This window comes from Paralichthys olivaceus, chromosome 23 (assembly GCF_024713975.1).
Source record: "Paralichthys olivaceus isolate ysfri-2021 chromosome 23, ASM2471397v2, whole genome shotgun sequence".
NCBI lineage: Eukaryota > Metazoa > Chordata > Actinopteri > Pleuronectiformes > Paralichthyidae > Paralichthys > Paralichthys olivaceus.
This window is the reverse complement of record NC_091115.1, coordinates 580561-641236: the sequence shown is the minus strand read 5'-3', so window position 1 is coordinate 641236 and position 60676 is coordinate 580561. Positions and strand designations below refer to the sequence as shown.

Sequence of the window (60676 nt, the reverse complement as noted above, 5' to 3'; positions counted from 1 at the left end):
GTTTGATCAGGTGAAATCGTCTGTGATGAACATATTTAAATCAGTGTTTGATGTCTGATGATGTGAAGCGATGGTCGAGTCCCCGAGGTTCCACATGATGTCTACTGTGAAAGAGAAATATTATATAATGATTCTGAATGCAGCCGGAACACAGTGAGAGGAGAGGGAGGCTAAACCTGTGTGTGTGTGTGTGTGTGTGTGTGTGTGTGTGTGTGTGTGTGTGTGTGTGTGTGTGTGTGTGTTCTCGCTCTGGTTGTGAATTAAATTTGCAGGACAATGTTTCCTCATGCACGAAAAATCTGTGCTTCCTTTTCTTGTTTCTCTCCTGGGGTGAGTGTTTACATATATCTGAGTGTGTGTGTGTGTGTGTGTGTGTGTGTGTGTGTGTGTGTGTGTGTGTGTGTGTCATATATTAATCCTTCAGCTCCTTGTTTCTTCTCTTTCTCTCGGTTCATTCAATAATAAACGTGTTGAGTCTTGATGAAATCATAAAGTTAAATATTCTAACAACAAACAGACTAAATAAAGACGGATGACATCATTGCTCCCTGAAGAGAATCCAGAGCACCTTGATGGCCCCCTGGTGGCTGGCTGCAGTAAAGGCCATAAACCCCACCTCCTCCATGTCAGCAGATGATTGACAGTTGAGACTGACTCGTGATTGGTCGAGACGCGTCGTCGTCTTCATCAACAGTCATCGTCGTCTTTACGCTCAGGAAAAGGAACAAACGTATTTGTCCGGAGACGTCGTGGAAAAATGTAGATCGTCTTTTAAAACGTGTGTTGGTTTCACGCTCCACACACGAGAACACAGAGTTTCACGTGTGTTACATAATGGAACAAACGGAGCCGTGGTCGCGGCCCGTCTGCAGGGTCAGTTTGTTCTGCTCTGCCTCTCCTGGTCCAACGCTCGTTTGTTGTTTGTGGGCGGGAGCTGAATTAGTTTGAGAGGAGCCCAGCAGGAAAAGACTGTCCTACTTTATCTCTCATTAAACAGGTCAAACATCAGGGACATGACTCAGTTCAGAAACTGAAGAGAGGGAGCCAGTGAACTTGAGTGAAACGGTTGTAGCACCGAATGTGGCCCGGAGGATTTTCTTGGCCTTGATTGAAACGACAGCACCAGCGTCTTTGTTATTTTATCAGATTGTATTTTTCTTATCGTCTATAAATAATCGCACCTGAGGGGGTTTCTCTGCTCCATCGTTTCATTTCCTCTCTCATCCGTCGTTTCTTCGCTCTTCGTTTTTTTTTTTTCCTCCCTCGGTTCTTGACATCTCCGCCTCTCTGCCCCTCACCGGTTGGTGGGTTACCATAGCAACACACAGTAGCATTTGCCTGTTGCCAGGGCTCGTCTCCATGTGAACACAGCATCCCTCCCACAGCGATGTGATGGATTGTGTGTTCCAGAATGACTTTTTATTTTTTTAATCAGAAAGCTTCAGAGTGTAGTGACGAGGAGCAGCCACAGGGGGGAGCTGGAGGCCTGGAGGTGGACTTCAGGGTTTTGGCAGAAGAACAGTGACGTTTATGAGTCACGTGAACATGAAAGTATTTTAGTTCTGTGTCTTGTAGATGCTGTTAAACATGAAATATGAAAGTTTTAACTAAACTTTGTGAATTATAATATAAGAAACACTTTATTTTAAAAGGAGCAGTTGTGTCTGCACATTAAACTTCTGATGCTGTGTTCAGACAGGAAGTCCTGACGTGTTCCTGACGTGTTCCTGACGTGTTCCTGACGTGTTCCTGTTGTTGTAAACAAACACCAGCTACACAACATTTAACACAACATTGAACACAACATTGAACACAACATGTCTGAAACCTGCTTCATAGTGATGAAAGTGTAAATTCCGGTTTAAATATAATCATTTGTTCGATTGTTCAAATGTTTTAAAAGTGAAGCGTCTCATCGATGACCTTCCTCAGCCACAGACTCACAGTCCTCTGTCCTCTGCTGACGTTAAAGTGACACCAGCTCATTCAGCTCTTCTGTCCTCTGAAGACAATCCTCCAAACCGTCCTTTTGTCCTGAAGACGATTGTTTTGACGTATTATTCACAGCAGCTATTTTTAGACTTCTGTCTCCAGCCGTAAAAGGCGGTCAGATTCTTACAGTATGTGCACTTACACAAGCAGAAAGCCAGTAACCGCTGTCAGAGTGTGTTAGAGACACGTCGTCCTGTCCCGTGGACGGCCTCGCTGCAGGGCGGTGAGACAACACCCGGCCAAACAAACCAGAGACAGAGGGTAAAGAGGGCAGACGCCCAGAGGACGAGGTGAACGAACGGAACGCACCTCGATAAAGTTTTATCGTTACCGAGACGTCACCTCGGAAAGTTATCATCATCATCATCATCATCATCATCATCAGGGTTAGGTGAAGCTGCAGAGTTTTAACATCAGGACTGAACGTAGGGAATCAAACACTTTAACCTTTAACCTGAAAGATGTTAACCTTTCCTCGTTCACACGCTGACACGTCTGGTGTCTCCATGTTTACTCCAGATTGTGAACTTCAGGGAATATTTCCTAATCTGCCCCCTAGTGGACGATGTTCTCACAACAGCTGACAGTGACTTCCTCTCAGACACAGTTTGTTGAATCTTTCACATGTTGGTGCTCAAACTGCTTTTGCTCAGTAAGCAGACCTTGAGTTTGTTGTGTAACTGTGTAGCACCAAACACACAAACACACCAACACACCAAACACACAAACAGACAAACACACCAACACACCAAACACACAAACAGACAAACACACAAACATACAAACACACAAACAAACAAACACACAAACATACAAACACACAAACACACAAACAGACAAACACAGTCTCAAGTAACTGAATCAGCTGCTGGGTTTTGCACTTGGCACCTTGTAACTCGAGTGTGTGTGTGTGTGTGTGTGTGTGTTTACTGCAGCTCTGTATCATCCATCATTTACAGGCCTGATTTAAAGAGCTTTGTTTGGTATCAATCATTTAGCCTCGTGCCAGCGGACGACTGACATTCTGGATCACTGCTGAGGTGTAAAACCACAGACACACTGAGCTGAACTCGACACGGCGGCTCCGCAGAGGAGGTCACGTTTCCACACGTGTGTTTGTTTGTCAGCAGGATGACGCAAAAAGTCTCGAAGCAATCTTTGATGAACCGGATGGAAGGACGTGACAGAGGCCTGAGATGAAGTTTCTCCTGAACAGATTCACTCTAGTTAAAAAGTCTTTAACTCCAGCTCCTGGTCCTGAACCATGTTTACAGAATATTAGTGAGTTTAACTTTTCACTACTTTACAGACGTAACACTGTTTGTGTCTCAGGATCCAATTTGAACACTTTTTAAATAATCGTGTGTTTATCTGGAGTTCTAAAAAGAGTTTGAAAACATCAGCGTCTCATAAAGATTCTGATTCGTCCTGTTTTCATCTTGATTCAACACAAGAGTGAAAACTACACAGACTCATGACTGAAGAGTCCTGAAGGTGAAACTCAGAGAAACTTCTGGAGACGACTGACGAGTCTCAGGTGAAGATGATGTGATGTCAGCAGGTAACCAGGAGGCCACGCCCACTGACACACACACATGTTTGTACTTCTGTCTTAGTGAGGACCCTCATCAACATAATGCATTCCTCAGGCCCTTACCTTAACCATCCAGATTAACACTTAACTTAACCTAAACCTGATTCTAACCATAAACCAGGTCTCAACCCACAAACAATCCATTCAATGTCCTGAAACTGGTCCTCACAAAGACAGCTGTACAAGATACACACACACACTCACAGACAGGAGACGTGAAGATTTAAAAGATAAATTCAGATTTTTGAAAATAAAAATCTGGATCTTCTCGTGTTGTTGAGACAAAGTTCAGCTGATGAGTGAAAATGATTCTAACTTTAACTTAAAGTATAAATGTGATGATTTCTCTTCTTCTTCAAACTGAACACATTCAAGTATAAGTGAGATTTTAATATCATGACACGAGAGCACAACTACCAGTGTCACACTATCACTGCACTATTATTATTATTATTATATCATCACTGAATTATTCATACTCACTTTTTGTTCCTGTATTCTGTCAGTGTGTGTCCTCACTTCCTGCCCCTGTGTGACACATTAGTTGAACCTGTTGTGTTTCCTGTCGCTCGGTGTCCCGGTCGTTTGATTTTTAATATTAAAGCATCTTCACTTCACCTCCGTCTTTGTTTGAGTCGGAACTTGTTCCAGGAATCACTGAACTCTTTTCAAGACTCGGACAAGAAATCTGACGCAGAAATCAAAACCCGGAGCTGAAAGCCTCTAAAGCGTCCAGACGTCCGGCGAGCTGAAGGTCGCTGACCTCTTGATGCTCGCGTCTCCTCTTACAGCTGCTACAGTAGAGGACTCAAGAAAGTACAGATGTGAATATTTAATGAGCTCATATGATCCATGACGGGAACAGGACACCAGGCTGCGGCAGCTCCGTCCACCACGCTGCCCGCTGACTTCCAACAGGGTTCCTCCGCTCAGGGTCGTCTCCTGTCACTGTGAATTGTTTAAAAGTTACGACGGGGCGTCTGTGGGAAGGTCCTGTCCGGTTGCGTTGGTTTTGTTTGTCTGCACACACTTTTGTTCCTGTCGTCATTTATTAACATCACAGGGGCTGGGGGGGGGGGGGGGGTGTGGAAATAAAAATATTCCCTGTGTTTAACTCGGTTCAGACGAGATTTTTAAACACGGTCAAATACGAGGATGTGGTTTGTTCAGCAGCACGAAGACGAGAGCGGTGAGAGGAGATTCTGTACGAGGTGAATTATTAGAGATAATCAAGATCATCAGTGTGTTCGCTGATCACAGTCAGTTCAGCTGCTTTTATTTTGAAAGAACAGGAGCTGATCACAATCAGTTCAGCTGCTTTTATTTTGAAAGAACAGGAGCTGATCACAGTCAATTCAGCTGCTTTTATTTTGACAGTATGATTTGAATTTCAGCGTGAGGAAGAGGAGACGTGTCGTCCATCTTTATTTTCAGTCTGTGGTTCTGAAAAGTTTAATGGCGTCGTGTTATGAACGGGTGCCGTCGCCGTCGCCACTGTTATCGTTAATAACACCAGTAAATTATTATTAAAATGTACTTTAGATAAAACTGTTCCTGCTCGTCCTCTTCTCTCCCCCTCCCCCCCCTCTGATCTTTGGCCTCTTCACGCTGTGAGTCCACGTGGACGCTGGCGTCGGCGCTCAGAGCTCCGGAGGAAGCGATGAAACCCAATGAGCCTCCTGCTTGTTCTCTGCTGTCTGGTGACGCCCGGGCCGGTCCCACCGCCCCCGTCTCGCCTCCTCTCTGCCTGAATGCGTGAACTCAGGTAAGAGTTGGAACGCTGCAGTGGAAAATGAAACTCGAGGAGACGGCCGGGCCGCGAGGTTAGACTGTACGAGAGAGATGGAGGATGAGGCCGTGCACGTGGGCGGGTGAAGTGGGCGTTGGCAGCTTGTGATGCCAATGATGCATCCACCTGAACCCTGTGAGCCTCAGGAGGTGTCGCTGAGCAGTGAACAACACACACACAAGCGTGAGACATGTTCTCACACATAGACCCTCAGAACATATCAGGAACATGTATGGAACATGTGAGGAACATGTCAGGACTTCAGTGCAGATCTGAACAGCATCTCGTCCTCTTCCTGTTTCCTGTTCTTTCTCTCTGTTGCGTTGTTCCTCGTCCGCCCACACTCACCCGACCTGCTCTCGGCCCTGGGCTGCCTCTCTCACGAGTCTCCACAGAAACAGCTCGTCTCACTCACATGTGCTGTAGCGCTGCAGTGCTGCCGCAGCCTCGCTGTGATTCACACACACAAACCAGGACAATCATCAGGATTCAGGTGCAGCGGAGACGCTGAGGAGAGAAGTGAGAACAGCCATCATACGTGCATGAGAAAAAAATACCGTGCAACATGTGCAACAAAGAAAACACTGAGGCGTGACGCTGCTGCAGCTCATACGTGTGCAGCTTCGGTCTGTAAAAGCGTGATGCAGTCTCCACACGGGGAGAAGCAGCGGCGCTGGACGCTGAGTCTCATGGTGCTGCAGAGTCTGTGGGCTGCAGAGGACACACTGAGTCACACGGCAGATTCTCCACTGAGCTAAGAATACGACAGAAACAGCTTCGACAGATACGAGAGCTGCACAACAACACTGACACTGAGAGGCCTCGCGCTGCAGCACTGCAGCTGCCTCGGCCAGATCCAGAGACCGAGGGTCCTGGAGAACGAGCCCCTCACTGAGGTCACTGCTTCATATCAGAAACATCCTCCGTCCTCTGACTCACCTGAAAACACTCTTCTTCTTCTTCCTCTTCTTCTTCTTCTTCTTCTACTCTTGTGATTTCTCTTCTTCCTCCTCATTGAACAGGGACGTGTTGAGGACGACTCCGTTTCTGAATAATTGACGGTGTTTGTGAAGCTTGAAGAATCATTAATGAGTTCTTCAGAAGCTATATATTTAAATTTCCACACTGTGTCTGTTGAGCTGCTGTCGTGTGTCAGTGGTAGTGTTGTCGTGTCCTGACACTCTGAGCTGCTTCACATGCCAGACTATTTTAGTAAGGTCACATTTACACGTGCTGCTGTTGTGCTCCAGCGTCTGTTTGCTCCTGGACTTCGACTTTGTGTCGTCCTGAAGCGTTTCTGCTTCTAATTAAGATGAAAATGTGAATCTTCTGCTGACGTTTGTAACCTGCTCGACGTCTGTCGACACAGGAGCTAAACTCAAGTGAGACAGAGGCTGAAAGAGGAGCTGCAGCGATGGACAGTGTGAGGACATGTTAGATTAGAGCATGAAAACATTTGAGTTATAACACATTTGAGCTAAAAGCACATTTAGCTCCTTGAACCTTCAATAATCAACAAACAGCAGAGTCGTATCTTTCAAAATTTATTGAAACTGTTGTAATATGATGACGTCAGAATGGACATAACTTGTCGACTAACCTTGCATAGGTTACAGACGATGATGCCTCACCAACAGATGACAGACACTGCGTACTGCAGCAAAAACAAATTCAGAGAAAGAGAGTGGACGTACTGCGAAGTGAGCGACTCAGTGATGAGCACAGTTCATTTTCTACATATTCATTTATTCTCTTTTCTTGTTTCATCGTCGTGGTCAGGACGAGACTTTGGCTTCTCACTGTGAGTCGGGACGAGAGGGAACAGACGAACTTAACTGAACCGAACGAGTCCCAAAATAAACCTCCGGCTAAAAATAGACCGTTTAAAAAAACGTTGTTCTGAGAGAAACAGTGAAGCAACGATAATACTGACGCTAACGTCTGCGTGAGCAAAACTATCTGAGCAGCATTCATGTGTTTGAATGATACCATCGTGTCACTCGTGCACTTTGTCTCCAACGTTGACAGAAAACACGATGAGACGTTCTCTTTGCACCTCGAGACTATTTTCATACCTGAAATTCGTCTGTGCATCATCATCATCATCATCATCATCATCATCATCATCATCAGAGGTGTGACAGTTTAAAAACACGAAGCAGAGTTTCTTTGTTTCTGAAAGAAAAAGCTGTTGAAAGTTAAAGCTGCATAATATTTTTTCCTTTCCTTCGTTAACAACTGTCACCTGGTTCTTCCAGTGACACGTTCGCTCACATTTTCAAAGAGACTGAAATCTACTAATGCAGCTTTAAGGAACTTCAACTCTACATCGATCAAAATGATTTTCCAAATTTCCTGTGAACAGAACACATGTAGGAGAACTGGTTGATATGCAGCGGATTAAAATCACATGATCGATTTATTCAGCAGTTTACACTTGGCAGTTAAAAGCTTGTAAAATGATAAGAATCTGTGTAAATACACATTCCCGGACTTTAATTTGAAAGGGCCAGTGATTTCCCTCTTTGCTGCATATCAAACTAAATGATTTTCTGAAAAAGAAACGACCTCGATCGACAAAACGCTTCTTGTTGTGTGAATCTTCGTCCGTTGAGCTGCTCTGATGAAAACATTATTTGGTCCCTTCAGTGTTCGACGGCAAAAACACCACGAATGTGAACAAACAGAAATTAAAACCACAAGACGACCGACTACCCTGATGTTGAACTGAATCACTAATTTTAAAAGAGTTGTCAAGAAAATATAGAGATTGAATTTAATTTCCATGTGAAGTTTCTAATTGTTCTCTCCTGTGGAACATGTTTAACACGTAGCACCTGTGTTTGCTTCTTTTTTTCATCAGACTTTGATTAAAGGGATTTTTTTTCATCACACGTTCAACAGCAGTTTGTAAAACGGGCCTGAGATCAACAGGTTGATGACACACAGCTGATTCTCACACGCACTGAAAACACAACCGGTGGAAACGTCCCAGCTGAGCTGAATGTGGACGCTCACTGGTGTTTCACAAAGCTGCAAACACTCAAATCACGATCTTGAGAAAAAAGTCATTTTCCCAAACTAGTTCATAATTTGTGCAGTCAAGAAAATGAACAACACAAATTACGATCGAGCCTTTAAAACTTTTTATCACTGATTCTTTACATTTCAGCAACAAAGTGATTTTTGTATGTTCAGTTAATATTCAGGGTTTAAAGTCGAATCTTTATCTTTAATCTAATTTATGGTTCAAATCGATTCGTCATCACAGACTTTGACACATAATGGGAATCAAACTGCAGGTAACCATAGCAACCAGTCTTCAGACGACGCGTGTGCGTTGAAGTCGTTCAGACGTGACGTCACTGAATGTTCTAATGTGAACGATGGAGGTGTCACAGATTCCACAGGAGCTGCCGATGACGTCGTCACACCGGGTCTCATCAGTGTGAGTGGAAGCAGCTGATCGAGCTGCTCTCAGGTCAGTTTAAGAGGAGACGCACGGATCCTCTCAGATGAGGTTCGGCTCCGAAGCTGCGAGGAAACGTTCCAAGTATAAAACCTGAAAGTCTGATGAATTCAGTTTATCTGAGCTGCAGCAGCTGCTTCTACTCTGAATGAGACAAACTGCAGATTCTTATTTAAATCCCACAACTCAAGCTGATTCATTCAAACTCCTCATTTAAAATCAAAATGTGTTTTAGTCTTAATTTGAACAAGTCGTCCGACCTGAACAACGTGGGTCGTTTGTCCTGAGACTCATTAAACTCAAACATCGTTGTTTGGTCACGTTTCTTCAGATCGAACTGTTTGTTCAGGGTGAGATCGTCGTTTGGGTTCAAGTAGAATCTCCGGATTTACCGGATGTTTGATTCCATGGTTACATGAATCAGAACGTGGTTAACGTTGAGAAACACGGAGAGAAAAACAAATAAAGACGTCGTCCTCAGCTGTCAACAAAACCCTCATTGAGTTTGGAGAAGTCAGAGGTGAATCAGAATGTGGAAGATGAAGGACGAACACTTCAGCTTCACTCTCAGTGATTTGCACAAAGTGGAAATGTGAGACGTTAAGCACATTTGATCTGGATTCCTTCAGTTCACATCAGTGAGCACTGATGGTTTCAGAAGCTTCAGGGTCATCGACTCAGTCGTGTTGTTAGCGTCTCGTCGTCCACAGGAAACTCCCTCACACAGACATGTGCTCCGCTCTCAGAACAACACAGCAGCAGCAGCAGCGCCATTTTGCAGGCGTGTAGAGTGACTAATGTCTGTGGTGATGTTCAGCAGCTCTGCAGAGGAGACTCTCACGTCCGTCACAACTCTGCTCACAGCAGCACCCTCACTCTTCAAACCATCGATTGTTATATAATTTCTTAAACCTCCCATCGCTGAGCTGCAGGACGACGTGAGTCAGAAACACTGCAGCTCTTTCTGAGACGAAGCAGCAGTGACGTGGACACACCACAGAACAAACACACATCAACGTGTGTCCAGGTGATTCTAAAAAGAGGAGATCTAATGTTCAGCAGAGGATATTGGTCCCAGTAATCAGAGAGCGGCAGTGATGAGAGCAGCCAGGGGGCGCTGTTCAGCTCAGCTCACAGTCGCCTCCGGCAGCGTGAGGAGGAGAAGCTGCTGCTGATTACGCTGCAGATCCGAGTCCGTCTGAAATTTAGTTGTGCTGAGGACACCTAGGACACCTAGGACACTGAGGACACTGAGGACACTGAGGTCACGTCCTCAAGATAGTTTTTGCAACTGGCAATATTGAACGTTAAAATATAAATCTGGAGACATTTCAAAACATTTTCTTCTCGTCAGAGTGAAACAAACTGAAACGTCTTCTGTCCTTTTCACAGATTCTGTGAACATCACGTTCCTTCGTCACTCGCTGCTGCTCCAAATCCATCCACCACTGAAAATAGTCCCCAGCATCATCTGCACAATCTCCAAAACTTTCCAAATAAAACTTCCATTCCTAGTTTCAAGCCGTGTCTGTGTCCATGTGAAGTAAACACAGCAGTCAGGATCCTGAACGAGCTTCTGAACCGCGTCGATCCAAACCAGATTAAACAGATGAGGATTTCAATCAAACAGCTAAAACCTTGTCAAGACTTTTATGTGTTTAACTTCTGTTAAATCAATAATGAAATAAATCCCTGCGCAGCTAGCGACCGAACCGAACAGAGAAAAACTGACACGTGTCAATATGTCGTCAGCTACAACAGCTAATCCAGCAGCTGACTCGACCAGTTTGACGGAAGCAGCAGCTGAAATGATGAAGGTTGTGTGAAGTGTGATGGTCACGATGATAATACTGAACGAGAGAAACGGGAATCTAAGAATCTCAAAGCAGATGTGAGGAAACTTTTCTTTTCAAACCTCCTGATCTGAAATGATCTGTTCCGTTAGACGTGGACTGAACCGTGTGTCATCAACCAGGAGTCAGATACATCTGGCCCGGGAATAAGGAATATTTTCATTGTCTACATCGAACCCTCTTGTTTCCAGATGTGCAGGGAGTAGTGCATCTTTATGGCAGGAGAAGTTAAGCTGCACATTGTAAGCTCTTTGTCTTCTGTTGTAACGGGAGGCACTTTAGTCAATTCAATAATGAGACGGGTTGAAGGCACTAGAAACTAATTTTAGATAATATCTATGAAATGTGTTAAATTCTACTGCTTTTCCTTCTTGAAACCTTTTAAATAAAAGATCAAATGTTGTAAAAAAAAGAAAAACGGGGCCACAAGTCACATAAAATGATCCCATGCACTTCATCGTCAAAGATCAGAGCTTTAAATAAACCAAAGAGGAGGAGGTAACTTCTGAAATGTCCTTTTTTTAAAAGAGATTTGTCTCTTGTGATTTTTTTTTCTTGTTTTTTCTCTTTTTGTTTGTCCCGTCCGGCCTTTAGCTCCGTCATGCACCATATCCTGTTGTTAGCTTGACAATAGTGAGGAGGAGGATCGTCCACCAGCTCCCGAGGTCCCTCCACAACTGCAAGCAATTAAATACTGACATCATGCATTGAGTATACGTAGCTATACCATAGCTAATTAGGCCATAATGCTTTAGTATTTTGACATGCCGTGATCTTCGAAAAAGAAGTGTTCCTGTTCCCATAATGATTTTTAACATTCAACACGTAAATGCCTCGAAATAAATTAAACAATAATAAATAGCAGTGCACTTTTGGTGAAAACAAATGAGAGAAAAAATCCAAAAAAGGAGAAGATGAAGGTCAAAGAAGAGAGAAAGGACTGTAAAAATAAAAATGAGGTAACATCTTGTGCATGCTGATATAAGAGAGAAGAGAGTCTCCACATGCTTTTATATAAAGGAGTGTTGCATGGCATCATACAGGGAACCTCCAGCCGACCTGTAGCAGCAGTGCACATAATCCTCCACGAGCTCGGCACACGTCTTCTTTTGTGTCTGATAAGGTGCCTGAAAAACTTCACTCAACATCTGGAGTCAAGTTTTCCCCCAGAAACCCTTCCCTGGATGAGTCAGCTGTAATCCAGTGAAATGTGATTCCTCGGGGAGCCGTCCTCCGACACGTTCCTCAAATCTCAGCTGGGCTTTGTTTTGTTGACTTGTCTTTTGATCTTAAAGGTTGAGTCCGTGGTACAAAGCCAGGAAGGTGTGGAGGAGATTTTCTGATAAACTCAATTCATCGTACTCTGAAGATTCTGATTCTCTTCCTCACTTTGGTCAAACATTTACTTTTTCTCATTTCTGAATCACATTAACTTACTTTTATCTTGTAGTCGTCTGTTTTTAAACCCTGTTTGTGTTTTTTTCTGTCACTTTGTCTCGGTTGTCTCTGGTCTTTAAGTCTTTTTTGTCTCATGTAAAGCACTTTGAAATAATCGTCTTCTTGTTAAGAGGCTGTGCACAGATACACTTGCATTATCTTGTCTGAATTGGTTCCTTCAAGTTTACTCGAGCTTGTTTCTTAAATGATTTATCCTGCTCCTTTTTGTGCATCTAGCTGTTTCCACAAATAGCTGCGGAGAAAAGGAAACTGAGACTTTGACGCTAACACCAGGTTGTATTCAAACACTCAAACTAAAGTAAGTCCACGTGCAACGTGGCCAAAAATACCCTGTCCCTGGTCAAGGTCACATGACGTCATCAGGGTTATTTTCTTAAGACTGACGAAGACAACGCTGCAGAACTCTGGAGATCATGGAAACTAACCAGCCGCTCCTTTCTGAGCAACATATGTTGTTCAGCTTTAATTCTACGGGCAGAATTAAGGATTTCAAATAAATAGAATCATTTATCAAAAATCTTCCCTGACACCTGCCGATCTTTGTCCTATTGCCAAACTAATCCCTTGTTAGTTTATTTTTTTGGATGAAATCACTTGTACAAATTTACCATGTGAGCCTTTAAACTATGAGTCTTCACACATGTTTGAATGTATCTATGCAAAAGAAGAGAATAAAATGCACCAATGGAGATAAAGCATCCAGATATTTCTACAATATTTACACTGGTGCGTCAGACGCTGCCTCACACGTCGGTGAGAAGTTTCCCCTTGTTCACACAGTTCTGGCTCGGAGCCGTGCAGTTGGCAGTTCTAAGGTTCGCTTCCCTAAAGTTATCGATGCTGTTGTTCATGTCCTCGTCTATCTCCATATACTCTGACTTGCTGACCCCCGAGGAGCTGCGGCGACTCGAGTTGGTGTCCGACGCCAGGTTCTGGTTGCTAACGTTGAGCAGCTGGGCCTGTTCCTCGCCCTCCGTCTCCCGGTGGTAGAAGTAGTTGAAGTTGGACACGATGACCGGTACCGGCAGTGCGATGGTGAGCACACCGGCGATGGCGCACAGCGAGCCCACGATCTTCCCGCCGATGGTCACGGGGTACATGTCCCCATAGCCGACGGTCGTCATAGACACCACCGCCCACCAGAAAGCATCCGGGATACTGGTGAAGAACGACTCCTTCTCCTCGGCCTCTGCAAAGTACACGGCGCTGGAGAACAAAATCACGCCAATAAAGAGGAAGAAAATGAGCAAGCCCAGCTCCCGCATGCTCGCCTTCAGAGTTTGCCCCAGAATCTGGAGCCCCTTCGAGTGTCGGGACAATTTAAAGATCCTGAACACCCTCACCAGACGGATCACCCTGAGAATAGCCAGAGATGTGGCCTGCTCCCCTCCTCCTTTACCCTCCTTGTTCTCTTGGTCGTCAGCCAGCTCTGTGCCAAGTGTGATGAAGTACGGGATTATAGCCACAATGTCAATAGAGTTCATCATGTTTTTAAAGAACGCCGCTTTGCTGGGGCAAGCGAAAAACCGAACTATCAACTCAAAGGAAAACCAGATGATGCACAGCGTCTCCACCACAAAGAAAGGGTCCGTGAGCACGTTGGGTTTATAAAATACGGTCGTGTTTCCTACCACCTGCATCCGGCCGCTGGCGTCCTCCTTCAACTCCGGTAGTGTCTCCAAACAAAAGATGACTATTGAAATAAGGATAACCATCACAGAGACGATGGCGATCCCCCGGGCCGGTCCAGAACTCTCCGGATGCTCGAAGAGGAGCCAGATCTGCCGCTGGAACTCCTTCTCCGGCAGGGGTCGCTCCTCTTCTCGAATAAACCCCTCGTCCTCCCGAAATTTCTCCATAGCCTCTGCGCCGAGTTCGTAGAATTTAATCTCCTCCGAGAACATATCCAGAGGCACGTTGACCGGTCTTCTCAGCCTTCCCCCGGATTGGTAATAATACAAGATGGCGTCAAAGCTTGGTCGGTTCCGGTCAAAGAAATACTCGTTTCTTAAGGGGTCGAAGTAGCGCATCCTCTTCTTAGGGTTCCCGAGGAGGGTTTCCGGGAACTGGGCGAGGGTTTTGAGCTGCGTCTCGAAGCGCAGTCCCGAGATGTTGATGACCACCCGCTCGCAGCAGTCGTGGTCATCGTGGTCGTCATCGGGCGGGTACGGGTCCTGTGGATGACCCGGGAGGGTGGAGGTCTCATCCATGTTGTCTGTGGACACCACAGTCATCTTTCCTGGGGGGGTGGGACAGACAGGAAGAGGAAGTGGTGTGAGGAAGTGGGGAGGGAGGTGGGGCAGGATGGAGTGTAGAAGCTCCTAAAGAGACCAGGAGCTGTGCAAAGCCTCCGTCTCCATCTCCTTCATCTCCATCATCTCCGAGCTCAACATCTTCCCCTCACAGCTTCATCTGACCTGGAACAAACAAAACCATCAGTCTGGTGTCTCTCATTCATTCTGCTGCTCGTCCTCTGCAGAGCTTCCTGTTTGTCAGCAGCAGCAGAATCACGCAGCAGCTGCATCTGCTGTATTTTTACCGCATACATCAAGTTTGCGTTGCGGCTGCGCTGCTTCTGTGCGAGCACGTCAGGTCTCACTCATGCATCAAGTACAGTCCGGTCACATGAAGGTTTCACACATTCACATATTCACATGAACACATGAATTCATTCTAAACACAAAGATGGAGACGTCAAATGAAACCGTACCTGCGCTGAGTTGGAGAACAGGAGGTGGAGCGTCCTCACCGCAACTTGGCTTTAATTCTAATATCGCTTTGCAGTAGGTCTGAAATATTAATAGACTATGTTGTCTTGGTCAACATCCGCATCCTCTTGGTGTTGGTTTTCACCGTCGATCGGAGCAGCCCGCAGGAGGAGGAGGAGGAGGAGGAGGAGGAGGAGGAGGTGGAGGAAGAGGAGGAAGATCCGCGGCTCCGCAGCAAAAACCCGCACTGACAGTTTTTAATGAAAATCATGCTGGAGAGAAGGAGGACGGAGAGAGAGAGAGGGAGCGAGAGGAGGAGGATGGAGGGAGCGGAGAGGAGCGGACTCTGCAGCATCAGCACAAACAGCTCAGGAGCTCCTGAGGTTTTCTATTCAAAACACCGAGAGGAAGAGGGGAGAGGAGGAGGACGCGTCCGCGATCATTTAGAAGCATATTGCAGGAGGAGAGAAGAGAGGGAGTGAAGGAGGGAGGGAGGGAGGGGTTAGAGAGAGAGAGAGAGAGAGAGAGAGAGAGAGAGGAGGAGGAGGTGGGGGGTTCGACGCAATGCAGACAGACTGTAACACAGTCACTTCTACAGTCGCTTATATATGAGTGTGTGTGTGTGTGTGTTCGCGCGCGCGCGCGTGCGTGTACGCGTGTGTGTGTGTGTGTGTGTGGAGCAGGTTCTGCACGATTCATCAAACATCTGTGATAAAGAAGCTTCATGGTCACAAACATGATTCCTCTGCATCATGTTATATAACCACGAGTTCAATATGTTCCTGCAGCTGCTGATCCTGATCCTGATTCTGATTCTGATCCTGATCCTGATTCTGATCCTGATCCTGATCCTGATCCTGATTCTGATCCTGATCCTGATCCTGATTCTGATCCTGATCCTGATCCTGATTCTGATTCTGATCCTGATTCTGATCCTGATCCTGATCCTGATCCTGATTCTGATCCTGATCCTGATCCTGATCCTGATTCTGATCCTGATTCTGATCCTGATCCTGATCCTGATCCTGATTCTGATCCTGATTCTCTGATCCTGATTGGCTGATTCTCTGACTTCTGGAATCCGCAGCAGGAAGTGGCTCTAACTCTGTAATTGGCTGCTGAAGCACTTTGCCTGCTGGTCTAACTCTCTCCATGTTGCCATGGTAACGGGGAGAAAACAGCAGGTCCATTTATTTATTTATTTTTAAAATCGATTCATTCCATTGTGAGCTGATCGAAGGTGAAGAGAGACGACAAGAGTCAAACAAAAAGTAAAATAAATCCCCATCAACTGACCATTAGATTCATAAACACGAGTCTGTTTAATTAAGAATCAATCAACGACAGTTTGAAATCCGGACGAGGTCACAGATTCACTTCCTGTTCCGCTGCTCGTAGACGACCGGACGCACGATGAGCCTGATGGTTCACGTACAGTTTACACATGTAACAGGAGTATTCCACAAGAGGGCGCTCCACACAGCTCGGAGCTGGATATGCATTTTGTGACTAGAAAACTTGATGACACCAAAAATTCCCCTTCTGCCCCTACACTGCCCCCTACTGCTCCGGTCTGTATTGCATACAAACCACAAATAACGGTCTGATGTAGACTGAGTCCACATGTTCCTCAGTGATTGAAGCCGTGCACTGTTTCCTGTTTATCTGATTTAGTTTGAACACGTAGCCTCGTGTGCTGATCACTGAGATAACGAGCAGAGGATTTACTTCATTGTAAAACTCGAGAACCGGAGAAGCTGCGAGGCTTTAACTTTATCTGAGCTTCTGAGACTCAGCGTGAATTCACAGGAGCCCGGACGTTAATCTCACCTCTATTGTGAGTCAGGTCAGACGAGTGAGCGGAGCTCTGCGATGTGACGTTAAAGTTAGAGACGCTCTGCTCACTGGAGTCGTGTGCTTTTACTGGCAGAGGATTTATCAACCGTCTTCAGAATTCAGAAATGGAATCACGTGTGTTCAAGAGGCTTTAAATAGAAGTACAGACGTCAGAGGAAAATCTGCAGGTTTTAGTCAGAAGCTTTAATTTGAGAACTCTCTCCTCTGTATTCAGCTTCATAGAATGTAGAACGAGTCTGGAGTTGTTCTTTTATTTCCAAACAATCAACGGATTTAAGAATCGACCACGTCTGCAGCTGAGTCCATTGATTCTGACCTTTTGACCCTTTAGACACTTTGGACCTGGCAACCTGAAAAACAATAAAAACCTTCTGTCCTGTGATATTTAGTGATGCTGTTAAAGTTGAACTCAGTTGAATCCTGATGAGATGCTGCTAACTGCAGCTGTACTTTCCCTCGAACTGAAAGGGTTAATGTAGAGAAGTAATGTAGAAGGTTATTGATCCGTCGCTGGTTTGACTCCAGTGAATATTGAGCTCAAACATAAAAGCAGCTCAATCTGAGGATTTGTTTTTTTTTATTAGTCTTTAACAGAAAATCTTTTCTGAAGATGAATCAGCGACGAAACGATGGAAGAAGCTGCTGCAGACCTTTGACATTCAGCACCACGGACAGCTCCTCACGTTTCTTCTTCTGCTCATTTTAAAAGAGTTCAGTTTTCAGTTTCCTGTTTTCAGTTTTCAGTTTTCAGTTTTCAGTTCTCGTTGAATCCTGGTTCTTCGGAGCGGTTGTACATCCGCAGGTCAGCGTGTGTTTGTTGGCAGCAGGAGTGAAGCTCAGCAGACGGACGAGCGGTGGGCAGGAAGTTGAGAGATCAGCAGGAAGCGCTCCCAGTTTTATTAATAACACAGAAACAAAGACCGATGAAGAGATTCCTCTGATGAAATAACGTTTTTACACCAAATGACACATGATTTAAATAAACTTAAGTATTGTACGTTAAATACGTTTTAAAAATGATATTACAACTAAATATTTTTTAACATACTGATTCTTTTTAAGCAGAAATAACAGAGGAGTTGGGTTTATTTAGGATACAGCTGTTAACTGTTTGGCAACATTTCAAAATAAAAGTTCTGCTTCAAAATAAAAGTATCTAGCAGAGAATTAAACTGAAATAAAACAAAATCAACAGAAAAAGGTGAATTTGTGTTAACGTATGTTTTGTGTACCAGGAGTGTGTCCTTGTGTGTGAGTCTGTGGTGCAGATGAAGGTTGTGGCTGAACTATATTTGTAGTTCCAGTGTTAGTTTGTCACTGTAACTGTCCGACAGCTGGGAGACGTTCCGCCGCACGGCTGCTCAAACCAAATGTCGTCTGCATGAAGTGGTGAATTCCTGAAAACTAAATTTAGTCTGAAGACATGCCAGTGGAAGAAAATCATCTCTGACTGACCAACACAGATAAAAGTCAAGACACGTAGTGTTTGAAACGTGTGGAGTCCCAGGACGCAGCACCTGTGTGCAGAATAATCCACCACACGTTTGATCCCGAGGTCGAAATTAAATGCTTCATGTATTGAAGAGAAAACAAATGGCTTCGTGTTCGCTCATCCATGTGCAGCCAATCTGCAGAAAGCAAAGACGAGCGATGAGCTTCAGTCCATATGTTTTCATGACCTTTGACCTCAGAGGCTTAATGTGCAGGATTATAATCCAGTTTGACTTTAGATGAAGCCAATGTCTTTGTCAGAAATCACACAGATCTGGTTCAGGGTGAAGAGCGGATGTAGAAACACCGCTGGTTTAATCTGTGTTGACCCCCAGCCTTTTTTCAAACATTTCCTCATTTCATTTTTTAAACTTGTGTATTTGATGAAAACAATCAGACTTATTCAGACGAGTGTGTCAGTTTTGAGAAGATCCAGATAAAGATCCAGATGGGGTGGATTTACACGCTGTTTGATACGGAGGCTGTTGGGCCGTGGTGAAGGTGCGAGCTGTCCTGGATGATGTTCTAGTTATGTCACTGTTTGATCCTGTTTGTTAGAAGAGTCACATTTGTGACCGAGGGTCCACAGGTCAGAGCCGTGAGTCCAGAGGGATTAAAGCAGCTGGACGACGTGTTGTGAACGAAAGAATGAAAACATGGAAAGTTGACGAGGAGAAGAACTGAGACACACGTGGACAAACAGCTGACGTAGTGCTGAACGCACATATTCACACATTGACGCGAGCGCACACATGCACCTCGGATGATTTCATCCCCGTGGCGTTCCCTGAAACACGTCGCTGCCTGGCCCGTGCTTTATCTCGTGTTAGATGATCCCTGCAGGCCGCTGCGGCACAAAGGAGGAGAAGCTGCCGCCGCCGCTGCTGCTATAACTGTCCGAGTGTCGGATTACAGCTGCTGCTTCAACAACCCTGAAACTGAAGATGGAAGACAGAGCCGCACCTAAAATCCAAGTGGAAAGTTTAATGTGCACTTGAACCTTTGAGAGCGCTCTTAGCCCCTGTTCACCTGCTGCTGCTCGGCCAATCAGCAGCTGACGTTGGCAGTGACTAAGCTCCTGAAGGCCTCAGCTTCCTCTGCTGCAGTGATTGGCACCGATATGAGGAGGATTAGTTTCTTAATTTACACTGCGAACACCAGAGCACTATTTTGAATTCCAGCTCGTTAGTCCGTCACTGAGAGTTGCTCTGTGAACTTCACCTGCTCACACGGATCTGCTGCTGATACGAAGCTTCACAGGTCAATCTGCTGTGAAGTTCTGATCCCAAACAGATTCAATCAACGTCCTCTGTAAAGACTCTTCACGTGTTCATGAGGTTTGAGAAACTCTGAGGTTGAGATTGACCTGAAGCAACGTCCTCACTGCTTCTGCAGCAGCTGACAGAGGAAGACACGCACAAACGTAAACAACAGAGGATTGATGGACACGAGGAGCGGAGCCCGGGCGCTTCCTCTCTCGTGACGTCTTGTGTCTGGTAAACGATGGGGAGCAGTGATTGGTCGGACAGCATCTTGATGTCTCTCGACCACAACACAGAACTTTACACAGTGAGCGTCTCAACAGGCCGAGCTGCTGCGGTGTTCAGAGGCTGAGCTGTGGACTGGTCTTTGTGCACCCGAGGAGGAAGAGGAGTAGGAAGGGGAGGAGGAAGAAGAGGAGGAAGAGGAGGAGTGATGCCTCTGCTTCATGCAGACCGACGCTCCATCCCCCACGGCAACACGCTGTCCTGTCATCTCCTGCCTCGTGCTCGTGCCAGAATCAGGGGCAACGTACTCATTAAGCCTTCCTCCTTTCCAGGGGGCTCTTCATCACTCTCCCCCCCCCCCCCCTTCACTCTCTCCACAGCCACCATCTCTTCCTGCAGCCCTCTCATCTCCTCGCTCTCCACCTCACAGAGAAAACCTCAGGAGATGGAGAGAGAGAGAGGGAGAGAGAGGAAAGTGAAGATGGAGAAAATCTAATGTAACCACATGAAATATTAATCAGACAAACTCGCTGCTCCAGAACAAAATACTGAGACACGATTCGAACATCACGCACCTTCAGACCAAGTGAAGCTCTGACGGTGGATTCATCAGTCGCTCTACAAATGTTCCTGCTCTCAGGTTGACCGCTTCGTTTCCTGTGGAATTAAGTTTCAAAAAAGAGAGAAAACAAAGATGCTTCTTGATTCATTGTTTGAAAGCTGAGAGAAAATAAATATCAGTCGAAAGAAAGTTCACGTAAACATCTGCAGTCGTACGTCAGAGAAACTGGGATTGTTCCAGAAGCTCAAACATATTTGACCTGGTCTGGAAACAAAAATGAATTCTTCCAAGAAATCCAAGTTTAATAGATCTCACTCACTTGTACAGTCGGGAACATGTGGGGAACATGTGGGGAACATGTGGGGAACATGTGGGGACGTCTGGACAGTTCTCCTTCTTCTTCACGGTTCATTAGATGAGATAGAACTTTGCGTCTTTATTTAACGACAGCAGCTCGTCTCTCTCATGACGTCAGAGTTGAGGTTGTTTCTGAGATGATGAAATCACAGAATAGTATTTTCCTCAACTGTTCTTCATATTCACACGTGGATGAGTATGTGTGTGTGTGTGTGTTGGGGGGGGGGGGGGGGGGGGGGTGTTTACAGCAGCAGCTGCAGGACTTATGAAGGAAGCCCCCCCCCCCCATTCATGAACTCACGGGATGCTTATATAATGTCCATGCAGATCCTCCTCCTTTCTCCACAGTTATTTATAGGCCTCGTAGCATGCAGGGAAAAGAGCGTGGCCAATTCATGCAGTGCCCTTCAAGACCAACACACGGCCCTTGGGGGCCCGACTTCAGGGAGCTATTATTAGAGTCACGTCACGGGAGAGCCAGCGAGGAGAAGAGGGAAGTGACAGATGGGGGAGGAACGAGATAACGGACACGGAGCAGAGCGACGCTGCTGATGATGGAGGGAATGTGAAAGTAAAGGCTGAGAAAACACTGATGTCATGTTTCAGGAATGGACAGATTCAAGGTTCGACCAGTGAGCGAGCTCACGCTGCACCTCGTGATGACCCTTTTAAAATAAAAGCATGTCCTTATATCTCCAGAACCCGACATAGATTCACTTCAGGTGTCGTCCACGTTCGCTGGTTTCATATTCACTCTGGAGCTCGTGGTAACAGAAACACTGCAAGTTTGAATTTATCTTTGCTCGTTACTTTGGTTTCTTCGATGTCGAACCCAAGAGGTCTGTAAACTTTATAAATGATGGTGAGTTATGTTTTATATCCGTGGGACAAAGGCCAGTGGCAGCACATGAGCTGTCATTTGATTTATCTGCTGTCGTCTGGAGAATTCATCACCTGTCACCCAGACGGACCGTGGCGATCGGTCTGAAGGTTCAGTGTAAATAAAGAAACATCATCTGACCGCATCAATGTCCAAATAGTAGTTTCATCTTCATAACATTGACCTGAGAGAGACACGTCGTCAATGGGCTGATCGATGGGAACACTCTGGACGGCAGTAAGTCAGCGAGCAGAGCGACGTATTGACGCAGGAAGAGACGAGTCTTCAGATAACCTCAGAGGAGGAGGAGCAGAGAAGCGTCAATGCAATGACATGGCCATATATTTATTATTTTACTCCAAATAAACAAGATATTTCATCAGATCTGTTAAAGATATTCAAATAGACTGAGACGTAGAATCGTCCATTTCAGAAACGTTCCACTGAATAAAATAACGTCTCTGAATTATTCAAGAACTGTGGCTTTAATATGGAAAATCCTCTTTCGCTCCAATTTGTGAGACATTAGCGAAAATGAAATAAAACATTTGTACACATTAGCACCATCTAGTGGTGGATGAGGTCTAATAAACGCAAATTGCTGTTCCCCGTCCGGCCGTCTAGAAATGAGGATGTTCCTGAGCCAGGGCACGCCCACTGTTCACGGAAATAGACCACACGTTTAACATGATACATGCGTGTGAGATAACGTAAACATTAAAGTGTGAAACTGAGAAAAGCTTTTGTTCCGTCTTCAGGAACAACAACATCTAACGTACTGTCCAGTTCACGGAGAGGCAGGACGTGATTAGCTTAGCTTAGCATAAAGACTGTTAGCGCATGATGACAGAACAACAGGAAACAGAATGAATCTGAAACCATCATCTCAAGGAACGTCTCGTAATCTGGTTATAATATTCATCTCTGAATGTAAATGATGATGATGATGATGATGATGATGATCATCATCATCATCATCATCATCATCATCATCATTATTATCAAGTACATGTAGCCACCAGTTGTTTCTTTATGTGTTCGGAGTATTTCTGCACATTTCTGATCATAAAGCACCAAACGTGACCTTCAGGGAATCCCTGCATACAGCCAGCGTGTGTGTGTGTGTGTGTGTGTGTGTGTGTGTGTGTGTGTGTGTGTGTGTGTGAGATCTATTTTTAGAACGCTCCTCTCTCTTTGAGGGGATTCTGGCTCTATTTATTCTGAGGGTCTTGGCAGTTTGCAGCACTCACCATCCGGGGGGGGGGGGGGATTCACTGGTGCACGTTCAATGATCAAATGCTGCAGTTGAACCATCAGTGCATGAAACTTAAACAATTAGCTCTGTGTGGGATATTAGCTTTAGCTGTCTGTGTGCACGGTCTGTGAAGAGGTCCACATGTGCTCGACCGTACGTTCTCACCCACCCACCCCCCCCCTCTCCCCCTTTTGGTACGACCCTAAAAAATCATAAGAACCAAAAAATCCCTGCAGTCTGTGTCGAGAGAGGAAGTGACCTCACTCCGCACCTCAGCAGAGAAACACAAACGTGTTTCAGTCCGAGCTGAGATGCTCAAATGTTCAATTATGATAATAATATTTAAATCAACTGTAAAACACAGAAAGCAGCAGATTACAAACCAGTGAACTCAGAGGCTCGTTTACTCCTCAGGTTCATAGACGAGTTATACATGACGAATAAAACTTCGTCTTCTCTTTGACAATGTGATTTTTGAATCGTTGGTCAGTTCATTCACACGCAGCAAATATAGTGAAATAATAAAAAGGTGAAACATAATAACACAGACAACAAACCAGTGTGAAAATAAAACATGGTTTTAGCATCTGAATCTTTTATTTCTATTTAATTTGACATTTTATTATCAGCTGTTTACAAATCAACAAACATCTTAATCCTTGTTTCTTCATCGTGAACGTTTTCAAACGTCCATCGATGATCGAGAATCTTCTTCATCCTGTTCTGACGATGTTTTAAATCCAAACAACTTTTTTAGTCAAAAGATTTAAACTGATTCTCATGAATCCAGATATTTTTCTGGAAATGAGCAGAAATTTAAAATTTAAAAGAATTTGATCACAAAAAAGATCCGTGGTCGTCATGTGACCGTGTGACCATGAGTCAGCTGACGTGAAGCTGAAGAGAGCAAACGAGCCCTGGTGACTGCTGGGTAATGTGACTGATGACTCCGGCTGTGACCCAGATTAATGACGAGCGTCCACTTGACATCTTCAAATGGACGGGAGTCTTTGGATTACGGGCTAATCCCAACTGAGATTTGAGAGATCAGAGAACTTTCTGGGCGTGATAAAGCGCAGTGATGTCTGCGTGTAACGCAAAGATTATACGACAACAACCGCTCGTACACCGACCGCACCCCCGAGAGGGCGTAGATAAATCTGCTCAGTGGTGAAGCTGATCCTGATTATACTGATTGTTTTAATGAAATAAGACTTAATGAAACTTCAGACAGAGACTGTATATAGAGACATAGACTCTATATGAAGACAGAGACAGAGACTCTATATAGAGACAGAGACAGAGACTGTATATAGAGACAGAGACTCTATATAGAGACAGAGACAGAGACTCTATATAGAGACAGAGACAGAGACTGTATATAGAGACAGAGACTCTATATAGAGACAGAGACTCTATATAGAGACAGAGACAGAGACTGTATATAAAGACAGAGACAGAGACTCTATATAAAGACAGAGACTCTATATGAAGAGAGAGACTCTATATGAAGACAGAGACTGTATATAAAGAGGTTTTTCTGATGACCTCTTCCTCCAGCTGCTCCCTGTTCACCTTCTCTGGCCTCACCCTTCCTTAATGAAAAGTTAACAGTGCAGATAATTCCACCTTAAATAAGACCATAGGCTTCCACCTTAACTACCGTGGTTCGCTGCTCTGCCCTCTGGGGATTCCTGCAGGTCACCAGGAGGACATTGTCCCCAGAGTGTCCTCACAGTGTCCATGAGGACACAGTGATTTGTCCTCCTGTTACCGTTGCCACACGAGAGCAGAAGTGAAACTGCCTCATTTATTAATGAGCGGTGGAGCCGAGTTTCAGAGACAAAGGACGAGTGCTCTCGTCTCTCAGCCGCTCAGAGACGAGTCACAGAGACACTGAGTTTCACGTGAAGCTGCTTCAGTCGCTGAATCTGTTTGAACCATTTAAACGTGATCTCACGTCAAAGCGCTGCTGAGCTGAGACGAGTCTCTGACGAGCACCTGATGTTACAACAGCTGGAGGAGGTTGGTTTCTGACTCGGCCTGTCGTCACGGCGACCTGAACCCAGACGAGTCAGAGGCTGAGGGAACAAGCAGCTGAGGCGTTTGCAGTGGATTCATCATCTGCTGAGTCAAGACCGAAGGTCTGAGTCCACTGGTGGTTTTTCCATCTGCAGCCTGAGCTCGGTCCCTTTACATCCTGAGGTAATGGATCCTGTTTCCCTGCAGCTCGGAGTCATTACTTTTGAATGAGGCCTGGGACGCTGCAGGAGCAGGGAGCAGGCTATTTCCTGGATCTGCATGACTCAACTCATCAGGTCACGACTTCTTAGTTTCAAACTTTTCTCTCAGAGCAAAGAAAAACTCTGAGAAGTACAACGTGCACTTCGACCTGTGGCCGTAGAAGCGCTGCAGGTTCCTGACGTGTTGCTTTCATTATAACATCAGGTCACCGTGACCTTCGACCTCTGAGTCTCTCGGTGTCAGACACGAAGGGAAAGTCACATGTTTGAGCACAGATCATTTATTTATTAAACATAAATGTAGAAACATAAAGCCTCGTTAACTTTATATACATGATGTCATATGATACAGATCATTTACAACATTGCAGAACATCGAAGAGAAAGAAAAGGCCACATGAAACACAACCAGCTTCAGAACGTTGTGCATAAACAGTTTGTACGATCCCAAGCCAAACATGTATATTAATATATATATATATTACTTTTTATTTAACTTTACACCTGTCGTACAGCGACACACACAGATACTACAAGTTACCAAAAATAAAATCTATTATTTAAGATTTTCAACACGAGTTGAGGTTTTACAGACGTAGAGTTATTTCGTTGAATCAGCTGTTTTCAGGACAGAAGCAGGAAAAACACCGGGAGACGAAACACGGACTGAAACACACGGAGACAAACTGCAGCTGTTTCACAATAAGAGTCTTAATGAAGTCGTCCGTCTTTATTCAAGTGAAATGATGAGAGTTTATTTAGCTTGGTTTAGTAAAGGTCAGCTCACCTGTGTGATCAAGTGTTTCAGTAAATATGAAAAATCTTTATTTCAACTAAATGTTCTCGACCAGCTGAGTTTAGTTTCACCTCATATCAACTGTCGAGCTTCAAGTCCACCTGATGTCACTTTTACTATTTTCTCTTCCCAGAGTTTTCATTTTGATCTCAGGTCTTAAATAATCAATAAAAACACCGATAACATAAAGTTTGAATCTGAACATGTGAGGAATCGTTTCAGTTTCATGAGCTGCAAAATAAAAATGACAGGGAAACAGGCGGGGGGGGGGGGGGCGGGCTTAACTCTGACCTACGGAAGCCCAGAAGGACGTGATCCCAATATCACAAGTTATTAATCCTGAGGAAACAGTTTCATTTTTTAAGTGTTTGATTCTGACTCTGAAAAGTCTGAACAGATTCTGTTCCTTTATTTTATGTCCACAACAAAATAACAGGAAACTGTGTCATGGCCTCTCTGAGCTTCCGTAGAAACAGACGCAGATTTTTCTTTTTCTCTTTCAAAACAGCGACCAGGAAGACTTACGTTACATTCAACACATTAAAGTACAACACAGTATTTCTATGTGCGTCCTACAGTTCTAGTACACAGTAAATACACACGTTCCTCCTCTCTGCTCCCTCCGATGCATTAGACGTTTTTAACTCAGTCACATTATGTTTAAGGCACAGTGAACGTTTCTTATGCACAAACAAACCAACACGTCACATTTGCTGATGATGCTGTATTTTCATGCATTATTGCTTCTTCATGAATCTCTCTCATGACATCTGCTGGTTTTTCTTTCTGCAGCTTCACATCGACTCTTCACACAAGATGATTCACATCGTTCACATGTCACAGAATGTTGTCATGAGGAGATGCACGGCTGAACGTTCGGTTCACACGTGAACGTTTCTTCTTCGAACGGAAACATTCAAACATTGATTCTCTGTGGTCTCCGAGGCTCTGTTCTCTGAAGTGATGACAGAATCCCATTCATTCATCACTAATATTTTCTCCTGTAATAATTAACTATTTGACACTGCCTTTATTTTTATTTATATTTAAATGTTAAATTCAATCCCTTGAATCGTATTGTTCCCGTGAAAACAGTTTCCTCACTGAGGACTCACTCACCTGAAGGTTTATCAAACCATGAACAGATTTTATTTGTGTTTGGTCACAAAACAATGAGAATGTAACTGTAACTGTAGTTAACGTTGCAAGAACTGTTGTCGTCACCTCATCCTGATGGAAACACACACACACACACACACACACACACACACACACACACACAACCTCGTGGAAATGTTGATGAAAACACACAACAACAGAACATGACTCATCATGTGCAGTCGGCTGAAACACATGAGGATCCAAACTGATCAGGGTTGAAGTTTTATTTTATCAAAAATAGATCACAGTTGAGGATTGTCAAAATAAACATGGCAATAATCAAAAGGTGGAAATAAAAAAGAGGAAGAGGCTTCAGCTCTGAAGCTCAGGAAACACTCACACTATTGCTCTTTCTTGTTTTTGCATGAAAATGAGAGTTTGGTGAAAAGGTCTGAAGTGAGACGACGATGCATGAGAACAGGATCTGATGAAGACTGAGCGCAGGTGGAAGTCTTTCCTTATTGTTGATAGAATTATTAATGCACACACAGTATGCAGAACAACGACCACCTCATCATTAATCATCACCGAGTCTCAAGACGACCAAACAGCAGAGTTCACGTTAACTAACGTTTAATAATGATTCAGATCAACGTTCCACATTTTGGGAAAAGTTTTATTTTGTCTTCTTGTTTCAGGACGTTTCCTGTCTGAGTCCGAAGCTTCCTGTTTGTTCATGTTTCATCTGATCAGTTTTAGTTTCACAGAGTAATTTAAGGACTAAAGAATTTGAATGGGGAAAATGAATGAAGCTTCATGTGGTTGTCATGGTAACGTCATGATGGTTCATTCACTTTATCGTCAGAGAAGAAGACTGCAGCTGCTTCCTCTTCTTTTTCTTCTTCTACTGTTTAATAGCGTCTCTACTTCCTGTGATTGGTCCAAAAGTTAAAACTATCCAGAAAAGTCTTTCAGGTTAATATTTAGCTTCACCGCTAATCACACTTACGGCGACGTGTCAATCAGAAAAGTTGTTCTCAGGGATAATTAGATTTGAATGGAGCTGCGTTAGACATAGTCCCATTACACTCTGTTTTTATGCTAAGCTAAAGGCTAAACACAACCTGGATATTTGAAGTTAACAAAGTTATTTCCCAAAATGTGAAACTTTCCCTTTAATTGTCTGAACCTTGTGACAGAAGAATAACCATCACTTCGAACCGTGTTCCTCTGAGTGACGCTCGAATGTTCTGCAGCTGAATTTAGATTTCATTAAAGAATGGACGGACTGACTCCGCCTCCTTGATTCAAAGGCAGGAAACCATCTGAAATACATTATTGCCCTTTAATTCAATATCACTCATTCAATCACACTGACTCTGAAAAATAAGTTAATAAAATGTGCAAATAATATATAAAACCCACGTTTATACAACCCAGTTAATTTGATGGTAATGCGTTTTCCTCTTCTAAGTTACTAGATGGCAGTTTATCGATTATTCAACTTGATTTAGTTGCACCAGAAAATCACAGACATTTGAAACCCAGGTCTGCCTGTGTTCAGATAACGGAGGGAGAACCACGTCATTAAAGCTTCTGTCGATGATGAGCCAACACTGAGGTAGATGATTAACAGATATTACAGCATTCTGATCCAAAAGAAACCAAACACAATCAGAAACATTCAGAATTATCAAAACAAAAAGTGTCGGATGTCTGCGATAAATTTAATTTCAGCTCCTTCTTTGCTGGTTTCCAGCACATTCGTTTGAATCATCGGAACCAAACAAGAGTTCTCATCTGAGCTGAAGGTGAAAATCAATAAAAAGACAAATTCAAAAAGCTTCTGCAAAAATGTTTCAAAATTTACTAAATAAATCTCGATTTAACCGATTTCTCTCAATATAAAACATCGACAGTGTGACACTTTAAAAATAGAGATTTAGAAACTCACCCCAGTGGTGGAACAGAATTATTTGAGTGAACTTGATATTGATGACTTGTTGTTGTTGTTGTTGTTGTTGTTGTTGTTGTTGTTGTTGTTGTTGTTGTGTTGAGCCGTCGAAGAGTCAAACTTGTTTTCTTCTGTTTCCATGCTTTTACTTTCCAGGCATGCAATAATATGTTTTGGTTTGAAAGTGATGTTCACGAGCAGTAAAACATCTGTGACACGGGGACGACTCCGTGTTGTAAATATACATACGATGATTCAAGTAACGTTTGTTGTACCTCAGAGTCCTAATGTAGCTTCGCTCTGTGCAAAAATCAGTCAGGACGTCCTCTTGTCTGAAGGCGTCTCACAGCTCCGTGTCTCCGGCGAGTTATTTTGATTCACGTCGTCAGTGGAAGAAAGATGAAGAAGAGGAAGAAGAGGAGGAAGAGGAGGGACAGAAGCAGACATGTTGAACTCCAGGCATCGAGATGTGACGAGAAGAAGAGGAGGAGCCTGGAAACAAAAGAGAAAGAAGAGTTACTCAGAATGTATTTCACTGTTCTGAGTAAATGATCCAACAGTTATTGATATCGACTGATATGAATTTATCACCCAGCAGAACACGTGTCCACACGTCATGTCTGAAACATGTACTGTGTCATGTTTATTAAAGCATCGCTGTGTAACTGTCGCTGATCAACAGCGCCCCCTGCAGCCACACGCACTGACTCCTTCATTAGAATTCTTCATGTGGTAAAAGTTTGCTGCTGAATATTAGATGAATATTCAAATATGATCAAATGTGTAAATAAAGTTTGACCTGATTTTAAATAATGAATCTTCAGCTTCTGATCTTCAAACATCTGTCACGTGTCTGAATCACTGAATTCATGATGTCAACAGTTGAAATCACTTCAGGATGATGTCATGTGGATGTTGTGACTGCGTTACCATGGCGACCCATGCTCAGCAGCTGCCGGTGGTTTCATGTTGTGCTGCTCAAGGTTTTCTGTGATTCATCAAGTGTAAGTGACATCAGAGTCTTTAAATAAGTGTGACCTCTGACCTGGTGGACGGACACATGGACACACGGACACATGGACACAGACACAGACACAGACACATGGACACTCAGACACATGGACACTCAGACACACAGACACTCAGACACATGGACACTCAGACACATGGACACTCAGACACACAGACACTCAGACACATGGACACTCAGACACACAGACACTCAGACACATGGACACACAGACACAGACTCAGACACATGGAGACTCAGACACATGGACACTCAGACACATGGACACTCAGACACATGGACACACAGACACATGGACACTCAGACAGGTTGCACAGTGGAAACACTTGATCTTCGTCCACTGGAGGCTGGTGGACAGATTCTCTCAGCGCTGACAAAGACACTAACAATAGCTGTCAGAGTGAAACTCTGCCCCGTCAGTGTCATCCAAGGGGAAACATGTTTACCTCGGCCTGCGTCGCCCACATATGTTCAGAGAGGACACGCAGGGAGGGGGAGGGGGGGGGGGGGGGGGGGGGGGGGGGGGGGGGGGGTCTCCACAGGAAGACATTTTGACCGAACTGGGGCGTCACGTCTCCTGCTCTCAGTCTGTCACAGTAACATGAAGGACGAGGATCCTGTGGTTCATACAACACGCTCTGAACACGCTAAGATTCCCCTCATGTCACCCCACACACGAGAAAGACATACAGACAAACTGTAGTTCCCATGATGCACCAGCTCTGTGAACGATTGTGGTTCAGGATGCGGAGCGTCTCCAGGGGGCGTCGTCATGACCTGAATTATCAAGGCTGGAGATGTACTTCCTGTTTATCATGTGAATGTTTGTTTATGTCACTTACACCGTGTTGAGGTTGTTGTAACTGCTTCCTGTTTTATTTTGAAATCTCTTACCTGTTGTGTGTAATATAATTTTAATGCTCTTGTTTTTTCTCTCCTTCCTGTCTGACTCGTTCTTCAACCTGTTCACACACACAGAGGAGGTCACAGGAGGTCGGAGGAGGTCACAGGAAGTCTCAGGAGGTCAGAGGAGGTCAGAGGAGGTCACAGGAGGTCAGAGGAGGTCAGAAGAGGTCAGAGGAAGTCAGAGGAGGTCACAGGAGGTCAGAGGAGGTCAGAAGAGGTCAGAGGAAGTCAGAGGAGGTCACAGAAAGTCAGAGGAGGTCCAAGGGGGTCACAAGAGGTCACAGGAAGTCAGAGGAGGTCACAGGAGGTCACAGGAAGTCAGAGGAGGTCCGAGGAGGTCACAAGAGGTCACAGGAAGTCAGAGGAGGTCCGAGGAGGTCACAGGAAGTCAGAGGAGGTCCGAGGGGGTCACAAGAGGTCACAGGAAGTCAGAGGAGGTCACAGGAGGTCACAGGAAGTCAGAGGAGGTCCGAGGAGGTCACAAGAGGTCACAGGAAGTCAGAGGAGGTCCGAGGAGGTCACAGGAAGTCAGAGGAGGTCCGAGGGGGTCACAAGAGGTCACAGGAAGTCAGAGGAGGTCCGAGGAGGTCACAGGAAGTCAGAGGAGGTCTGAGGAGGTCACAAGCGGTCACAGGAAGTCAGAGGAGGTCCGAGGAGGTCACAAGAGGTCCGAGGAAGTCAGAGGAGGTCCGAGGAGGTCACAGGAGGTCAGAGGAGGTTACAGGAACTCACAGGAAGTCTCAGGAGGTCAGAGGAGGTCAGAGGAGGTCAGAGGAGGTTACAGGAGGTCAGAGGAGATCAGAGGAGGTCAGAGGAAGTCAGAGGAGGTCACAGGAGGTCAGAGGAGGTCACAGGAAGTCAGAGGAGGTCCGAGGAGGTCACAAGAGGTCAGAGGAAGTCAGAGGAGGTTACAGGAACTCACAGGAAGTCTCAGGAGGTCAGAGGAGGTTACAGGAGGTCAGAGGAAGTCAGAGGAGGTTACAGGAACTCACAGGAAGTCTCAGGAGGTCCGAGGAGGTCACAGGAGGTCAGAGGAGGTGAGAGGAGGTTACAGGAACTCACAGGAAGTCTCAGGAGGTCCGAGGAGGTGAGAGGAGGTCAGAGGAGGTGAAAGGAGGTCTCAGGAGGTAAAACCTGTAAAAACTGTTTCAATGATGCTGTGGTTTGTTTGTTGGAGGAATAATTTATCGAGAAATAAAATCTTGTTTCACGTTTTAAACCGTCACGTTGAAGATGCTCCTCGTCACCTCCTTCTGTAGAACTAGCTGTGTGAGTGTTCTCATTTAATTTAAACCTATAATCAAACTTTACATCCTCCTTCTTCTGCCTTGTGTAAAATCAGATGTTATGCAGCTGCTGCCATCTGCAGGCCCTCAGTGGTACTGCTCCAGTGTAACATCAGGCCTGTTTTTAAATTCACCTGAAACTCGAGCAGTGAACAAACATCTGGATTCTGATGACGCGCTTCCTTCAGGTTCATTTCTACAACACATGTCCTGGTGTAATGAAGGTCGGGTAATTACTTGAGAAGATGATTCATAGATTCATTGATTATCAAAACTAACCTTGGTTTGATCGATATGTCAACTGAAGTGACGTCAGTGGTTCAGATGTTTCTCATGTGAGGAGAAAAATAAACGTAACGTGGACTCGGAGTAACATCAACACGTTTTAATAAACTTTGTTTTTGTTGTGACTCACCTCAGTTTGGACGAGTCGTCCTCCGTCCGTCGTCCATCAGGTAATAATCCAAACATGAACACGTGACCATGTGACCTTCACAGAGAAAACCCGTCCGTTGTTTTTATTCCATCAGTTCATTCTCAAAGATTCCTGTTAATTTCAGCAGGAAGCTTCGTCCCTGGAGTCCAGATGTGTCCAGATGAGGAAACCTCCCATTCAACATGTGACCTGTTGTTTGTTTGTTTGTTTGTTTGTTTGTTTGCTGTTAATTAGATTCTAATCAAACAGAAACTCATCGACTGTGTTTGGTCGACTGAGGCAGAAAAAGAAATTTGTGATTGAACGTTTGAATTTATCAAATAAAAGCATGAGAGTAACTGACACATGAGCTGATTCGATCAGCTGATCTCTGGTTTTTGTCTATGGAACGATAATCGTCTGAAATATCAACTCTGAAAACATCGATTTGAATTTTACAGTGATGTGATTTGTTTTCTTGAAAATTTGAGGTTTTTAAATAAAAAAATTATATTTTCACAAATTGAGATATGAACTTTGCAGATGAGTATTTTATTTATAAGTAATATTTCACCACTGGCTCCATGTGTTGCTCCAGTTGTTCTGCAGACGGAACAATGACATTAAACTTTATATTGGAAACAGCTGTGAAAACAAATTCACTGGAGGCTGCAGTTAAAATCATACGAGAGTTTCTTTTTACTTTCACATCCAAACATGAATCTAAATGTTAACTTATTTTCAAAGTTTCATATTTCAACATTAGAGGCTGAATAGTTTAATCCATTTAATTTTAACAGATTCAAGAATGAATCATTTAAGTCACTGAACCTTATTTTTCTTCTAAACACACACATTTATCTGGATATATAGAACTGTCATGTTTATGAAGCTACATATGAAACTTTTGTTGTTTTGTATTTTAGAGTTTTCACTGTTTGATTTGAAATAAAAACATGAGCATCGAAGAATCTGCATCAGCTCCGTGTTTGTTCTGTTTCAAAGTCTCTACAGTTAATTTGACTTCAGCTCGTCGGATCCAGATTCTTCTTATTTTTCTTATATTTGAATCCTGTTTTGTTTTTTCTCCTAAAAAATACAAAACCTCAGTTTGATCTCTGTGTTTATCATTATCTGATATATTTAAATCCTCAAGCACAGACGATCCTAATATTTTCCGCTCAGTGTGGATCGTGTGTATGATTCATCTTCTCAGTGTGAATAAGGTTTAACACGTCGACTGTGTGTAAATATGATGTTCGATGGTTTTCAGCCGATGATAGAAACGACGTCTCGCTCCTCAAAACAACATGGAGGCTTCCACAACATGGTGGTTTCCTGGCCTCGTCTCGACTCCTCCATCCTGCGTCCTCCTCTCAGCTCCTGTGGCAGACAATAAAGAAGTCTGGGAGGTTGCTATAGAAACTGCATCCACCAGAAAAGGATGCAGCGTCTGTTCTCATCCACGCGGGGGCGCTCCTGGCTTGGAGAAGCTGCGCCTGGTTTTCATAACAAACCTCCCGAAGCCTGTGCACGTGCACGTCAACAACAGAGTGCACGTTAACGACAAAGTGCATGTGCCACGGTGCTTGTCTTGCAGGTTCTACGTGCAGGAGCCTGATTCAAACTCAAACATGGAGTCACAGGAGACTCTGAGCCTGACTGGAAAATACATGAGGCCGAAATAACAGGTGTGCGTGTGCGTGTGCGTGTGTCAGCCTGTAGATTTGGATGGAGTTGGTCCTCACGTGCTGTGTCTCTGCTGCAGAGCGACAGGAAATCAAATGTAAACTTTAAACCTTCATAAATTACTAATTTACTAAGAGACAGGTTGAGAGTCAAAACAATAAAGTGCTACACGTGGCTACAGTTCGATCCCCTCCGGGCCAGGACGCATGAATGGAAGACGGTGTCAGGGGTGAACGTGATTCAATCCGTCCTCTGGTTCCCTGTGGTGGCAGAAGAAAGAAGCTGGACTCGAACCAGAGCGCACGGATGTTGGTGATGGCACAGACAGGTTCCCTCTGCGCGCCCCGGTGACGCGTCGTTTCGGCTCGGTCACACGTCGGTGAGCTTCCCGGTGCAGGCTTTGTGCGGGCTGCAGTTGGTGTATTTGATGGAGTCCGCGTCCTCGCTGTCCAGGTAGTCGGACTTGCACAGGGACGGTTTGCTGTCGCTCCTCCTGAACTCCCCGAACTGCGGCTGCTGCTGACCGCAGGTGACGTGCGTGTACTGCAGCTGCTCCTCGTGCTCCGTCTCCCGGTGGTAGAAGTAGTTGAAGTTGGACACGATGACCGGCACCGGCAGCGCGATGGTGAGCACGCCGGCGATGGCGCACAGGGAGCCCACGATCTTACCCCCGATGGTGACCGGACACATGTCCCCGTAGCCCACCGTGGTCATGGACACCACCGCCCACCAGAAGGCGTCCGGGATGCTGCTGAACCCCGAGTCAGGGTCGTCGGTCTCCGCGAAGTACACGGCGCTGGAGAAGAGGATGACCCCGATGAAGAGGAAGAAGATGAGGAGGCCCAGCTCCCGCATGCTGGCCTGCAGGGTCTTGCCCAGGATCTGGAGCCCCTTGGAGTGTCTGGAGAGCTTGAAGATCCTGAAGACCCGCACCAGGCGGATGACCCTCAGGATGGCCAGGGACATGGCCTGCTGCCCGTTGCCCTGGTGCTCGGCCAGCTCCAGCCCCAGGGTGATGAAGTAGGGCATGATGGCCACGATGTCGATGGTGTTCATGATGTTCTTGAAGAACGCGGGTTTGCTCGGACACGCCAGGAACCGGACGAGCAGCTCGAAAGAGAACCAGATGATGCAGAGAGTCTCCACGATGAAGAACGGGTCTGTGAACGGGTTTGGCTTCTTTACGCGCGCGGTTCCGTTCACCAGCAGGTGCTCGTCTAACGTCCGGGCCTCCTCTCTGAACTCCGGTAAAGTCTCCAGGCAGAAAATCACAATGGAGATGAGGATGACGAGCACGGACACGATGGCGATGCCCCGGGCGGGTCCGGAGCTCTCCGGGTACTCGAACAGGAGCCAGACCTGCCGCTGGAACTCGTTCTCTGGCAGCGGGCGCTCCTCCTCCTTGATGAACCCCTCATCCTCCTTGAAATTCTCAATCACCTCCTCCCCAAGTTCGTAAAATTTAATCTCCTCCATGAAAATGTCCACTGGCACGTTGACGGGTCTCCGGAGCCGCCCCCCGGACTGGTAGTAATAGAGGATGGCATCGAAGCTGGGTCGGTTCCTGTCGAAGAAGTACTCGTTCCTCAGCGGGTCGAAGAAGCGCATCCTCTTGCGCGGGTCCCCGAGCAACGTGCACGGGAACTGGGCGAGCGTCTTCAGCTGCGTCTCGAAGCGCAGCCCGGAGATGTTGATGACCACCCGCTCGCAGCACTCCTGGTTCTCGGCTCGCTCCGGGTCGTACACATCCTGGGCGGACAGCGCGGCCAGTGCCACAGTCTCATCCAGGTTCTCTCCGGGCACCACTGTCATCTTCCCCCCACCCCCCGAGACGAGGGCGACGCTCCCCGCACCTCGGTCCTCTCACGTCCCCTCCGACTCCTCCGCGCGTATTTGGGAAGCAGCCGAGCGTCTCCGCGCGTCCCCCTCTGTGTCCTCCCGGTGCCGGCGTCACGTCTGCGGATGGACCGGTTCCTCTGACATGTTCGTGCCCCCCCACCCGCACTTTTCACGCTCACCTTTCCGTCCACACGCCGCTGTCGTCTGGACTCTGCTGTCACATTCACTGCATTTTAAGCAGGCTTTGCCCTCCCCGAGCTGACGTGTGTGTGCACGCTCTCTCACTGAGGGGGGGGGACAAAAACACACATGCACGCACATATGCTCAACATGAATCCGGTCCAGATATTCAGCAACGAGCACTCACAACACAATAAATCCATTTGTGACACGATATCAGCGGTTTGGAGACAGAAACGCGTCGTGCGTAATGAGCCTGTTGTCTCCAGCGTGGCTCAGCCTCAAGGTTATCACATGTGCTGCTGTTTACGGTGACATACGAGGGGGTCTGTGCGGATGTCAACATGCAGTTAAAAGGCGTAAATGCGCGTTTGGAGACGTGGAAGGTGCGAAGAATCTCACGCCAGATTTCATGCAAAAACCAAATTGTTGATCTGATGAATACCTGTGGCTCAGGGCTCCGTCATCACTTCATCCATCCGCGACTCTCTCACACTCAGGGGGAGACGTTTGTGTCGCGCTGCAGCCTTTTCAACACCAAACCTTCCTGACGTCTCCACATCAGCCCTGAACGAGCCTGAGCGGATCCACAAGTTGTGCACGACTCACAGGATCCGTGTCTGCGGCGGACACGATGTGCACGAGAATGTGTTTGCATTCATTTCCCCTTCCTGCTTTCCTGCAGGATATCAAGAGTTTAAAGCAACGTGTCAGTGGAATGGAGGCGAACACTGTGCAACAAGTAAAGAGAGGAGAGAGAGGAGCTGCAGGATGGAAATGAGGGAGAGTTTCTGGGCTGCAGCTCAGAGCAGTGACGTGTTTTCCTAAAATAGCTGGATTTCTCCCAGGGCCGCAGGAAAAGTTTCTTTTCCCATGGAATGACCCGAGGGAGCCGCAGAGGGAAGATGGAAAAACGAGGAAGAGAGAAAGAGAAGATGACATGAAGATGAAAAATCAGATTCAGTCCGAACAGAGAGTCACTGAGAGTCATTCAGAAAACAGGAACCAGAGAGAAGAGAAAGAAAAGTTCACCTGATCAGGACAAACAACATGTTTCACTGGAAACAAGAACATGAGCTTCAGAGAGTTGGGTTGAAATGCAACAAAACTTCAGCTGAAAGTTTTTCTGATTCACAAATTGAGGGAAAACTTTGAAGAATATGTTCCACACATGTATTTTAAAATGTTATCATGAGAACTCGTTCAGACTTTGGCACAGAACATGTGAGGACACTGTTTAACAGAACGCTGCTCGAGAGGCGTTGACACTTTATAATAATAATACACATGTACTTTACATCTCCTGAAAATAAAACTCATAATAATAATGTATTTTATTCATGAACACATTTCAAAACACACACGAATACTTTGCAAGATAAGATCTAATACATGAAACCTTAGAAACAAGGGAGCAGATAAAGTTTAGTGTCCGTGATGCAACAGGAGACGAAGCAGAACATCCAGAGGTTGTTTAGACTCCTCGTCCCCCATGAAGAGCTGAGCAGAGGGACATGAAGAAGAAGGAGGCGAGCAGGAGACGACTGGACAGGTGAGGAGGCGTCGAACCAAAGTAAACAGTGAATTATAACGTACGAGGAATTGAACTGGGAACCAGAGCAGCTGCTGAAGACTCCAGGTGATTAACACCAGGACATAAAGTCATCAAGAGTCTCCAGGGACGAGTAGAAGACAGTTGTTTGTGATGTGCACACTTCTATAACTCACTGACATCACTCTCATGAAGGGAGCGACATGAATCCAGATGTTTTTGATCAAATCAAAGTTATCGAACAGTAACACAGGTCATCAGCTAACACTCGTTCTCTCTAAACCTACAGGTTTGTCTGCTGCTCACTGTTAAATAAAGTTTCACTTCTTTGTTTCCTTCGTCAGTTTCTGTTGATGAAAATAACGTGAAGTTAAAAATCCTCAGCTCCGCCTCCTCGTCCAATCACAGAGCTCTTTAAACAGCCACAGGGGCAGAGAAGGGACAAGACCTCATTATCACATGATGCAACTTTTCCACTTCCAATATGAGCGTCTCGCACACACACACACACACACACACACACACACACACACACACACACCCTCCTCCCGTCTGGCACTGCGTCGTTTCCTGTTTCCTGTTGTAACTCTTCTTCTTCTCCTCCTCTCGTCCACATGTCGCTCAGCTCTGAGGTATTCAAACGTCTTCCTCTGCTCCTCTGGCAGCTCACTGTCCTGCGCTCGCTCCAGGTTTCTGTTTCCTGTTGGGCTGCAGACGTCTGCGAGGCCTCGAGCATTAACATCTGTCTCCTCATGCACTCGCTTCACAGTCAAAGCTGGAAGGAAACATGAGACGTCAGAGGTCTCGTCAGTGAAAGAGCAGGTTCAGAGTTTCAGTCTCTAAAAGGATCGAGAAGAAATAATTTAATTTCTGAGTTGGACTCAACAGGAGACAAAGAGGCAAAGACACAAAGAGACAAGATATAAAAGACATTTCACAAAACACATTATGACAGAAATGTCAAACACTGATTAAAGGAAGTTGTATAAATGTGTCCTCAGGTTGTTGAAGGACTCGTGGAACCTTGTTCAGTAAAAGTCTGATTTCAAATCCTACAGATTAGTTTGTGAGGAACAGATTCTGTTTCCCATGATGCCCTGTTGTTTGTGCTCCCTGACCCGGAGCTCGGCTTGTTTTTGCAGCGCTGGGATCAGCAGAGTCCGAGTCTTTATCACCGATCATTTCTCCAACCGGCACTTCAAACACGTACAAACGTCTCTGGAGAAGTTTCCCACATCTGCGAGTTTTCACTGTCAGAATGATCGATGATCTGCTCCGTTGAAAAAAGTCCAGACTCCACGAGCGTCTAAAACCGTTCATGTAGTCGCTGACGAACAAACAACAAACTGAAAGTGCTGACTTTGCTTCCTTGTTTGTGTTCAGATCTTTGTTTTAGCTGCTGATCCAGGATCAGTGACTGTGACTTAAATGGACGTGTCGCGGCCTCAGTCATTTACCGTTTGACCACGTTCCTTTTGAAGCAGAACGAGGATTCTACTTTGTTTCACTCGGAATATTCAAGTTCTCTTATGACCCGTTTGAAAGAGTCGACCTCAGCGTCGTCTGCTCAGAGACTGAAAACCTGACGGACACGTTGGAGCTGCTGATGAGATAATGAGCAGGAACTGGGTTAATGTTTCAGGGAGTGAGAAACTCTGGGGAATCCACAGAAGACGTTTCCATCAGATCTCACCAGGAAAACGTCTGAGACACAGAATCTGCTCCAGTTGTAATATTTTAATCTCCTGATGGAAAAAGCTTTGATCCGCGTCACTGCCGACAAGTTGTGTGTGAGAAGAGTTCGTATCTGTGAGGAGAAGAATCAGTTCTGTGCTTCAGGATTTCACTGTTTAACTGAGTGAGAGAAAAGAGTCTGAACCCAAATCTTAAGTCTCTGACACGTTCTTCTTCTTCTTCTTCTTCTTCTTCTTCTTCTTCTTCTTTACTTGATCTATTGTTGGGTGGCAACAATGTCAAGGTGCATTACCTCCACATCATCACAGCCCTTCAGAATAAAATATCTGCTGACTACAAACACAAACAGAGTACTGTCAGTACCACGACTCCTCCAGTGTGAATCCAGATGTGTGTTTGCTCTGCACATCTGGGTCAAGGTGACTCTGCAGCGTCCTCAGACGATGCTGATGTCAGAGGAAACATTAGGAGATTAAAGCCTTCACTGCTACTGTCTCTGCAAAGTCATGAGGTCACTTCCTGCCGACCACAGCAGTTTGTGTGAGTGAACGTGACGGGATTCGAACCTCTGTGAATGAACGGTGCGGCCACGTGGGCTGAAAATAAAAATACAATGATTCCAAAGGATTTAATCAATGTGATGATTCTGTACAAAGTCAAATCTGTCGTTTGTGTCCAGCAGCCATGAAACCTTATTATATTATATTATACTATATTATATTATATTATATTATATTATATTATATTATATTATATTATATTATATTATATTTTATTATATTATATTATATTATATTATATTATATTATATTATATTATATTATATTATATTATATTATATTTTATTATATTATATTATATTATATTATATTATATTTTATTATGAAGCACTTACGAAGAAGACTGTGGTCATACCAAGCATGACTCAACACCAATGACTCAGCAACTATTTCACCTGTGAATGAAAAACAAATTCATTGGTTTATTGATTTTTCTTTGAGTCTCACACGATGGTGAAGTGAAAATCTTTGTGACTCTTACCAACATCATTTCATGGAAACATTAAAATCTAAAACTATGTCATTGTTTTCATTCTTCATTATTCAAACTGACAAAACTTTATTGAAAGAAAAGAACAATAATGATCAGCTGATCAGAGTCAGGGAACCTTCAAACCATCACTTCTGATTTCATTAAATCTTGTGTTCGGGTCGACCAGTCGATCAGAATCCATCACATCTCGTCGCTCTCTGATTCCGTGCGACCGTGTTTTCCGTCGAGCTTCGTGTTCCACACGTGAAGAACTCGCAGAACTCAGGTCAGCTGGCTTTTATGTGCAGGGACGATTTACAGCCGCAGCTCGGACACTTTTACAGCTCGTGAGGAAGTGAACTTCAGGAAGTGGAAGGTCTCATCAGGTCGTCTCTGCACAAACTGCTGCTGCTCAGAGCTGCTAACGTTATTATTCACTGATTCATCGTTTTTCTAGAGAATGTGAATCTTCTCTCTTCGTCTCATTCGACTGGAGCTGAACAGGTTCAGGTTTTTAAGTGTTGCTCATGTGAGGTTTGAGGGAACTGTGGCGACAATCAGCTGATTAGACTTCAGATGAGGAGCAGTGATGAGAGGAGACATCTGGAGTCTGACCACAAGCAGCTGATCCAGATCGGACCTGATTCTCTCCTGACTGATCAGAACCATCAGATGTGAGAGGAAAATCCAGATCTGGGTCTTTTCCAACACATTTCCTCTGTTTCTTTTCCTGGAAACCTCCCTCCTCTCTGTCGGTGACACTTCACACGTTCACTGCTGTGAGTGTGATCGGCCATGACAGACTCACGTCAATAACTTTTATCCGCAGCAGCACGCGGCCGACGCTAATGGGTCTAATTTGGAGAGGGGCTGTTGGCCGGGTGGTCGGGGTAGAGGGAGGTGAATGATGGATCTGGATTCCTGCTCCTGTACTAAAGCAAACAATGAATGTCCTGAAAAGCCTGCTCTTATTTTTAGGGTCTGACTGTGTTTTACGTAATGGGTCACGGTAATAAGAATAGCTCCATCAATCACAGGGGCAGCGCCGTCCAAACGCTCTGGGAACGCTGGGATCAGAAAAACAGCTCGTTGTGCCAGAGGGACGCGACCGGCCAAGACCACGTTTTTACATCCAGAGATTCCAGAGAAGAGAAGCACGTTAACTGAAACGCTGATCAGCCTCCAGAGCAGCAGACTGAAGACCCTCCTTCAGCAGACCGGGCTCACAGGAAGTTCACTAACACTCTGGAGTCAGAAGGTATTTCAAATATATTTTCTAACTTCTGGTTTACCATGGTTCCACCTGGTCTGTGGACCACGTGACCGTGTGGGACAAATCTGGCCCACAATAATAAAAGTGTTTTACCAGCCTGTGGTGGAGCGAGGTACTGCAACGTGACGTGAAACAAAGTCACTAATAAAGCTCCTCCCAGGCGCACGTGGAGAACCCCCCCCCCCCCCCCCCCCCCCCCTGCAGGAGGAACGACCAGAATCAAACGAACACTGAATTCATTCACAGCCTCTCCGGGGGGGGCTACCTGTCGCCGTGGCAACGTGGGTCTGTCCTCTCCGTCTCCTGCAGCAGAGACTGACCTGTCACATCCCATCACAGTCTGAAGACGTTCATGCAGAGATCAACAGACGTCAGGTCGGTTCTGTTCACTGGTCAGATCACACACACACACACAGACACACACACACACACAGAGACACACACACAGAGACACACACACACACACAGAGACACACACACACACAGAGACACACACACACACAGATAAATACACACACACACACACACACACACATAGAGACACACACACACACAGATAAATACACACACACACAGAAACGCACACACAGAGACACACACACACACAGAGACACACACACACACAGAGACACACACACACACACACACAGACACACACACACATAGAGACACACACACACACACACACAGATAAATACACACACACACACACACACACACACAGACACACACACACACACAGAGACACACACACACACAGAGACACACACACACACACACAGACACACACACACATAGAGACACACACACACACACACACATAGAGACACACACACACACACACACACACAGATTTGGTGCCAATATCTAAAAATCGTACAAACAAACTTCCAACTGTTTAAAGTCACTTTTACAAACTGACACGTGCACAGAGGGAAGAGGGCGCCACCTACAGGCGACTGAATGTGGCTCTTTATGTGGACGACACCTCGTTATAATGACTTCTCTTGAACGGCCTGATTGGGGTCATCTCACTGTGGTAATCACTATAATTGTATCTCTGCTTATTATGCAAAGCGGCGGCTGCAGCGTCACAGACGAGGAACCAGCAGAACGTTTTCACTGGTCACTGATCAGTCATTTATCTTCCTGATCCCCGCGGGAATTTATCACTCGGCTCTATTATTCCATTTTCTACAGCTGTAGAAATAATTTAAAAGGAAGGTTCGTTTAATCAAACATAACAGTTTCATTAAAAATGACGAATGACCTCTCGGTGTGCGTGAGCGGGACTTTGTGTTTAAACAAAACCGGAAACAACAGAGTGATAACCTGATCGATCGATGACTTTACATGAAGACGACCAGCGACTGCTGATCCGTCCTCCTCCTCAGTCGGTCTCCAGAAGGATTGTGGGTAAAAGACAGAACTCGTCTTCAAGGTGAAGGAATTTGCTGAACCTCTAAATCTGCGTTCTCAGGGGCCGACGTCCTGTGACATCAATTAATGAACAGATAATGAGGTAGAAACCGTCGCTGACTGAATTCAAATGAGGTCAAAAGATTTGAAGTTTCTGTCACATCCAACTTTTTACGTTTGAAATGTTCTGTTGGATTTGTTGACGTTTTAAAGGAGACGTGACACGTGAGGTCCCGTCAAGATGAAATGTGATTTAAAACCAGAATCGTGGTTTTATTTCTGAGCTGTAAACTATTAAATATTATATTTTATTATAAACTGAGCCGTCGCTCCAGACTTCAGCGGAGGAGGCTGTCGTCCTCCCTCCGTCCACCTGCTCCCTCGCTGTCAGTCGTCTCAGATGTCTCACACCAATGAAGCAGTAACTGTCTCCGGCCTCGTTAACAGCTCGCAGGTCGGAGGTCAAAGGTCAAATGCTAACCGCTAACAACCAGAGCAGAGAGGAGATGATGCAGCAGCTTTAACAGTGACGGAAAAGTTCTCTGGGAAGAAAACTAACGGGAAGTTTTTTCATTTGGTTATTTCAGTTATACATTTATACATAACTATATTTATTTATATTTGTTTCCAGTCAGTGTTTCTACAGTTTGAAATCATCCTTCATCATCTTTATTCCAAACTGAGACCTGAACGAGTCTTTGATTCTTATTGTTTCAGGATCATTCTGCAGTTTATCAACTGTTTTACATCAGTAGATCAAAGTAATAATAATAACTGGAAACAGAGTCTTTACATATTGTTCGTCCTCTTCTGTTGTTTTTTATTTGCTTGACCTTTGCCGCAGCGGCGATCCCGAGGCCTGATGGGAAATATAATCCCTCCAGTGAGATCTGGGTCTTCCCTCCAATCGAAGGAGGACTGTCCAGCGTCTGAACTCTTCTCAGAGCTGATTAAAACTGTTCAGTTCAAAGAGGCTGCGTCAGTCAAACATGAACAGAACCATTTGGTTCCGAACAGTCTGAGGAAATGTTCCCGTGGATTTCTTCTTTAAACAAAGTGTTAGCTGACGAGAGACTCAAAACATTGAACCGATAATAAAACCGACTCTGAGGAGAAGAAATTCTATTAGAGCCTCGTGTGTTCACTCAGCTGATGGACCATCGACCATCTGACCCTCGTGTCATTGTTTCAGGAGCATCCCCGCTCTGTGATCTGCGTCCACCAGAGCCGCATCAATCACAGGAGGTCGCCTCTGACGGGCCGTTATAGCTTCTATTACCCATCACGCACCGGGCTCATCAACAGCACATATCATCTATCAGAAACCAGCGGCTGCTGGTGCGGTTACCTCGTCCCACGTGAGGAGGCAAATGCACACGTTGGCAGTGATGTTGAGGTTACAGGCTCAGTCACAGAGCGGGGGGGGGGCAGTCGATAATGATTCCTCCCCTGTTCGGAGTAAAAGCTCTCCAGGCTCCGCTGTGCTGATGAAGCACATGAAAACATGAACATGTGGTCGGAAAACACGCCACGGAGCGGAGAGCTGAACCACGATTAGTGCTGAGCAGGAAAAGGCCCCGGGGAGGAAGAGGAGGGAGGAAGAGGAGGAAGGAAGAGGAGGGAGGAAGAGGAGGGAGGAGAGGGGGGTCTGATTGTGACAGTAAAGAGGAGAAAGGAGTTGAATAGAAACCAGATGGTGCACAGATACCAACACCAGAACTCTGTACATTGATTTTCACTCAGCTTTCAACACCATCATTCCCCAGAGACTGAGAGACGTCTCCCACTCGTCCTCACCACGTGTCTCAGGGTCCTGGACTTCAGGTGGGAAAGAACATCTCCATCAGTCAGGCTCACGTCACGGTGAGGAGGAATCACTTACGGCTTTAACATTGAAGAACTGTTCGAGTCACAAAATGCTCTTTTGTTAAATATTTAAAGCTGCTCTCATGTCGCTGCAGGTTTGATTGTGTTCTAACATATTTAAAGGTCACATTCATCTGAACGTGATGAATACGAATGTGAAGAGTCGACTCTTGTCGGACTGTTTGTGCATCAACACTTAAAACCAATAAAAAGCTCCAGTAACCCTCCAGAGTGCAGCTCGCCCTCAGGCCAACAATCAGGATTATCAAGGAACAGACACAGACAACGACCTGTGAACTGCTGACGGCTGCAGCCTCAAGTGTTTCCTCACGCTCGTTCAGGTGCGTGCATGTGAAGTGAGAGATGGGGTGACTGAGTTCACGCTGTGGGCAGAGATATATAAAACAAAGTGCTTCTGTGGAGCCTCCGACCAAACCAATAAAGTGCTGAGCTCCTCAGGCCGCTCACTGTTTGTGTGTCAGCCTCTGAGGAACCAGATGAAGACTTCAAATCCTCTGGAGGCCTCAGTGACACGTCAACAGTGGTTCCTGCTCCACGTAACTTAGAACGGAAGCTGTGTCACACAGAACTCCAGAAAACATCTGGAAAATGTTTGTCCTGACATGTTGTGTAGACATGTTGTGTAGACATGTTGTGTAGTCATGTTGTGTAGACATGTTGTGTAGACATGGTGTGTAGTCATGTTGTGTAGTCATGTTGTGCAGACATGTTGTGCAGACATGTTGTGTAGACATGTTGTTTAGTCATGTTGTGTAGACATGTTGTGTAGACATGTTGTGTAGACATGTTGTGTAGTCATGTTGTGTAGTCATGTTGTGTAGTCATGTTGTGTAGTCATGTTGTGTAGTCATGTTGTGTAGTCAGTGTGTGTAGACATGTTGTGTAGTCAGTGTGTGTGAAGCAGCAGATTGTCGACTCGTTCACAACAACAGGAACATGTGGGGGACAAGGGGTGGAGCCTGTAGAGCAGCAGGAGGCGGGACATGACGTCTAAACTCCGCTGTGTAAAGATCAGTGTTGTTGTTTACAGCTCGTCCACACGGCGTCGGCCCTCATCACCAAAACATCTGGAACCTCCTCGTCTTCGTCTTCTCACAGACAAGCTGGATGAAGACACAGTTCAGAGTTGACGTTTCCTGGAACTGCTCCTTGTTGATTGTTTATATAAAACATAACTCTACGTGCCAAAGATTCTTGTTTCACAAATGTTTTTTATTTGTTATATCAACATCACAGACATCACAGTCAGACGGAGGTTCTGCATCTTCATGGAGGAAACTCTGGAGCTGCTGACTTCTCCTGAAATCTCCTCAGTGTCCTGATTGCAGTTTATCGAGCGGCTCAGAGAAACGTATTGAGCCGATCGCTCGGCGCTGCATCGGTCACTGAGCGGAGAAAACGTATCAGCACTGGTTCCTGTCGTCCTTTCTCCTTCACTGTCACTCTCACGCTGCGTCTCGTCTCAGGTTCGTCTTTCCCTCCGCTTGGTCTCCAGCAGGAAACGAGCTGAAACTCAAGCCCTCTGTCCTTCAGTCACAACATGAAACCTGCTCTCTGGATCAAACATTGAAAGATTCTTCACTGTCGACCTCCTGCTCAGCTTTTTATCAGTTTCAACTTCTGGAGTTTTGTGGTTTCACACTAAACAGATCGAATGAAACATGAACAAACACATGAAGCTTCAGACTGTGAGAACCTGAGTCTTGTGTCAATCAGGATCTCGATCTGTTTTTTAACTCGTCTTCTGCTCGGCCTCGTTCCTTTGGTCTCTGAAGAGGAGCTGAAGCTAACGATGGAGTCTCCTGGGCAGGATCTGAGGCACAGAGACGTCACTGCCCCGGGACATTACAGAGCCAGAGGTGGGTGGGTCAGGAAGGTGTTAGCATCTCATGCTAGTTACGTGGTGAACGTGTCGGCTGGAGGTGAAGCTTCGTCAGTCTGACCCTCGACCTCGGAGACGCCCTCATCGCACCACTCCTCTACTCAGCAGTTTCAGGCCTGTGTCAGGTTTGGGTTTCCCTCGTCTCAAAATAGCTTCGGACAAATATGTGTGGACCCCCGCCAGTAAATACTCATTCTGCTGCCACAGAAGAGGAACAACGTCCAAGAGGACCAGAGTCCACAGAGGGAAGGAAGGATGACGGAGGTGAAGAAGAAGCTTAGAATCATTGAAAAACGTTGTAACTGAATTTAATGAACGTGAATCTGTTCTGAGCACATACATGTCTTGTGGCTTGAAGCTCCACCCACAACATGAAAACTACATGTAGAAGATCAGATCTATGAAGTGCAACATGTATGTTCCCCTCAGGATGAGTTGTCACCCCCCCCCCCCCCCCCCCCCCCCAGGTTTCAAACATATATCTAACACATGATATTATAACGACCACTGAGCTGTCACACAGGATCGATTCAGGAGATGAGAACATAAGAGGTTATTCTCCCCCCGTTCCTGCTTTAAGTAATTAGGTCCTTGACAAGGACATGGACTCCACCCACCCCCCACCCCCCCCACCCCCTCCTGGGCGACACCAGACTTCGCCTGTGAAGATAAAACCCTCCACACGTCAGCAGCTTCATCCTCCGCTGCGTTGAAACAGAAAGCGTTACTTGATTATGAAACATCTGTCACATCTGTCAGCGCCCCCTCTTGGACAACAGAGGGAGGCGTAGACAGCCGTCACTCAGCGTCTGGTTTGTCTCTGGTTTGTCTCCTCCGATAGACGAGTCGAGGGCAGCAGGTCCCAGATCAGCTGCAGGATGTAGCTGCAGAAGAGCGAAGCACCGTCTCATTCCCGTGGAGTCTTCAGGTGAGCAGGAAGCACACGTGTACCTGCAGCCCTGAGGCGTTTAAAGACCTCGACCTGCTGCTGTAATTCACAGAGACAGGGCCTCGTTATGGCGTGGGGGGGGGTCACTGACAGCAGATGTATGACACAGCTAATGGGATCTTTTAGCACAACAATTATCGTCTAATTCTGTCTTCACACTGAGACTGCGTCCCTCAGGGCTGCAGTGATTCGTCGTATTGATTCTAGAATATGACGACTCCTCTCTATTGATCATCTCTCACATGTGAACACGGGGAGTCGAGCTGTGAGGAAGTCTGTGTGTTTGTTACAGTGGATCCACAGGAAATAAACAAGCGTCCAGTGAAATGATCCAGTTTGAACCCAGAGACAAAACTCGTCCAGATTTTAAAAAACATCTTCAGCAGGTTTTCAGTTCTCTGGGCGTGAAGTCGTCCTCGGAGGTGTGAGCGACGTGCTGATGGGCGGGGGGGGGGGGGGGGGACAGGTGCAGCATGCAGTCAATCCTCTAAGTATAGACTCAGCCCCCCACCACCACCACCACCACCGCCGCTGCCCGAGCATTCCTGCCGCTTCTCTCGCTGCGAGGGATAATACAGCAGCTCAGATGACGGACAGTGGAAAGCCTCCCGCCGTCAAACCTGCACATCGTGACACATTATCTCCAGAACGTTCCTTCAGATTTGGTAAGATGGTTAAGTTTGACTCAGACATGAACTTATATATGATTGAGGTGGTTGAAGGTCAAAGGTCAAGGTCACAGTGACCTCATGTTCTCATGGGACGCCCAAAGGGAAACACACATCTGGCACAAACGTTCCCTCAGACTCACAGATGAACGGGTCTGAATGTTGGTTGATATTTCAAGTCTGTCTTTCTTCAGGTTTTCAGTATTTCAGGGGTCAAAGGTCGTATGAGTCTGGAAAAAGAAACTGTAATGTTGCTGGAGACAAACAGCTGCTGGACGGTGATTCTAGTTTTGAATTCTTTTTATTCTAAGTAACTAACTCGTACCAGACATTAGAGCTGATGTGTAAAAAGACTTCAGAGAAACATGTTGGATCGTAACAAACATGAAGACGACTCCGCAGCAGCTTCAGTGACGATGGGACAGGTTGTGTCCCTGCAGATTATCTGGAGGACAAACCTGTTTGTCTCAGACTTAAACAAGACACCAGGACTCTTCCTGCATCTAAAAGATTTGATCACATAATAATATTAACCAAACCTCCGTTAAATACTAAGAGCTGGTTTATTTTTAAGTGTAAAATCAGCAGCAACAGGATTAAGATCTTTATTTCTACATCATGCAATAAGAATATAATTGTATTACTATTAGTAATCCCTTAAGGGAGGCTACTGCTTCTGAGTATTTCCTCTCCTGTATAAATATTTACTGTTCTTTCCTTAATTTGACCTTGAAACCATGTGGTGAAGCTCCTGCAGCATCCAGAGGCCAAAACTAACCACAGAGCAGCTTCATGGATGAAACATCAGAAACCTCTGCTTCCTGTTCTTCTGTAATGTCTCAGTGTTATTGATCTGCGACGCAGCGCAGAGAGAAACCGTGAGCGTCAGACTGAAGGTGGTGGTTACATGATTTATGTGCATTTAGATTGAAAGTGAGACCCCCCCCCCCCTCCCTGCACCGAGCACACACATGTTCATGCGTACACACATGAACATAAACACACACATGAACACACACATTGAGCCTGAGTGTGATTGCAGCTATGCAGTGGAGCGTTTAGGAGGCTCGTCCTTGTCTCTGCAGCCGGTTTATTTCCTGACACGACGCCTCTGACTTCATGATCTCAGTCTCTGTCGAGGGCGGGGGGTGGTGGTGGTGGTGGTGGTGGGGGGGGGGGGGGGGGGGGGGGGCTCGGCTCTTCTGCGGTCAAAGTCAATTTACCACAATATCTCTCGGCAAACGGTGCAAATCTGAATAAATGGCCTGATGGGGGGGGGGCTGCTCGCTGGATGCTGGTTCGTCGAGCAGCGAGTTGAGATGAATGTCTGTGACCTGCAGCTGCAGGACACTGAGACAGGACAAGAGTCTTTATATTATTGTATTTAATGTTTTAAATTCCTGTAGTTTGGATCTGGAGCTCTCACTCTGAGTTTTTAATACGTGACTTGCATCAATTATCATGAAACAAGATAAACATGTTTGGTAAGTGTGGATATTTATTTTTAGCGAGCTCGTCCCATGAAGAAAAACAAGGCTCAAAAATAAAGGTTCCACCCCGACGACAAGCGAACACGCCTCAGCTCTGACCACGATAACACGTGAAGCCACTCTGACAACTGGAACATATGAAATATCAAAAACATCAATGAATAAACAACGTAAACAGGAAGTGATTCTATGAACGTTGTTGTCATGAAAGACTTGGACATGTTCCTGACGTGTTCCCCACATGTTCTACATGTTCTGGACGTGTTCTACAGGTTCCTGTTGCTGCTGCTTCACAGGACAAACACTAACTACACAACGTTTTCCAGAGTTCATGTGTGAAAACATGTTTCAGCCTCCAGCTCCTGCTGTGAAGGTGATTTCCTTAAATAAAGACCTTTCAGCACAAACATGCTTCACATGTAAGCTACAGGCTAGTTAGCAGCTACAGGCTAGTTAGCGGCTACAGGCTAGTTAGCGGCTACACGCTGATATGAACTGATGTAAGTGAAGCTGCAGATCTGCTGCTGTCATGTGACGTCTTCTGTTGTGTTGAGGATGTTTAATCTTATCTCTGTACAAACCACCTCCTTCTGACAACACTGGCTCTCTCACACACACACACACACACACACACTCTCTAAGTAAACTTCTGTTCTTAATCTTTTTGAGGACGTACGTGACTTTAGATAAAGACGTTTAACTGCTGCCAATAAAAGTTGTTGTTTGTGGGCAGGATGAGTAATGATCAGATATAATTTATGGGATGGTTCTAAAGGAATTTGCAGAACAATCTTGAACAGGACATGGAGACACACCTCTGTTGATCCTGATCTGAACACGAAGGAAAGTTTTGCAGCAAACCTCCATAAATAAAGTGACAGGACTCAGCTGCACAGAGGAAGTTATCACCTCAGCTCAGACACAAATCAACGGAGGAAATATGAACCGTGTGTCACAGAACCACTTCCTCCTGATCTCTCCGTTGTTGGAAATTGATTTTGTGGCTCAGACAAACATTAACTTCACAAGGTGTCGGGATCATGTTGCTTCGATCTACATCCTGTCACGTCCAAAAAGGATCGATACCTGAGGCCACAGGGGAAACTGAATAATAAGAGAATTTTAATTCACTCAATTTTAAAGAAATTACTTTAATTTCATTCAGATTTTCCAACATCATCATAAATGAAGACGTTGATGTTGTTGTACAATAAACAATCAAATGTACGTGTTGACTCAATCATCTGCTCTGTCTCCTTCCATCTTCTGCTGTTTTGCCTTTGATTTGAATTAAGTTTATCTTCTGTTTAACTGAGTTGAATCTACCTCAAGCTCCAACGATATGAGCTTTGTCCTTTGTGTCCGTCAAACATGCAGCCTCTGTAAACCGTCCTCGTTGACAGCGGAGGAAACATCCAGCAGAGAAATCAGACGTGTGAATCCTCATCAAAGCAGCGAGAGACTCTGAGGTTTCAGAAATAAAAGCTGGAGGAGGGAATCGAGCTCTTGAGGTAGAGGCCCACTCACGCTGCACCGGGAAACGGTCTGGAAGTAATTAGTACACTGAAAATCCCCTGACATGAGTAACACGTGTGTCTAATATCAGGCACATACGCAGTTTTCTTCAGTATTTGTGCTCACACACACAGTTGATTAGCGTCTGATGGTCCACTGAAGACTTTCCACCAGGCGGGAACATCTCCGTCTTCACTTCTGTCTCTTTAGAGCCTGAAACACTGAAAACAAATGTTTTCCAGCTGGAACCTGATTTTATACAAGACACTCAAACTTTCCTCAGAAGTTTGTAAATATTACGTATTTTTCAGATTATTGAAGCTGCAGACAAAAGATGCTCCGTGACCGAAACTCCACGGACAACATGACCTGGTGGACTGTTTACATGTGAGGTGGAGCTTCAGTCTGGAGCTGAACTTCAGGTGTGAGCGGTTCCTCAGACCAGAAGAGGAGTTCTGGGTCTGGATCAAACTGAACCTGGTTCTGTTGGTTCACACTGAAAACACTTTGTTGGACAGTTTGGACTTTTGGACCAATCACAGGAAGTAGAGACACATTAAACCACAGAAGAAGAAGCTGCAGTCTGTGTCTGAAGCATGAGGACGTTCATTTGAACCAGTTTGGAGTTTAAATGAAACTATGAACTAACATGAAGATTCAGACTCAAGAGAGAAAACGTCCTGATCTGTCAGAGGTCAAAGGTCAGAGGTCATAAAAAAATTCTCCAAAAAGACGTTTTCTGACGACAATAGAAAAGTTGATGAAGAGCGGAGGCTGATAGAAATCCCCCCCCCCCCCGGGTTCATCATATTAAAGTTCAGCTCCAGTGACGGGGGAATGTTGGTTTCCAGGCAACACACACTCACAAACTGGACGCACGAGCAGGTGCGGAGGACTTGTGCTGGTGGGTGGCGAGCGACTGTTGGCACCGGCGTCGCTTTTATTGGTCAGTGTGGTTATTTTTATCAGCGAGCCCGTCCCATGTAGAAAAACAAGGCTCAATAATAAAGGTTCCACCCCGATGATGAGCTGCGGGCGAACACGTCTCGGCTCTGACCGCGATAACGTGTGAAGACTGACACTCTGACAACTGGAACATATGAAATATCAAAAGTATAGATGAGTAAACAACGTAAACAGGAAGTGATTCTATGAACGTTGTTGTCATGAAAGAGTTGGACGTGTTCCCGACATGTTCTACAGGTTCCTGACATGTTCCCCATATGTTCTGGACGTGTTCCTGACGTGTTCTACAGGTTCCTGACATGTTCTACAGGTTCCTGACATGTTCTACAGGTTCCTGACATGTTCCCCATATGTTCTGGACGTGTTCCTGACATGTTCTACAGGTTCCTGACGTGTTCTACAGGTTCCTGTTGTTGTGAACGAGTCCTGGACAATCTGCTGCGGCTGCTTCACAGGACAAACACTAAGGACACAACGTTTTCCAGAGTTCATGTGTGAAAACATGTTTCAGTTTCCAGCTGCTGCTGTGAGGAAGCTTCAGTTCTTTGGAGGCGTTTAAGTAAAGTGTAAATGTGAAGTAATGTGTTGATGGTTTCCTTAAATAAAGACCTTTCAGCAGAAGGCCACACGGCTGCACTGACTCGTCTCAGGTGGAACAAGGCCCGTACTGTCCCGGCCGACAGGTGCTCTGTGTACGTTGGAGCGCAGCCTGAGGAGAACTGCCAACTGCAACTAGGGCACACACTTGGCAGGAAGACGCTGCCGCCGCCCTCGGTCCAGGATGGAAAAAGCATAATGAGCATAAATAAACCAGGAACGCTGCGAGTACACACACACAGAGGACAAACACCACGCTGCTGTTATTTCCTCACACGAGCAGACGAGTGGCTCCTCAAGAGCGTCCTCTTCCTGAGTAAACATCATCCCCACAGACACGCCTCGGTTTATTTCCCGTCAGCGGCGACGTTTCAAAGTGCAGCTTTGTCCCAGGAGCAGTTTCCACACACGACTCCAAGGTCGCGTCCTCACATCACAGATCGAGTTTATGTTGAATGATTACACACAAATCATGTTTTCCACAAACCTGGATGTGTTTATATATAATTATTCAACCGTCAGTGAGTCGACATGGTTTTGTTTTGTCTGGTGGACAAATGAAAAGTCTTGAGCTGAGGTCTGAACCGGAGGAATCCAGACCTCAGCTCTTCTGTTTCCTTTAAATCTGAACTACAACTCTTCTCAATTCAAAGTTCAACAGGTTTAACTTTGTCTGGGTTTCATTTACAGAATATTTTAAAACATAATAAGAAAATGTATCTGCGTTAAACTAAACGTGTTTGAAACTGTAAAGATGTTTTCAAATGTTGAACATATTCTGGACTTTGTTTCAGTCGCTTCTGAAAACAGAGAACGTTGGATGTTGGATGAAAGTTACTATGGACAAGAAACAATCTGTGTATATATACATATATATAGTATATATATATATACTGTGTATATATACATATATACATATATAAAATAAATACAGTCATGAATCTCCAGGATCTTTGAGTTGTGGTTCAGAAATAGATCCAAGAAGTGAAACCTGAGACGAGCTGTAACCACCGAACCCAGAATAGAGTGGAGAGGTTTGAATCCTGCTGAGGTCATGTGACTCTTTCACATCAGCTTCCTGGAGAAACGAGCTGAGCAGGTGTTTCGTTCCCGACTCTCATGTCAGAGGTGAGTGAGGATATTTTACTGGAAGAGATGAACTGTCTCATCTCCGGGTCAGAGGACGAGAACGTCTCTGATCGTCTGATCCTCCTGTCAATCAATTTAAAACTTTAATGAAACATTAACACGTTGTTTAAAATGATGATTCAGATGTTTCAGCTCAGAACATGTTTCTGTCTCAGGAAATAAGCCTCAGCAACAGTCGAGCTCTCCAGAGGCTTCATGAGCATAATCTCCTCCACAGTGTGTGTGTGTGTAGATTCTTGTGAGGACCTTCGACAGGTTTTTCTGGTCATCCTCTGGGCACCACGACCATCAATACATCTCACTGCCCCTCCTGTCATTGGTCGAGCCAGAGGAAGAGATCACACTGATATCAGTGGGGTTCATCCTCTGGGGATCCTGACAGGTTGTAATATGTTCAAGCATTTTCCTGATACACTCTGACGGAGTATAGTGATTATAACTGTGGCTCAGTTCATGTGACGCATTGTCTCCATGAGTGACTCGTCTCAGAGGACGATCCTCTCACTGCACAGTTTAGAAAGGACCAGTGTCAAATGAGACGGAGGAGGAACTGACTGTTTCTCTTTTTCAAAGTTTCACAAGCACTGAAAACACTTGAGTCATAAACTGAGATCAAGTCTCTGAAGCCTGCGAGTGATTTACCTTAAAACCCAAAACGTCCTCATCGTCCCTCTGACTCTTTTATTCGCCTCCTTCTGGAGCGTTAACCTAAAAACTGCAGCACCTCAGGACTCTGGCCTCTCGTCTGATCACGGCCGTGCAGGACATTTGGCATTTTGCTCGAGCCGTGCACGTTGTTGCGGGAAGTCGTCCATCTGTCGTCCTACATGTCAGGGGTTGAGGATGGCTCGGGGGGGGGCGGGGGGCCAGGAGGCGGAGCACCAGAGGGGCCTCCAGGCCTGGCTCGGCCTCACTGATCCCTGCGTGGCATTTCCATCCGACCGTGACCTGAGCACCGAGCGCAGCCGGACCGGAGGCAGAGCGGCGGTTTGACTCGGAGGATCGATGGTGGAGCTGCTTCATCAATCTCCTTCTTCCTCCATTACTGCGTTGTCATGGTTTATCACAGCAGCTGATTTAATTAGAATCCAACTGAACCTGTGATTTCAGTTAGAATGATTTCTGTTCTCTGATGGATGAACCATGTTTATAACTCACAGTTCTGAGAACTCACGACTGAATCATTTAACATAGAACTAATTCAGCACAGCAACAATCTAAACTTAAAACACGTGAATAAATAAGACGCAGTTTGAATTCGACCTGATGAGTCTGATGGTGCTGAACAGTTTCTGCTGTGATGTCGTCCTCTCAGATTTCACCGAGGTGAATCCAGAGGGGAAGTCCCTCCATGACTTGGATAAATCACCAACGGTTCGACCTCTGTGGGTCGTCCACTCCCCTGTCCTTCACACAGACACACAGCTCCGTGTCAGGACTCGGACATACGATCCATCACGGGGGCATTATGTGTTGTCCTCATGAGATGAGTAGAGGAGCTTTATTGGAGCTCCGCAGGGACAAGGACGCAGCGGCAGGATGGATGTGAGACGTCCTGATCGATAAGGTGAGGTACTCAGGAGGGGCACTAACCTGGTCGGGCAATGCATCTTCAAATTAAGTGGCCTTGTCACTGCCTGCGATGTTAAACTGCCTTTTTAAAATCCAATGAATAAGAGACTGTGACAAACTGCTGAGAGAATCCAGTCTGTGATATTTCCTCTGAGGTGCGTTTGTTTTCCCACAACAATTAAGTCCTTTCTGTCCGTCCCCGTGAGTCACCAGCCTCCGAGCCTCCGAGGCCTGAGAGGCTGCAGTGATCCACACTCAGAGCAGAAACCAGCTGCAGGAACGTTGAGGTTGAACCACTGTAACTTTACAGCATCTTAAAGATCTCTGTGTTTAAATCACATCACACAACTGATCCACAAACTTCCCTCTTGTTTTTCCAGAAAAAGAAAAGTCAGGCAGAAGAGAAACGACGAGAAACATATTTTTTATTTTTCACATTTTAATTGTTGTGTTTGTTTAATAAATAAATTGTTCTGTGAAAAACAAAACTGTTTCAGTCACTTCATTAAGTTCTGCTCTAAGATCACTGGAGTCCAGAGACCTGCTGCCTCTGGAACAATCATGATGCATTTTATTTTTTAAAGCTTTTAGACTCGGACACTTTAGACTTTATCTTATAATATTATATATATATTTATATATATATATGTAAAGACCATCCCCCTCTGTGCAGCTGTGAAGACTCCTGATGCTTCGTCAACGTGTTAAAAGACAAACGAGCAGAAACCCCCCCCCCCCCCACCCACTTGGTCTGGTCCATTTTACTGCACCTCTGTATTTAACGAGGCTCCGCCCCCTAACTAATGTTTGACCGAGCCAGGAAGAGGAAGTGACGCAGGTCCGAGTGCAGGTAACGAACATTCATTCACTGATCTGAGTAAAGTTCATGTTCGTTCTCAAAACTCTTAGAATAAGATTTTAAACCAAACGTTACAGAAGCTGTGATAATGAATCAAGGTTCACTCTTCAGGTGTCACATCCTCTTTGTTTTATTCATGTTGAGAAATGTTGAAACATATTTTTAAAGAAACGAATGTATTTAAATTTCACTTTTCAACATGAGCAGCTCTGTTATTGTTTGTCCTTCAAGGATCCATTGGTTTGTGTGGTGAACAGACTCAAACTGTAGAAATAGATTCATCGATGGAATTCGTATCATTTCATCATCACACAAACAACTTCTGATTTAGAATGAGACTCAAGCTGCTCCTCTCAGGAGAGGAGGAGGAGGAGAGGAGAGGAGGAGGAGGAGAGGAGAGGAGGAGAGGAGGAGAAGAGAGGAGGAGGAGCTCCTCTCAGTTCTCATCTGTGGAGAGGAGGAGAGGAGGAGGAGAGGAGGAGGAGAGGAGGGGAGGAGAGGAGGAGGAGAGGAGGAGGAGAGGTGGAGGAGGAGAGGAGAGGAGGAGGAGAGGAGGAGGAGAGGAGGAGGAGAGGAGGAGGAGGAGAGGAGAGGAGGAGGAGGAGGAGGAGGAGGAGGAGGAGGAGGAGAGGAGGGGAGGAGGAGAGGAGAGGAGGAGGAGGAGGAGGAGGAGGAGGAGGAGGGGAGGAGGAGAGGAGGAGGAGGAGAGGAGAGGAGGAGGAGAAGAGGAGGAGAAGAGAGGAGGAGAGAAGGAGAGGAGGAGGAGAGGAGGAGGAGGAGGAGGAGGAGGAGGAGAGGACAGGAGGAGGAGGAGGAGGAGGAGAGGTGGAGGAGCTCCTCTCAGTTCTCATCTGTGGTTTTCTCTCCAGTGTTGAATTAATCTCATCAGATAAGAGTCAGAGTTTCTGTTTGGTTCATGAAGTCGCTCAGCGAGGAGGAGGAGAGAGGAGGAGAGGAGGAGAGGAGGAGGAGGAGAGGAGGAGAAGAGAGGAGGAGAGAAGGAGAGGAGGAGGAGAGGGGGAGAGGAGGAGGAGCTCCTCTCAGTTCTCATCTGTGGTTTTCTCTCCAGTGTTGAATTAATCTCATCAGATAAGAGTCAGAGTTTCTGTTTGGTTCATGAAGTCGCTCAGCGAGGAGGAGGAGAGAGGAGGAGAGGAGGAGAGGAGGAGGAGGAGAGGAGGAGAAGAGAGGAGGAGAGAAGGAGAGGAGGAGGAGAGGGGGAGAGGAGGAGGAGCTCCTCTCAGTTTCATCTGTGGTTTTCTCTCCAGTGTTGAATTAATCTCATCAGATAAGAGTCAGAGTTTCTGTTTGGTTCATGAAGTCGCTCAGCGAGGAGGAGGAGAGAGGAGGAGAGGAGGAGAGGAGGAGGAGGAGAGGTGGAGGAGAGGAGAGGAGGAGGAGGAGAGGAGGAGGAGGAGAGGGGGAGGAGAGGAGGAGGAGGAGAGGAGAGGGGGAGGAGAGGAGGAGAGGAGGAGGAGGAGAGGAGAGGGGGAGAGGAGGAGGAGCTCCTCTCAGTTTCATCTGTGGTTTTCTCTCCAGTGTTGAATTAATCTCATCAGATAAGAGTCAGAGTTTCTGTTTGGTTCATGAAGTCGCTCAGCGAGGAGGAGGAGAGAGGAGGAGAGGAGGAGAGGAGGAGGAGGAGAGGAGGAGAAGAGAGGAGGAGAGAAGGAGAGGAGGAGGAGAGGAGGAGGAGGAGGAGAGGAGAGGAGGAGGAGAGGAGGAGGAGAGGAGAGGAGGAGGAGGAGGAGAGGAGGAGAGGAGAGGAGGAGGAGGAGGAGAGGAGGAGGAGGAGAGGGGGAGAGGAGGAGAGGGGGAGAGGAGGAGGAGAGGAGGAGAGGAGAGGAGGAGAGGACAGGAGGAGGAGAGGAGGAGGAGGAGAGGGGGAGGATGAGAGGAGGAGAGGAGAGGAGTATGAGAGGAGGAGGATGAGAGGAGGAGGAGAGGAGAGGAGGAGAGGACAGGAGGATGAGAGGAGGAGGATGAGAGGAGGAGGAGAGGAGGAGAGGAGGAGGGATGTGGTCTCTGGCAGGAGAAGCTCTCTGTGAGTTTCAGTTTGTTCAGTCGTGTCTGAGTTCGTCCATGAGAAACAGTTTTCTGTGTTTTGATCGACTGAACGTCTCAAACATGAGAAACTGGTTCATGATCCTCGAACCCACATTCTAACACCTCGCTGTGCAGATCCTGGTAGAACATAGACCATAGAACATAGACCATAGAACATCAGACCATAGAACATCAGACCATAGAACATAGAACATAGACCATAGAACATAGACCATAGAACATCAGACCATAGAACATCAGACCATAGAACATAGAACATAGACCATAGAACATAGACCATAGAACATCAGACCATAGAACATCAGACCATAGAACATAGAACATAGAACATCAGAACATAGAACATCAGAACATAGAACATAGAACATAGAACATCAGAACATAGAACATCAGAACATAGAACATAGACCATAGAACATCAGACCATAGAACATCAGACCATAGAACATAGAACATAGACCATAGAACATAGAACATCAGAACATAGAACATCAGAACATAGAACATAGACCATAGAACATAGAACATTAGGTTCTGTGTTGGTGGAAGTTTGCAAACAACTTCACTAAGACGTGACGGAGACGTGAAGGAGACGATAAGGAGACGTGAAGGAGACTTGACGGAGACGTGAAGGAGACGTGAAGGAGACGTGAAGGAGACGTGACGGAGACGTGAAGGAGACGTGACGGAGAGATGAAGGAGACGTGACGGAGACGTGAAGGAGACGTGAAGGAGACGTGACGGAGACGTGAAGGAGACGTGAAGGAGACGTGAAGGAGACGTGAAGGAGACGTGACGGAGACTTGAAGGAGACGTGAAGGAGACGTGACGGAGACGTGAAGGAGACGTGACGGAGAGATGAAGGAGACGTGACGGAGACGTGAAGGAGACGTGAAGGAGACGTGACGGAGACGTGAAGGAGACGTGAAGGAGACGTGAAGGAGACGTGAAGGAGACGTGACGGAGACGTGACGGAGACGTGAAGGAGACGTGAAGGAGACGTGACGGAGACGTGAAGGAGACGTGAAGGAGACGTGAAGGAGACGGACTCGGAGGCTCAGACTCTGTGTTGGTTACAGGTTCAGGAAACAGAGAAGCCAGAGGAACAGATCTGGTCCCTGAGGGCCCCTCTGTCCCTTTCACCTCCTGTCAAGAGCGACCAACTTTCCACCAGGATGAAATAAAACCAGAGCAGCTCTGTGGGTTTGGATCGTGCTCCTCAGCAGAGTGACCTTCACTGAGAACTGAATCCTGCAAAGTTTCCTTTTAAAGGAAAAGTCCAACTGACTTGAAGAGATTCAGAAGAACTGAACTAAAAACTCAACAAAGTTAAAGTGATCGACTTTGAATCTGTGAACAAAACACAAGCAGCTGATTGATTCTCTCTCTGGGTCTCATCTCGAAGGTTTGACGGTTCAGACTCGATCTGTCTGGATAACGAACGAGTCCGTCCTCTGGAGAATCGGGTCAGAAACCGTCCTGATCATCTGTTGGAAACTTTCCACTGAAGAACCGTGTTCAGATGAAGTCTGGGCCCGAGCAGAGACACTGAAGACGGACCGTCACAGCTGGGAGCTCTGCTGTTGCTGTGAAAGCTCATATTTCTTCCACTAATTCACTGGCACCATTAAATAAACACTTCACATTCTTTGGCAGCGTCGCTGCATATTTGAGTTTTGCTGCTGTTGTTCAAACAACTTCACGAGTCTGCAGGTCTGAGCACGAGCGTCTGACGCTGGAGAGACGACGACCAACTCTTCTACTGCCAGAGTTCCAACTCACACGGTGTCTCACGGTGTCTCACGGTGTCTCACGGTGTCTCACGGTGTCTCACGGTGTCTCACGGTGTCTCACGGTGTCTCACGGTGTCTCAGCCTCTGGACTCTTGATCTGGAGACGTCCACTTTGTCTGA

At 45.8% G+C, this 60676-nt stretch overlaps 2 protein-coding genes and 1 long non-coding RNA gene across 7 annotated transcripts; all 3 read right to left on the bottom strand.

Moving 5' to 3' along the window:
- Positions 1 to 4891: 4891 nt before the first annotated feature.
- On the bottom strand, positions 4892 to 15341 carry kcna1b (potassium voltage-gated channel, shaker-related subfamily, member 1b). Of its 4 annotated transcripts, XM_069520108.1 has the most exons (4): positions 14866 to 15341; positions 6315 to 14572; positions 5989 to 6086; positions 4892 to 5882 (listed from the first exon to the last, which is right to left on the bottom strand). In XM_069520108.1, exon 2 carries the CDS (start codon positions 14387 to 14389, stop codon positions 12899 to 12901), a length of 1491 nt encoding a protein of 496 aa, XP_069376209.1. In that variant the 5' UTR covers positions 14390 to 14572; positions 14866 to 15341; the 3' UTR covers positions 4892 to 5882; positions 5989 to 6086; positions 6315 to 12898. The 4 variants fall into 4 exon arrangements, with proteins under 4 accessions (XP_069376209.1, XP_069376208.1, XP_019962019.1 ...); XM_069520107.1 differs by having other exon boundaries at positions 4892 to 6086; XM_020106460.2 differs by lacking the exon at positions 5989 to 6086.
- Positions 15342 to 16166: 825 nt separating this feature from the next.
- LOC138406817 (uncharacterized) lies at positions 16167 to 20825 on the bottom strand. Its single transcript, XR_011240218.1, has 2 exons — positions 20580 to 20825; positions 16167 to 20355 (listed from the first exon to the last, which is right to left on the bottom strand). It is a non-coding gene; the product is annotated as an uncharacterized lncRNA (long non-coding RNA).
- Positions 20826 to 27161: 6336 nt separating this feature from the next.
- Positions 27162 to 39675, bottom strand: LOC109644547 (shaker-related potassium channel tsha2-like). Of its 2 annotated transcripts, XM_069520034.1 has the most exons (4): positions 39201 to 39675; positions 36637 to 38518; positions 32484 to 36295; positions 27162 to 29338 (listed from the first exon to the last, which is right to left on the bottom strand). In XM_069520034.1, the coding sequence occupies exon 3, from the start codon at positions 35982 to 35984 to the stop codon at positions 34542 to 34544; it is 1443 nt and encodes a 480-aa protein (XP_069376135.1). In that variant the 5' UTR covers positions 35985 to 36295; positions 36637 to 38518; positions 39201 to 39675; the 3' UTR covers positions 27162 to 29338; positions 32484 to 34541. The 2 variants fall into 2 exon arrangements, with proteins under 2 accessions (XP_069376135.1, XP_069376134.1); XM_069520033.1 differs by lacking the exon at positions 39201 to 39675 and having other exon boundaries at positions 36637 to 39175.
- Positions 39676 to 60676: the final 21001 nt, after the last annotated feature.

What these genes read in the sequence shown, in the direction of transcription:
- kcna1b (XM_069520107.1), bottom strand. Translation starts at nt 14,389, where the DNA reads ATGACTGTGGTGTCCACAGACAACATGGATGAGACCTCCACCCTCCCG.
- LOC109644547 (XM_069520034.1), bottom strand. Translation starts at nt 35,984, where the DNA reads ATGACAGTGGTGCCCGGAGAGAACCTGGATGAGACTGTGGCACTGGCC.